The sequence below is a fragment of the Haliotis asinina genome, chromosome 7, assembly GCF_037392515.1.
Source record: "Haliotis asinina isolate JCU_RB_2024 chromosome 7, JCU_Hal_asi_v2, whole genome shotgun sequence".
In the NCBI taxonomy this organism is placed as follows: Eukaryota; Metazoa; Mollusca; class Gastropoda; order Lepetellida; family Haliotidae; genus Haliotis; species Haliotis asinina.
In genome coordinates this window covers 3061173-3114137 of record NC_090286.1, presented here as the reverse complement: position 1 = coordinate 3114137, position 52965 = coordinate 3061173, and the positions used below count along the sequence as shown (strand labels likewise).

Sequence of the window (52965 nt, the reverse complement as noted above, 5' to 3'; positions counted from 1 at the left end):
GCCAGAGATGCACAATACCATCACTCTCACGTAAGGACTTGCTCTGGTACAGCTGCTGGTTGAGAGGTGAGTCCAATACTCTGTAATCATCACTTTGTGACAGCATATGGTTGTTTAATTATCCTATGTACAAACCATCTGTGCAGTCTGACTGACTGATTCCATTTACCCACTAGTGGCAATTTGTGGATATTGTCAGTACACCACTACTGGTGTGCTGTTTATATATTGTTGACTGGCATTGTTGAATCTTGGGCTGGCTGTGATTATGTGACTTCTTAACTTACATACTTTCTCCATGTGATTCATACTTTTGGACTGGAAGGGTGCTTAGCAGTGTGTGCTATTGTATGACATCAGTGAGTGAGTGAGTTTAGTTTTACACTTTTAGCAACGTTCCAGTAATATCATGATGGGGAACACCAGAATTAAGACTGACTCCTTCATGTCCTTGTAGCCATGAGGGGAAACAAATCCAGTCAGTGGTGTGCCAAGTGATGATTTAACTGCTAGGCTTATTACTTCAGTCACATGGGGATCAGGTACATACAGAAAAGTAGTCAGGTTTGGTGATATATGCTGATGCTGTTGACCACTGGTTTGTTTGAGGCAGGGCCACTGCTTTCTTCCTCAACCAATGTGTTCTTCCACAATCAATCTGTTCTTGCTCAACCAACATGCTCTTGCTCAACCACTGTGCTCTTCCACAAACAATCTGTTCTTCCTCAATCAACATGCTCTTCCTCAACCACTGTGTTCTTCTGCAAATAATATGTTCTTCCTCAGTTGACATGCTCTTCCTCTGCCAGTTTGCTTTTCTCCTACCATTTTTTCCCTTCAGCTTATGTGTTCTTCATCAACCAAGTTTTTCTTCCTCAAATAGTTTGTACTCTTCCTCACATGTTTTCTTTTCAACCAATGTGTCCTTCCAAGACCATTTTTATGTTCCTCACAAAGTGTAGTCTTTTTCAGCAATCAAATTCCTCTTCTTCATCCAATAAGTTGTTCGTCCTTAAACAATGAGTTCTCCCTGAACCAATGTGTTCTTCCTCTAAATTCTTCCTCAGTCAAATTTTAGAACAAAAACATTATCACCTTCATGTAAAATTAAAATACACACAAGAACATTTCAAGTTTTCTGACAAGTTCTTCCAATTTCTCTGCTTCTCACAAATCCTAATGTGATCATATTGTCATGATCACAATGTTTTGTTAAACATAACAATATTTAAGAAGTGACTATTTGCTTAAGTAAAACTTGGTCATGAAAAATGCAGTGTATTGTGAGTTTAGCATCCATTTCATGTGACATTCAGAATTTCTCCATAATCAGAAAGATAGCATTTATTCTGAATAATTTATAAAACATGCCACTAGATTCCGTTTGATATGTCATCCCCAAGAACTCTTATTCCAGATTTGCCTTTTTGTTAAAGTTTTTATGAGGTGTTTTAATATTGCACTCAATTGAAACTAGAGAACACAGCATTAATAATGTAATTACTCCACAAGAATATCTGTGCATTGTTCAGCCTTAGAACAATGCTGTACGTTAGAAAGAAAATGTGCCCCAAAATTTTCTAATTAATAGCCATTATGAAAAGATTTTGAAATGTAATCCACATCAATAGGTATTCTGCTTGTCCATATATGAACACCATACCTCATTAGTGAACAGACCTCACACTGTAATACTTGTTTTGAAATGGGTTTCGTTTCAATTTTTGTGTGAAAGAATTGGCAGAATTTCCCACATGTCTAATCCTGCAATCCTTTAAGAAGTAAACAGACTTTGGGCATCATAAACACCAGATCTGTGTTTAAACACCTGCCAGGGGGTGCTTACAACGGACAAAACGTTTCCTCATGGACTGCAGATGACAACATTGATCTTGCCATGCTGATACTAGACTTGTGGAGATATATACTCAAAGGCAGAAGTAACTGTGCAATTATGTGATAACTGAAAATTAAATCAATTCATGATCATGGGCTATTTGGCTTGCCTTTAGTCTTCTAAACAACAAACTGTTTGGGTAGATATACCCAAGTGTCTTGATGTCATTGAATAATGAAACAAAATGGAAAGGTCACGGCATTTTCTTGCCTTTTCAAACTTCTAATAGGTAAGAAAAACAGAGAAAATTTTCGTTATTGTTTATCTCAAGTACAATGAAATAATTTACTTTGTTTAAATTCTAATGTTGTAGAATTAATTTCAAAGCAGTTTTTAGCTCATATTCAACCCAGTAACCTTTAATGCTTTGAATTTTCAATGAAAGAAGAGTCACCAGTTACAAATAAAGTCCTTTAAAAAAAAACCGATTGAAGCAACTTGCCCAGTGATTTCCATGTCCTGGCATTATACAACCAAGTATTTAATGGTGGAATTATGTCATTATCCTTTTATGGATCCTAGTTACATAAAAGTTGAAAATGAAGAGAGTGATTGAGTTTAGTTTTACGCCACACTCAGCAATATTCCGGCTAGAGGTGAGTGTTTTATAAATAATCAAGTCTGGACAAGACAATCCAGTGATCAACAGAATGAGCATCAATCTACGCAATTGGGAACCGATGACATGTCTCAACCAAGTCAGCGAGCCTAACCACCCGATCCTGTTAGTCACCTCTTGCGACAAGAATGGTTGCCTTTTATGGCAAGCATGGGTTGCTGAAGGCCTATTCTACCCCCAGACCTTCATGGGTCTGAAAATGGATTTTTTAATCAAAATTATTCTTTGCTGATTTTAGCATATACCTTTTTCATATTTGTTCACATGATAATTGAATGCCCTATCTGGAGCTCAGGAGATAGCATTGATCTGAATATGCAGAATGTTTATGAGGATGGGGGGGGTACCATCAGCATAGTGGAACTGATTTGTGGCCTTTCATGAAGTGTGTTTGGAATGAGGGTGATTAATTAAGTGTGTTTTATAGATGTAGTTATTGACTACTCATCTGGAATAATGTCTTGTGAAAGTTATTGTTTAACTAATGACAGTTGTCGTGTGGAAAATAGGTTTTTAATATGTGTGTTGATTGGTGTGGTGGTGACAGGGAGTCTGTGCCACAGTCATTTCACTAGAGTTGTTGACATTGTAAGATCTCCATCACATCTGAGTTTCTTCCAGTGTACACTGGCACACTAAGATGTGACTGAAATGCCTAACGAATGCACACATACGCTTTGATAATGATCAGTGAACACCCGTCGGAATCATACAGCCCAGCGAGAGATGATTTATGATGATGGACAAGTGTTTTGTTGTTTCTCTTGGGATATGTTTAGCATTCATGTGAGTATGTCACAACTGAATAATCTTTACCCCCATATTTTTTCTTCTTTTGTTTTGCTTCATTTTTTACTTTATTTCATGTGATGCCTTTGTCTAATGGAATTTCAGACATTTCCCATGTAAATAGCAATAACAAGTCTCATACACCTGCTCCTGCTCATCTCTGTCAGGAGGTATTGTATATATCAGTACCAGTACGGCATTTCATTGTTCATTTGAAACCCATTGTTAAAAATGTAAATTCTTACAAATCATGTATTCTTGTTTCCATGGGAACATCACTAGATCTGAGATCACTTACAACATATAACTGTTTGAACTTTCTAAATGATTCATAGCAGTGGTACATCCTGTCTGTCAGGTGCATGCATAATACAACCATCATCATTCTGGGTCTATTTGTCAGGAACAAAATCATTGATGTGTGCTCGATCTCGTAACACTGAGAGTGAGTGAGTGAGTGAGTGAGTGAGTGAGTGAGTGAGTGAGTGAGTGAGTGAGTGAGTGAGTGAGTGAGTGAGTGAGTGAGTGAGTGAGTGAGTGAGTGAGTGAGTGAGTGAGTGAGTGAGTGAGTGAGTGAGATGCAGCGTTGAAAGTATTTCAATATATGACAACATGTCAAGCGATGCAAAGATGACATGACATGGCTGGGGTTGTAGCCTGTGTCACTAGTTCTGGAGCAAATGTTTTAATTCTTGGTCAATGATAACATTGGAACTGTCAAAAGAATTATTGAACACCAATCGTACATTAATGATACTGAGTGGGAAAATACATGTTTTAATTTTTAGTATAAATTTAATATAAATGATGAGGAGATAATTACAACACAACTGCTTTCATTAAGATGTGGATGATGTCAGCCAAAGCCATCTGCCCAGTAAGACCCAGCCATCTGCTTAGCATTACCATGGTAACGTTACTTTAAGATAGAAGCAGACATCAAGCCCATTTTCTTTAAAACATGTAATATAACATGTTTCATGGTGTAAGTTTCCCAAACCATGAATTTAAATAATAATCTAAGCACAGTGGAATTTTGAGGGGATGAGCTAGTGTGTTATCACTAGATCATGAGTTACTATGAAAATGCAACTTATTGTTTTCTGAAATATGTATTTGGCATGTATATGAGCTCAGTTTGACGACAGAGTGGTAAAGGACTGACAGGGGAAAGACTGTTTGCGTAGGAATTAAAGTTTGGGATGAAAGCCCTGTTTCCTGCAGTTATGGCTGAAGTTGATCTGAACCAGACATAAGTCTTTCATACTCACGCCTATGATGATAAACAAACTGCTACATACAAACATTTACAAACAATCAAACATTTGTTTAACGATTAAGTAGTCAGCTGTCTGAAACAAATGGCTGAATGCTTGAGTTCTCCAGACAATTTTTTGTAAAAACATTAGACTTTTTACAACTTTTTTTCTTAGTCTCTCTCCTGATTTGTCAATTTTCCCGGCATGTTTGGGCCCTAGCTTACAGAGGATGGAACGAGTTATTAATTATCCAACATTTTCAGTAAATATCCTACTTAAAACATTTTAAAAATTCCTTAGATTACGTCAGTAGGAAATTATGAGGAGAGAAAGAAAGAGAGCACAATGAGGAATGGTTTCTTGCAATACCTCCCAAGTAACGGTTTCAGAATGGATTAGTTGTTGGAATATATTCCACATGATATCTGCACCACATTACCCAACTTCCATCAGCTGTTCTTGATAAAATTCCAGTTCCAAACTGCTGACTCTTTCATCACATCCTAAGTCTGATAGCAGTGCATGCTAGGCACATGTATTACAACTCCCTCTAAAATGCCCCAAGTCCTTAAGACCTAGAAAAACAGCTGTTGCACACTGCTACAACATGTCAGGTTGGAAATTTAATATCGCAACAGAGGTTACAGAATTAGCCATTGCTGCACAATGAGTTCCATTAACGTGGCCGACATTGTTGTAGAAGCTTGATACTAAAGACTTGTTAGGCACATTTACTTGTAATACAAAACACACCATGTCTAGACTGGTCCTAGCTGAGATTACAAGTTACCCTGTCTGTGCAAGTTAATTCCGTCACAGCTGTGTATTGACTTGGCTCCGTATGAAGGTTGTCTGTTTATAATCTGAAGTCTAATGCTTTAAATATTAAATGATATTAAAATAAAATTATAGAATACAGAATTTGTTGTTGCAAGACTTAATATTGTGATATTTACAGCAGACCTAATTATAGGCATTGTTATCAAACATTAGTCCCGAGTACTGAAATGTTAGTGGTATGTCTGCAGAAATGTCCACCTGTTTGAGCTGTGTAACCAGTAAACACAAAGCGAGAAATGCAATGACCCAGCCAGTAGTTATCTCCCTTGGTTTGGCACTGAGAAGTTTTTGTAAACCTCCTATCATGAGTTCCACAGCATGATCTCATGAAGCACGAAAAATAATTTTTAACTGGAAAAACATTATTGAGAATATTTCAAATTGTAAACCAAAAGTCACTGTGTTCTGTAATCTGATTGGTTGAAAAACATGATCAATTGGTATTAGATTCCCGGAAACTGCAAGACTATTCACTGCGTATTAACACATAAACAATTGTCTTGTTGTGTCATCAACAGTGGTGACGTCATTCAAATCATATTGTGATGTAAAGTTAGAATGACGTCACAAATGAGCAACTCCAGATGCTACCATGGAAACCAGCTGAAATGGCCAGCTGATGACACTTTACTGCTGTATTCATACTCGATGTAAACGAGTGCAGACAGTAAAACCCCTTTGGTTTACTTTTGTGTTTACAATGTCGATAAACATCATGTGTTGGCCAATTTCCGGGTGTTATTGAGTATTTGAAGCACGGGAATATTTCATTTGAAACCTCCGGCTGACACCGTCGGTTCCAAATGCATTACCGTGCTTCAAATACTCAATAACACCCGGAAATTGGCCAACACATGATGTTTATCTCCTAATTGATTATATTCAATTTTAGGGATGAAAAGGTCTTATGGAGAGATACTGTCAGCAAATTTTGAGTATTTAGTGGACTACAAACTATTCGTTTGTTTGTTCATGTGTTTGTTCATTCGTTTGTTTGTTTGTTCGTTTTTTTTAGAAGTGTGTGCAAGAATGTATTTTTATTTAAATATTCCTTTCACTTATTCCCTCACTGACTTAGAAGCAAGTGCAAATTCATTCATTCGTTCGTTCGTTCGTTCGTTCGTTCGTTCGTCCGTCCGTCCGTTCGTTCGTTCGTTCGTTCGTTCGTTCGTTCGTTCGTTCGTTCGTTCGTTCGTTCGTTCGTTCGTTCGTTCGTTCGTTCGTTCGTTCGTTCGTTCGTTCGTTCATTCATTCATTCATTCATTCATTCATTTAAATGTTCGTTACACATACTTGTTGATTTTTTTTATCTTATCTGAAGATTTAGTTTTGTGAGCATGTAAAACAACACTGCATTTCAAGACTATTTGAATAATTTCTTTTCCGAATTGTCATTCTTTCATAAAAACATACCTATGGAGCTTTAAAGAGACCTTGAATATGGAGACGAGCCAGCATCACCTCAAACCTTGCCAGCTTTTCTTTTTTTATGTCTTGTATGGCTTTCTCATGTCACAAGCCATAGTTTGAGGAACTGGTACTCCATTTAATAAATGTACCAGTCTTAATGAAAGGAGTCGTAGCTGTGTATTGAGAGAACAGTCTGATGTCAGGTATGTGTGATATCTAACATTCTGAGATGTAGAAAGACAACTTTGACAGCCATAAGGTTCTGTTATTGTTTTTGAACAGATTTGTAAACATTTTGACTGGTTTTCATTATATCCAGACCTCTTGAGTTTCTTTTATTTATATCATTTGGCAAAATGTTTTGATTAGAGATGTATATATGAAGAACTGTGTTTATTTATTACATCAAATTCCTGTAAGAAATTCTGAGAAATGATGTACCAAAAACTTTTGGAAAGTTATAACTCAAAACCAGTGGAAAAATATATTCAAACACAAATATGTATGACATAAAATAAGCTATATAAGTCAAAACACAATTATGTAAAACAAGAATTTTAAACCAACAAATTGAAGACCAGAAACTTAGCTATATGTTACATAGCTTGATGATTTCCAGAAGATCAACATGACAGAGTGAGTGAGTGTTTTGTGACTGATGGTCGACATCATGAACACTGACAATACCAGCTGCTTTGCTCAGGCTTTTGCAACAAACATGGGGACAGTATTTCATTGCCATTTCACTGATGAAGGGTGAATAAAGGTGATAACTTATGGATATCAGCTTCTTTTGTTATGAGGAAGATGACTTTATTCTAGATATCTTTAAATTTCTTCAGGTAAACTGCAGCACAATCTTTAGAGAATGTCTTCCCAGCGTCATTCACCTGGTGAAGGAGTTAATTGTTCCATGAAACATTGTGTTCCTTAGAATAAAGAGGTTCACATCCATAAATTCTTTACTTCATGTGTGTCAGTTCTAAACGGCAGATGGCTCAGCTTGGATTCAATAACCCACATGGGTACAATGTGTGAAGCCCATTTCTAGTGTCCTCATGATGATAATACTGGAATGTATTGCTAAAAGTGGCGTAAATCCATACTCGCATACCATAAACACTATTCTCCACCACACTGCACACCTGTCTGAAATGTTCAGACAGTGTGTTACATGTAACCTGTTACGTCCTATTAAGATACAGTTTGGATCCACGTTGGATCCTGAAGACATGGTACACCAACCATGGAGTCACAGTAAATGCTTGGAGATAAGCTCTTCTCCAGACGTGCATTGTTTACTTGTATTAACCTTCCTGGAACATAATGGTGACGTGCAGACTGATGGTGACAATTTCTTCCTTCTCAAAATAATTGCTTACAAAGGTAATTCATGACTAAGAATAGCCATCAGTGCAGTCCATCTGACATCTTTATTTACAGGTGATATGTTTTGTTTAAAGCTAACGAGGACAAAGAGTGTGTAGAGACAAGCACTGTAAGAAGACTTTGTTTAATCTTGGGGACATATTTGTCCAGTAGGGACAGTGTCCGCGACGTCGCTGCACTGCAGGAGTATACCTCCTCAAACATAGGTCTGTTACGGCAGCAAGATTAGGGAGTAAATAGTCCTAACGTGCAGCATTTTAACGTGTTGACACAAGACTTTCTATGTCATTCCCAGCATGGGTAAATAGGCCTGACCCAGGAGACAGCTTCATCCTGCTACCGCAATGCTAGTCCTCATGTCTCCTCTGTCAGTTGTTCCTTGCTGGAAGAGGCGGTTGGTAGTCGGTGGGGTTGTGGAAGCCGTCTGGAAGCAGCAGTGTTGAAATAGCTGGCAGCATTTAAATACTTGAAGGGATATCATTTGCAGCTGTTGAACAGTGGCTGAATCAGTTGAACTGTGACCAGTGTTGCATCTGTTGAAATGTGACCAGTGGTTCAATTGGTTGAACTGTGACCAGTGTTGAATCTGTTAAAATATGACCAGTGGTTTGTGTTGATTGAACTGTGACCAGTGGTTACGTTGGTTGAACTGTGACCAGTGGTTGAATGGGGTGAACTGTGACCAGTGATTGAGTCGGTTGAACTGTGACCAGTGATTGAATCTGTAGACCAGTGAACTGGTCAAACCTTACGGATAGTGATACTAGCTGCAAACAGATGATAATGATAATATCATGCCTGCAAAGATGAAATAGTCACTTTGGTTGCAGTGACTGGAGAGGGAATTTGTTTAAAATATATTAATATTGACTTGAGTTGTGAAGAAATGGTATAATAATTGACATTGTGATTGCGGTCAGTTTGCGATGAACAACTGAGACCTCACTTATGGGACATCTGTAACGGGCAGCCTAAATGCCATATGTGAATATGACCCGAGGGATTATTAACTTACCCAGTCAACACTGAAAGCATCTGGTGAGTAGATGTACAGCGATCTATACTGATCCTCTAAACAGTTTATCCCATAAAAGCTATTTGCCAAGTCAAGCACCATTGCTACAATACTGGCTCGGGTCCATCCAATAAGCCGTTTCTAAACTTAATAAAAAGGTTGTTTTAAACTGCGAAAAAAATACTGGCATGGCTTTGCTATCTTGCAAACAGCATTTTAACAAACACTGACACAACAATTCTAGACTTGACAAACCCATGATTGATATCCAAAGCAACATTCCATGTTGTATGGGTACTCTACTTCAACGAGCAGTTTCTTACATTACTTAAAAGTCAAGTAGCTGGACAGGCACTGGTTTAAGGGGACTGTCTGAACCAAAGTCCAGTTTGAGATATTTGTTAGTTATTTCTCCATAGGAATGTTTTTCTACAACATTATTTCTCTAGTTACCACTTTGCAGTACATATTTGGTAGGGTTGAATTTAAGAAAGTTGTTCACATTATTCGTTAATGATAAACATTATATTTATGTTGCTTGCCTCTATTTATTTATTTATTTATTTTTATTTTTATTTTTTGTTGTTGCTGGAGCATTAAAGAGAATTCTAGTCCTCATGATTGGTGAGAACCAGTAGACATGTGAACCAAGCTTGAGAACATAATCAGGATAAAGCAGGTGTAGAAAACATGATCATAGATTCCTGGCACTTACAAGGGAGACAACTCTGTACATCAAGCTCTGTACATCCACGGTGACTGTTAAATTGAATATGTGGTTAAGAAATAACAAAGAATTTTTCAAGTGAGATGAGTGAGATGTAAAAATCTGCCCAATTAATTGAGGTTATGACCTTGTAATATAATCTCAAACATTTGAAATTTTAACAGATTGTAAAATCAATCATCATATGAATGAGATTTGGAAACAATGTTTTAAACGAAAGTTCAATATCCAACTAATCTCTGTCTCTCATGGTTTTTCAAATGTCAGGAATTCAAATGTTCTTGTCCTTTCGATTTCTGCTCTAACTAATGACATCCCATCCACTGAAGCTGTTATGAAACATTGATTATCCCCTGATGGCCAGTGTTGCCTCAGACATTAACACGCCCACATATTGACAGTCCGCCACTTGGTTACACCAGTTACACACTCTATAGAATCACCCTTCAAAAATGAGATCCAATTCAATATTGTTACATGAAAAAGGCTCCTTTGGACAAATTTGGAATCTTTAATAAATAACCGGATATGAAACCACTGAGGTCAAAGATCAGGCAGCTTTTTTTGTTACAGTAGGTTATAATGATCTATTTATTCGATCAGTTTGAGGGCTGTAGAGTGAAGACATTCTAATTGTTATTATTTCTGGAATAACTTAATGAGCAGTAGGGGTGAAACGGTATACCGTGGCATTAGTAAAACCACAGTATTTAATGGTTTGGCATACCGTAATCAAATCCAAAAATTGAGTGTCTTCATACCATTGGTTTAAAAACCTTTTTATTATTTTTCTAGTCTGTTCTCCAAGCCTATGCATTCCTAGACAGGCGCCATTTTTGGAATTGCCTTGAATGTCGTCTTCTTGGATCTACTAGTCAGCAAGACATCAGTTTCTTTTTCAGTTATTTCAAATAAAAATATTTGTCCATTCATGTTATACCTTCTGTAATTGCTTAACATAAACATATTATTTGCATTTAGATGAGTTGTTACTTATCATAGGTATAAAATTCCCACCGGGTTTTTCCAAATATGACTGTTAGAATACTTTAGTTTTAGAATAAATGCGAAAAAATTATCTGATACATAAAAAAACTAATTTTTGCTTATTTTCTTACAACCACACACATTTTATGATTAAGTATTAAGTAGAACTTAAACACCCTGCACCTCCCCTCTGGATACACCTATGAGCTCTTATGTGTTGTGTTAATTGGTCTAATCTATTTATATAATTTATATAATGACAGTTTTGTTCAATCAAAGTAAGAAAGATTATGGTTAAGTTTTTAAATGTTATTAAATAATGTAAGGTTCATTTTGGCTCTTGATGTCAGTTTTCTGAATTATCTCATATGCCAAACTGAACCGAAGGCCCTGTGCTGCAGTAGGTACAGGACTGTGATGAGAGTGCACAGTTACACTCCTAATGAACAGAGATAACGGGCCTTTTTATGTGTTGCATCTAGTTAGCAGTATTGTGCTCAGACGTTCTCATTCACAATTTTTGGTTGGGTAGTCCAGTGGTTAAAGCATTTGCTGTTGATTTGAGTTCTATTCCCCACAGACCCATGAAGATCCTGGGTAGGATTGGTGTTCAGCAACCCATGCTTGTCATAAGAGGCGACTAAGGGGCTTGGGTTGCTAGGCTAGCTGACTTGGTTGACAAATGTCATTGTATCCCTGCTGTGTTGATCAATGCTCATGTTGTTGATCACTGGATTGTTTGGTCAGGGCTCAATTAGTTTGCATGAGGGTTGAACATTGTTGAGTGCAGCATTCAACAACTTCCAACCATTCAATGTATACCTGACAGTGTATAATCTGACAATGTATAATCTGACAATGTGTTCCTGACAGTGTATAATCTGACAATGTATACCTGACAGTGTATAATCTGACAATGTATACCTGACAGTGTATAATCTGACAATGTATACCTGACAGTGTATAATCTGACAATGTATACCTGACAGTGTATAATCTGACAATGTATTCCTGACAGTGTATAATCTGACAATGTATTTCTGACAGTGTATAATCTGACAGTGTATAATCTGACAATGTATACCTGACAGTGTATAATCTGACAATGTATTCCTGACAATGTATTCCTTACAGTGTATAATCTTTACATTCCTATTACAGTGTCACCTGCAGTAAAACCTCACTCACTCATTCAGCTACACTCACTCAATTTACACAATGAAAACAGATCATGACCTTCGTGCAGTTTAAATACTGGTTGCCATAGTTACTTGAGGCACAACAATTGATAATTGTCATAATCACCAATGTATGAAGTGCAGTGACATTTGAGAAGATATTCTGTGCTTCAGTTCTTTTTCTCGAAATACATCCAGCAGAGATGAAGTATGGAGATTATTTTTTTGTTTTAGAAAATTGAATTCAGCCATGTTGGGACTGAAGAAACTGTACATGATCAGTGACAATTCCTCATGAGAATACAATTCATTATTTAGTGGTTTACTCACATCAGCTAATGTCAGGAATAACTAGCAGCACATCAAACCATTTTGAAAACCCTCATTCAACCTAGATCTTTCACATGTAATATATTTGTATTTTTTAATAGAAATATTAAATTTAATCAACAAAACTTGACTACCTATTGTCAAAATGTTCATAGCACTACAAACTTTGCCCATTCCTAACATATTGACTATGATCAAAGTCCAGAATTCATAGGGCTACGAGCTTTTCAAGAATAATGGCCCTGTCCCATAATTAGACTTTACTAGACTTTCCTAGACTTTACTAGACTTCACTTAAGGGAACTGGTCTCTGAAATGAACATATTTTACAAAAATAACTCAGGCCAGACCAATTCTAATTCTAGTTTTACAGATTTTTTCCTCTGAAAACCTAAAGGCAGGTAGGAAAAAAATAAAAATAAAATTTCCAATTAAATAATATTTCTTCTAAATACTAAAAGTATTTTACTTTTGGCAATTTGTGTGGTGAATATGGGTTAAAAAACAACCTAAAAAGTATTTTCCTGTGAATATATGTTTACATATTTAGCCAATAAAAACTTTAGAATTATAATTTTTGAGCAGGGGAAATTTTTTTTTTTTTACTCTTGGGCAGGCGGATCCGTAAAACAAGAAATATAACTGGTCTGGTTTCATAGTGTAGAAAATAATAATAAGATATAATAAAAAGGAGCCCAGAGACTTTCTTCATTTTCAGATCTGTGTAAATGTAGACTTGCCTCATTTTCTAGACTTGCAAGGACTTTGTGGGATATATTTGCTTCAGGGTCTGTATGACAGACTAGTGATGTCCATACAGGAATGGTAAAGCATTGGCAGTCATCACCTTGACATACAGGAATGGTAAAGCATTGGCAGACATCCCTTTGACATACAGGAATGGTAAAGCATTGGCAGTCATCCCTTTGACATACAGGAATGGTAAAGCATTGGCAGTCATCCCTTTGACATACAGGAATGGTAAAGCATTGGCAGTCATCCCTTTGACATACAGGAATGGTAAAGCATTGGCAGTCATCCCTTTGACATACTGGAAGTCATCACTTTTGGGTATGCACTTGATCCATACTTAGTTACATATTTTAGTTATATGAAAAATAGTTTATCTGGTATATTGTAGTGCCACATAGTTCTATATTTTTTATTGAATGTACTTCACTGAACTTACACTAGACAAGGGGAAATGTGTCTGGTGGTATTCATACATGTATGGCAGTGTTACATGTTTGTACTGAAACAGACTGTTGGTTTGTTTGATGAGCATTATAGATAGTTGTCTGGGACAGAATCAATTGTGTGTCCCTTTAGATTTACATCTTCAACTAAACAGACAGTATAGATTTTGTAAGTAACATACTAAAGGTGAAGTCAGAATTATACAAGGAACTTTCACTTCCATTTCACTTCTATTTGTCTCCTGTTTCACCTCTGTTTCACCTCTATTTAACTCTTGTTTCAAGTTTTCTTCCATGTATTTCCCTTCATGGATGACTGTTTTTCAGGAATAATTTCTCAAGGCTATGAATGTAATCTGTATAAACAGATTCAAGACAGACATCCTTGTCAGCTGGGAGCCAGCTGCTCATGATACAGATGGTCTTGATTCACATCATTGTAGGATTAGGGTTAATTCAACTGAATAATGTCAGCTTTCACTTTGTCTTCTCTAGTCTTCACTGATGCATTGTTCTGGGTAATCCTAATGAAACTCATCAGACACCTGTCTCTCAAAAACATGCACAGCAAGAACACACTGGAGATATCTGGACAGAACTGGTTCTTAAAAGGCCTATTCTGGAGAAGGACTGCAGGGAATGAGGTTGTCAGACTCACAGACTTGGTTGACTTGGGTCATGGCGCCCTGATGCCTGGGTCATGGTGCCCTGATGTCTGGGGGATGGTGCTCACTATAGTAATCACATGTTTGGTTCAGTAAGTGGACATCTAGTCAGTCTCACAGCCCCTGTACCATTTTATGTTCTCTACTGCCTGGCCTTCCCTGCACCGATAAGGCCCTAACTGAATCAAGTGTAAGTTCCCCAGGTTCTCCCAGGGCTCCTTTTCAAATGGGTTCATTTGTTACAGTCAAACTTACATATATTCAGAGACTAGGCATTAGTCTAGCCAACATCATTTAATTGGAATAGTGGTAGATAAACTTAAATTATTAGATGGAATAATAGTGATGCAACAAACACTGAACAAACAAACATCTCTTCATCAAAGTATCAACTCTGTCTCACAGCCCCTGAACCACATCATACTCCCTTCCGTGCAGCCCCTTCTAACGTAATACAAAATTCTAAATTTCCTGAATTTCTAATTTTCCTCCTCTCTGGAGCTCGGTATCAGTTTGAAAGGAATGATTGGTTTCAGTTCAGTTTTCCAGTTTATATGTATTCAGAGATGATGCCACAGTCTGGTAGTGACAGGGAATCCTGTAGTTCTGTATTTAGGTACACTCTCATCACTAAAATTAGTTTTGGCACCAGCTGCTCACAAGGTAAGCATGTTCTGCCCAGCCTATCTCTTCCTTCTATGAGACACCAGGTGCTCACAATATATGCAAGTTCTGCTCAGCCTGTATCTACCCTCAATTAGACACCAGGTGCTCACAAGGTGATCATGTCCTGCTCAGCCTGCATCCTCCCCTCATTGGGACACCAGGTGGTCATAAGGTAAGCATGATCTGCTCAGCCAGTATCCTCCCCTCACTAGGATACCAGGTGCTCACGAGGTTACTACCTTTATAAGAATTTACCTGTAAAAGGGCATAAAGCCATTTTTACCATTTCCATTGTTATCCTTCAAATATAATGAGTTACAGGAAATTCTGATTAAAGTTCTGTATGTAGATAAACTCTGATCGCTACAATTAATTTTGACACCAGCTGCTCGCAAGGTAAGCATGTTCTGCTAAGCCTATATCCTCTCCTCACTGGGACACCAGGTGCTCACATGTTAAGCATGCTCTGCTCAGCTTGCATCCTCCCCTCACTGGGACACCAGGTGCTCACAAGGTAATAATGTTCTTCCCAGCCTGCATCCTCTTTTCAATGGGGCACCAGGTGCTCACAAGGTAACCATGTTCTGCTCAGATTGCATCCTCCCCTTCCAGAACACCAGGTGCTCACAAGGTAAGCATGATCTGCTCAGTCAGTATCCTCCCCTCTCTGGGACACCAGATGCTCACTAGATAAGCATGTTCAGCTAAACCTATATCCTCCCTCAATGAGACACCAGCTGCTCACAAGGAAAGTACTTTTATATGAATTAACCTGTAAAAAGGGCTTAAAACCATCTTTACCGTTTCTATTGGTACAGTTCAAGTAAAATGACATATTGCCATGACAGTCAATACATAATGGAGGTATATCTTCTTGTTTCATGTGTACGATTCATACATCAATGTTACTAAGTTTTTAACTAGTGTGTGGTAATTAGTGTCTGTGACTGCAGCATCCATAGACAAGGCTGTATCGTTTACTTCTTGAACTTCCTCACACAGGGTAATACGTACAACCCTTCAATAGGATACCAGTGTTCCTTGAGGTAAGAACAAAACACTTCAAGTCCTTACACAGACTTTGTTTCAACCCAAGAACTGCCTCACACAGGAAATGTAGCTCCTCAAACCTTTAGACAAGTACAAGGAACTATTCTCCCACCATTCTTAAAACTTTAAATCCACAAATTGGACCTCATTGCCATGTGATACTTTAATCCCTCCCAAGATTAGCGAAAGCATCATTTTACGTTGTGTTTGTTCTCATTATCTGCGTGTGACAGCCATGTTTGAGACGGAGGACTAACAGAATCGTGAGTTTGTCTTGAAGGTATTTGTCGTGTATACACACTAGGGCTTGCAATCCACGGCAGCTGGGTGGTGCCCTCAAGTCACCGTCTCAATACGGGTATTTAAACTCCCAGAGTCACCTCTTCTCATAATTAACATCCCGTTTGATTAATCACAGGACAGATACCACCAGCTTGGTCCAACAGTCACTAGCTGTTTCTGAGTGGATGCTTACGTAAACTCCTGAGTGGATGCTTATAGAAAGTGTCATCTTACTTTTGATTCCTACGAATCAGAATTCTCATCATTCTGTTCACTGATTGATGAAAGCAGGGCATATTTTCTGCATCATTTTGGTCAATCCTTGCTGCTTCAAGCAAAGGTAGGAGGATTTGTACGTATGTCAATGATAATTACAGGTGTAAGAGGTTAACTACATACATGTATTTCCTTCACATTTATGATGTTGTGGTACGAAAGAATCATGTTCTTTCCACTGGTCTTGTCTGCGACATTCTGGGCTGTGCTTTATGTCTGCTTGATGATGAAAATTGACATCCTTCAGTGACAACTCAGGTTTGATAGTTTTAAAAATGATGCTGTATGATGCTCGAGGTTGTCCTAGCGTCAAACATTCCTGTCTGATGTTTCATTGTATTCATTTATCCCTTAAGAAATGAGTACTGTGTCTTTGAGCTTGAATGATGCTTTGGACTGGAAACCATGGTTTTATGTTGTGCTGGATAGATAAGGTCAATGGGTGTGATGTAATGAACGCTATCAGTAAACTCAAGCTATCAGTAAACACAAAATATGTATAAACACAAGCTATCTGTAAACACAAGCTATCTGTATATTTTAACTCCCTTAATATTTGAAAAACTGTTCAAACTTACATGACTTCAAACAAAATCTGAGAACTCATCTTTTTATACAGTCATACCCTGATGACTAGTTTCATCACAAATGACTATGATTTGAACTCTGTGTGTGCTTTGAGCATTTACTGTTACTGGAAATAGCATGGTACAAATGGACTATAATATTAGTAACAAAATAAACACAAGCTATCTGTAAATACAAGCTATCTGTAAACACATACTATCTGTAAACACAAACTATCTGTAAACGCATACTGTCTGTAAACACATACTATCTGTAAACACAAGGTATCTGATGACAGACACAAGTGACTGACACACTGTGTTACAAGTTAAACCATGGACATGTGCACAGTAGTGATGTCTGTGGAAATCTGTATATATTATCAAATTATTAGTTGATATTGATTTTGAGTTAGTTTTCTGATCAAATAATGGTTAATGGTTTGCAAAGCATTTCAGTTGTGCCAACTGACTGAGCAGTAAACCTTAACAGATCCTGCAGGTATGATTGATTTACAGTGGGATGATCATGTTTTTGGAGGTGTGGAGTTGTTACTACATACAAACTGTTGATATCAATGCACATTCTATCATGACATGGACAATAACTTGAATTTGATTGGTCAAAATAGTGTTAAAACCAGGTATCAATTAACTTGATTCTGATTGGTCGAAAAAGTATTAAAATTCATGTATCAAATTCAATGCTGGTATGATACTTCTCACACAAAAAGCATACATATGAATATATTGATCTGTTGATTACTTTGAATAATGGCTACCAGTTACCCATCAGAATTGTATAAATTTGATATCAGAACACTATCAGACGTATTTGACTTCAAATTTTATCAAGAGATATTCTTTCTACAGTGAACATATGTAAAATTCCTAAACAGTCTGTTTTTTTCAGTAATTGTTACCATGTTGCACCTAGAAGAATCTTCTTACATAGCAGAAATTTCAGCTGTCCATTGTTGCAATAATTGTTGCTGTGACATCGCCAAAGTATTTGGTACATCAAATAAGCACCACCTCCGTTGTTTGGTTGTATCGGTCCCCCTGTGTGATATAGAGTTGTTTGTTTATTCTAAGGAGGAAATTCATTGCAATATTACAACAGTGCAGTGTTGTTAACACACTGTATTTATAAGGTGCAGGTGTAGATGTGTTGATGCACTGACACCTCACCTTGGGGCCAGTGCAGACTTCAGGTAAGTGTCCAGTGGCCATATGATTGTATTGTGTGGACAGAATGATGATGATGGAAGCTCTTCAATAAATCATATCATTCTTGACGATTGTTTTTGGAAAGTACAGAACATGAGACCATAAATAAATCAATAAATGTATAAGGTAATGAATACTAGTATATTGAACTGTATGATTTTATACACAAAGATATTTGCATACCTCCGTCAGCATAGGCTTTTAATGATGCTGTGTCCGTAAGTAAATAATTGATTCTTACTAACACTGACTCCAGAAAAGCATGCCAAATGTATTTTGATAATGTTTTTTTTTTATTCTAGGTAACATGGAACATTAATTTTTCCAGATAAATATTGACAATATGTGTATGTTAGAAAACTACTTACTTATGTAGGGTCATGGAAACAAGATAAGTATGTGACAGCGGTCACACGTGGTCACACCAAACACAACGTATCATGCATTTACCCTTATTCATAGCTGACCAGTCTCAGTGTCCTGTCTCCCAGTAACTAGTCAGATGTACCTGTCTCCCAGTGGCTAGTCAGATCTACCTGTCTACCTGTGAAGGTATTGTACAGGTAGGACACACTATCTAGTCAGATCTACTTGTCTACCTGTGAATGTATTGTACAGATAGGACACACAATTTAGTCAGATGTACCTGTCTACCTCTGAGTGTATTGTACAGATAGGACACATTATCTAGTCAGATGCACCTGTCTACCCGGGAATGTATTGTACAGGTAGGATACACTATCTCATCAGATTTACCTATCTACCTAGGAATATATTGTATGGGTGGGATACACTATCTAATCAGATCCACCTGTCTACCTGCTGATGTATTGTACAGGTAAGATATACTAGATAACCATTCAGGCTTTCAGTACATATTTCACCAAGACAGGACAGCATATAATTTGAGGATTTTATTCATGGATTTCCTCAGAATTTATGTTCATAAGTTTTATGTTGATTTGTAACTATCGGTATCGTATGCCTTGAGTGATTATGAATGTGGTGCAAGATAATGTCTGTATGACAAAACAAAAGCCAGGGATCAACCTTCAGTGATCAAGCATTGATTTTCCAACTGGGCCATGTTCTTCAATATTTGATTACCTGTTCTCGTTAACTGGTAATTTGACACCTCCGTCTGTATTTAGGTGTGTGGGCCACACTGCCAGTGCTACTCCGATAAAGAGTTCCTGTCTGGGTGGAGGGGTTCTGGTTTCAGTTGACTGAGGACATTTTGATGCACAGATTGAACAAAAAGTTCCTGAAAATGCCAGACACGTGACACAATTGATGTTTAAATTCATGTATCAGTTGCCTTGAGATTACAAACCAGAAAGCCATTTTATAATTGTTCCATCATCTGTTGTCCAGTAGACTGATGGACCTTCAACTAATGTCTGGTCTCTGAAATGAACATATTTTGCTGAAAACAGTTATTAAACAAACTTAATATCATTTGATATAAAAGTGCCAATAGACTTTTTGTCATTTTAAGAAACTGTGGCTATTTAAACCAGCACGGGTTTTCTTGGATATACTAGTCAGGATGTGTATGAGACTCGACCCTACTCTTCTAGTAATTGTTCTAGTCATTATATATATAATAATAATAATAGTAATGTGAAGTCTTATAAAGCTCTAATCTCCATGCAAGCATGCTCAAAGCACTAACACGCTGATCATCATTATTACCCCGGATAACCCAAGCTGGCTGTTAGGTGCTAGAAGGTTATAGTCACATGACTTCATCTCACCGAGTACCTATTTTCTGCTGGTGAACAGAGGCAAATTTGAACAAACTCACCTGCCGAAGGTGAGACCACACGGTTCACATGTGCTCACTTGTTGAGCAGGACTTATGTCCTACAAACTCTCAGGAGTCAAACACGGCCACCCATCCCAGGTGACAGGGATATCTGGTGACAGGGATAAACCTAGGCTACGTTTCTGCAGCATTTCTGCATTTGAATATGATTTGACTAGTGATGCCTATGCAAATATAATGCATTAAATATTGTTAACTAAATACATGTATCTGAAAACTCCAAACACCCAAATCTAAAATTATTCCACCTAAAATTAACCTGGTTGGACACTTGGACCCTCCGGTCAAGAATTAGGGCCCATCCAATTTTAACCAGGTAGGGCACTCACCCACCAAAAGAATTACCTAGATTTACCCCTGAGTAATATTATGTTTGTGTATTGTACCTCAAATATACTATATAAACTCCATGTCTGTTTCACAGTACAGAGTTCCCTACCTTTACAGTATCAGGATATACTGCTAATGAGTTTAAATCCCAGGATGGCCCTCATCATTATTCTTAACCTGTCATGACCACGCCCACATTTGTTGGTTTCTTTTAATGGGTAAAAGTCTACAACTAGAGTTGTCAGTGTAAGACTTCCTTTCTCATTAAATTCCCAAGTAATACAGATACGGTTCAAAGTTGTATTAAAGCGGCTCACTAACAAGCTCAGTTTCATGATTCTGTCCTGTTGAAGTTTTTATATTCTCTCTGTAAGAGGATGAAGATGTTGTGAAACGAAAATGTCTCCTCAAATATAGACTTAATTACATGTGTACAAACAAAGCCTAGGCTGGCACTACCGGTCACACCAGCTGGGAAGGGTGGGGCAGCTGGCTTTGGTGGGGGTGGAAGTGAGTCAAGAACCCTCGTTGTTTAATTACTCATTGCTGTCTGTGAAACCACTTGACCCAATAACACAGTAATTGCTGTTTAAAATGAAACCCCTTAATCTGGACTAAAAAGGTCCACTGGTTTAATTATTCTGATCTGCTGATCAACCCATTCTTAAATCTTGGTGAAACTGTAAAATGGCTGAGAAATCATGAAGATATTCTTAACAGTAATTGTCCAGAAAGCAGGGATTCCAGATTAGCAGGGCACAGTGTATAATATTAAATATTTCTCAGTAAATATATGTCAGATATACCCATACTTGATACACACAGACTCTGCAATGTTACAGTGTGAGTGAGTTTAAGTTTTAACGTCACTTTTAGCAATATTCCACTTATTTCATGACTGGGGACACCAGAAATGGGTTTCACATATTGTACCCATTTGGGGAATCTAACCTAGGTCATCAGTGTGATGAGTGGACACTAAAACCACCATACTGCCCTACCACCCTTACAATCTTACAAATCAACAAGTTCATATACGTTATGATATCAGACATTGTCCTTGTGTTTTGTGTTTGTGTTAGAACCCTTGTTGATTTCTCACTAATCACATGATCAACTGTAGAACATCTCATTGATTTATAAAAGGCAAGTGAATGAATGGGTGGATGGATGAATGAATGGGTGAGTGAGTGAATGGGTGGATGAATGAAAAAATGGGTGAGTGAGTGAATGGGTGGATGAATGAATGAATGAATGAATGGGTGAGTGAATGGGTGGATGGATGGATGAATGGGTGAGTGAGTGAATGGGTTGATGGATGGATGAATGAATGAATGAGTGAATGGGTGAGTGAATGAATGGGTTGATGGATGAATGAATGGGTGAGTGAATGGGTGGGTGAATGAATGAATGGGTGAATGAATGAATGAATGAATGAATGGGTGAATGAATGAATGAATGAATGAATGGGTGAATGAGTGAATGGGTGGATGAATGAATGAATGGGTGAGTGAGTGAGTATGGTTTCACTGTGAGGAGTATGTGAAAAAACATTAAATCAGCAGGCAACACCATTTCCTGTGATTATCTGAGACAAAACTTATAGTCGTGGGATTATGATTGTCTGTGAGTCAGCTGTCTCCATTATGGCACATCCTGCCTGCTGCAGTTCCAGTTTAGATCAATACTGACTCACTTCCCTGTCCATATAGGTAGGGCGCCAGACACTGAAACATCTACTCCTCTGCGGACCTGCTGATGTGGTATGTGTTTTATAAAGACACAAGATAAATCTGTTTTGTTGATATATGGGGCGGAGCTGGATGACCAGCCCTGTGTATAAGTGCCCAAGACCAAGAGGGTCATATGTGTGTAACATAACAATATTAAGGTGTATGTATTGACTTTATCTGGTTGTCATAAAACGTAACATGCTCAAAACTATAAATACAGATGTTGGTTTACATGTCAGGAAATGCTTTGTGGAAAAAGGTCTGGGATGTGCCATGATTTCTAAAGTACAATGAGAATTTTTGCCACAAATAAGACACACTTTTCTAATAGTAACAGCTGAGCATGATAAAAGCTTTAAATATAAAGCAGGAATTGGTTCTTGTCATGACTGTGTGTATGGTGTTCTTCTTCCATGCACCCCATGCTTGTCATAAGAGGCGGGTAACAGGACCGGGTGGTCAGGGTAGCTGACCTGGTGGACACATGTCATTGGTTCCCAGTTGTGTACAACAATGCTCATGCTGTTGATCACTTATTTCTTTGGATGTTTATTGTTAGATTATAGTCAGGTACTAGATGGCAATGTAAGGGGACATTTGTGGCCCACGGGATAATTAGTTTCTTTAAACAACATTCCCTGAAATGATCTCCATAGAAATGAATATTGCTGGAAACTTTCTTATAGCAACATAAAACTCACTCACTCCAAACTACACTTTGTTCATTTCAACACATGCTTGTTTTGAACTTAATACAAACATGAAAGTATCTAAGAAGGAAAACAATGACAAAGATGCCTAAAAGTCACCAAAAACAATATTGTTCAGACAGACCCTTATAGTTACATTTTGTACATGTACAATTAAACAAAAATAGGGGATATTCCATTTTGTGAGCATGCCACTAGCTAATGCCAGCATATATGAGTAAAAGCATTGAACTGTGTCATTTTCCCTTAAGAATCTTCTTTTTAGTGTGAAATCCATCGTCAACTTGGTGATGTCTGCTAACAAGAATTCTCATTGGATAATTAGCATCAGCCAGTTTTGCCTATTTCATCTCTTGAAACTGCACAAGTTGCAATCAAAATTATTTTGTGGATGTGTGGAAATATTTAAAATAGTTATTCAATTATTGAATTGAAATAGTTTTGATGGTTTTTGAAAATTAAAAGTGAGGTGTCAGATTCAATTTTTTATGAATCGAACCAAATCATTGCATCTGTAGCTTCAAATTTGAGATAAAATAATATGAGATAATGGTATAAAAGAGAGTGCATGTGTAGTGATTGAAACTTTAAACCTTTCACCATTATGGATAAATATCCTTTAAATCTATTTGAACTTGTCAGCCTCAGGGCTTTTACTGTGTTTCTTAGTGTTATAAATATTTCAGATTTTTTCAGAGCAAATTTTCTTAGTCTATAGAAATGAAATGTGAACAAATTTGTCAACATAAGCAAAATATATGTTATGACTTGTTGATTTAAAATGTACTCTCTAACACAGTTTCATTCACGCCATGAACCTGTCCATAAAACTGATGTTTGGTACAAGTTTTGGTTGTAATAAAAACAGTTCCCCAGAGTTTGTTAAATCTGCATAAACAGTTCATCAAGCTGTCCATTTAGCATCCATGTTTATGTTCTTTGTTTGCCAAAAAAATTCATCCATGTTTTATTTAAACAAATCTTGGCCAACAAGCCATTCAAGTGTTTGCTTAAATGCACTGTTTGCTTTAATCCAGGTTCATTCATGGGGTGCCTGTGATGCTGGGACTACCTGGCGTGTATTTACTAAACATTGATTTGGTCCTATTTAAGTGACTTTCCAATACAGGGTAATTATGAAAGGTCAATAATAGGCTTGTTGAGCATTCATCTTAATAACGCAGCCTTGGAGTCTATGGCAACAACCTTTCCTACAATATGCTGACCTCATACTTCATCAAGATATCCTACTCAATAGGTTATGGTTCTTGTATGGATAGTTATTGTACATGAACTTGCACAACCCCGGCAAGCTGACCCTGACATGAAGGAAATACTGGTCGTCTATGACATATTTCAGATGATTATTCAGAGAGTGGCAGACACACAGGAAGTGACCTGTCTCTAGGAATGATGGGTTGTTTTGGACAGGAGAATGTGGTGAGGTATCATTATTCTAATGCAATCTGGAGGTTGTGTAGCAGAATGTCAAGATTTAGACCAGTCAGTCATGACCCACTCTCACATAAAATATGCACAGATTTCAGTCTTGATGAAACCCGATGAAATCCGAACATCCATGTAAGATAAATGGTTGCATAATTAGTGCCATGCAATTAGCACTTACATATTGACAACTATGTTAATATCTATGTTGTGTGATAATATTTACTTTCATAATTTGTTTGTTCAACAACAGAAAAGAACTATATACTATTTGTACAATATTCTTGTGAAAAGTTTATTATTCACATGTCTTAATATTCATGATTATCTGATTATGAGGAAGTAATCTCTGTTAGTATTCTACAAGTCAGTTGGAAGATAGTACTATTGTCATGACAGAGAAATTTCTTGTGGCAGTAACAAATACTGTTGAGTGAGTGAGTTTAGGTTTATGTCGCACTCAGCAATATTCAAGTTATATTGCATCGGTTTGTAAATAATTGAGTGTGGACCAGACAGTTCAGTGATAAACAGCATGAGCATCCATCTGCACAAATGGTAACTGATGACATGTGTCAGCCAAGACAGCCAGTCTGACCACCCAATCCTGTTAGTTGCCTCTTACGACAAGCATAGTCACCTTTTATGGCAAGCATGGGTTGCTGAAGGCCTATTCTACCCCGGGACCTTCATGGGTCGACACTGTTGAGGATTAAATGTTGAAGCTAACACTTCAACCACTAACCTACATACTCTACTATACTATTGAAGCAACACGAATAAAGAGTATAGAAAAGCAGATTCTCAATACAATTTTACATAAAATGTATAATAATTTTAGTTGTAGACAGGGCCATTGTAAGGCGGTGATTTAGAACGGCCTTTATACGCTTGGATGGCATGTCGCATCTCGAACGGGGAACTGGAAGGATGAATATTCAGAATATTTCCTGGAAATTGTTACTCCCTGTATAATGTTTAAGTTTATGAGTTATTTCAGTGAAAAAACAAACTGCATTTTTTATATGACCCCTGGTGATCACCTCCTATCTGCTAGTGTCATTGCTGTCCTCCTCTGTGACATATGGTCAGTCCCCTATAGACATCTGAGACCTATGGTCAACATTTCCTGTCACTCCACATTTATCTGTTTCTGTGTCTTCTCCTCAGTACAGGCAGGCATTGAGCAAGATAAGAAACCCAAGATGCAGAAATCACAAATTGAAAATTATGATACTGTAATTATCTGTGCCAAACACTATGTTCATGTATTTGTCTGACCGGTTAATATTGATGACTTGGTTGACACATGACATCGTATCCAACTGTGTAGGTGAATGCTCATGCTGTTGATCAATAGATTATCCTTTCCAGACTTGATTATTTATAGTCCGCTGCTGTATAACTGGACTATGGCTGTATGTGGCATTAACCAACCAACCAACCATACATTTATCCATCCATCCATCCATCTGTCCAGCCAATTCTGTCTGTTCATCCAGATACTTGTATGTGCTCAAATGTAATTATTTCTTAATGGCTTGCAGAAGACAGAGCGACATTACTTATTATATTTAATAATGGATTGTAGACCAAGCTGAAACGGATGCTTCTGCCACTGAGACATCTGAACATCCACTCAAGTTGAATGTGATATTAGTGCAAGATAAAATTCTCTAGTAATTAGTCGTGTGTTGTGAGAGCATGGAAGAGGGGAAGTTGAGGGAGACGTAGCAGGCGATTTCTGCACAAACATTGGATACAGTGCGACAGTCAGAGCTTGTAGTTGAAGCTGTGGGTGGAGTGCATCATTACACAGAAATACACTCACACCATCACAGGGAGCATGTGTGCTCAGTATGTATGACCGAAAAAGAGCTCTGTAAGTATTGGGGTTTTAAAACATTTTTACTCGTCTGAATATTTTTGTCACTTTTTAAAACACTGGATAATTAATTTTAATGCTGTTTTCCATATGTTTCAATCCTGTGCATATTGAGGTGATTTCTTCATTATTGCAGAGGACACTTTGGTAGGTTTATAAAGTGTTTAACATTTTTATAAGGCCATTTAGTAATTTTTATGCAAGGGTTTTGAAATATTGTGAACTTAAATTTCATACTGGCTAATCTTATTGTCTCTTTTGGATTATTGAGTATAATGGGAGATCAGGTATTTTGCATTTTTGTAATTTGTAATTAAATCTATTGCATATATGAAATGTCTTTGATTGTTGTTAACTATTGTAAAATACTCTACATTAAGTTGCTGCAGTGTTTTTGGTTTGTGCACCTTTTTGTTATTTGTGAAGAAGCAAGAAAATGTAAGGATTGAGGGAAAGCTCTTGACATCAGCTTTCAAATACATGTTTGGAGAAATATTGCAGCAAGATGTTTCAAAAATAAAATTTCAATCTGACATACAACTTTCAGTCATGCTTTTTCACATTTGCGAATTAGGTAAATATTTTCATAAACTGCCATTACTTCAAATGGATCTGATGCTGAGAAATTTAACTGATTGTCAGGAATTAGATTAAAGATTTACATTTCTCTTCAAGATCCTGTCTTTAAGATTTTAAAATCCTTGAACTAATACCGATAACGTCATGTAATGTTGTTGTGTCATGTAACGTTTGTTGTTTGTGTTAGTTCTGAGATCCAAGTTCCTGGACCATGTCCACAGATATGAGTTAAGACAGGATGCACATATTTGACTTGATGTCTTGAATCTCTTCCAGTGTCAACCTGACCTGACATGTGGTTCATATTAAGACATGGTTTTAAACATTTTATCAGCTCTGTGAAAATTCCCAGGATACATTATAAGTGTTTGATAGCTTGATGGAAACGTTATGTAGCAAACAGCTGCCAACTATCTTGAAAGTGACGTTGTTTTATGATATAAGCAGGTTGTTATCTAGCGTCTATGTTTGCTGTATGTGGTATGTATGTATGTGTAAACTAAGATTGGAAATATGCAATCAAAACCAAACAGGCGAAAAGTTTCTCTTGATGCTGACTTGAAGTGAGTTTGCTAACAAAACACATTTTGAAAAAAGGGCACAAAAATGTGAACAGATTATTTTCAATCAAAAATAACTTATAATTTTAATGTTTTTTGGCAAAATTGCAAAATTGCTAGAATTTGAGTAAAGCAGTAATGCAGTCTGTCTAAACGGATTGCCAGAAGTTGATTTGAAACCAGGATTGAATACAATGGTTCTTAAATGAAACATTTCTGGGGTTTTAAAATTTGTATTTTCTTGTTTTCCCTGACTATTGTTTTCCCTGACTATTGTTTTCCCTGACTGTTGTTTTCCCTGACCATTGACTTAGGACTCAGGACTTGTATACAGAAAGTTAGATTCTGTTTCACCAATTACATTCATATGTAATGTATGCCAACTGTATTACACACTTTAGACTAAGAAAGGTGTAAATATTTAAAAGAAACTCTATTTCGGATGTCCTAGAAACAGTCAATCACCAAAAAGGGCTGAAAACTTGCAAATATGAAAATCCCCCTCAAATGAAAATATCAGATATTGAAATCTTTAGGATCAGATGATTGTCAGGAGATTAGCAGTAATCTTGTCATAGGCACTGAAAGGTCAACCAGTGACCTTGAGTAGATTGCACGAAGAACCAGGTCTTTAAGACACAGCAAAAGATGAAGCTGGGTGGATTATCTTTCTTATTGGAGTTTCATCCAAAACTCTGAGAGTTTGCCAACTTCATCGCTTTCCGCGACATAGTGGTCAGTGGCCGGAGAAGTTGTCACCGCAGTCTCACCTGTAAACAAAGCAGCTGAACCATTTGGCATCATGGCCTCCTCGTCACCCAATTGTTAATGCTTTGCTTTGAACTTTCTAAGCCAAGATGATATTTTAAACAACTGAAGGTTTGATCTGCTCAAGTGATTGTTAGTTTTTATTTGTTTGCCAAGGAAATTTATTGTATCAAAGTTAAATGATTGTATCAAGGTGTTTAACTTGATTGAACATTTTGCCAAGTTTAAGAAACACAAACATTACAGGATTTTTAGAATTACAAAAGGCTTCATAAAAATATGAAGGAGAACTTCTGCCTTGAAATATTTTTTTTTTTTCTTTTGTAATACAGCACTGACTTGATTGTTACTTTGTATTATCTCAAATAAATGATAGATTAAATGTAAAAAGCTATTTAATGCAAACACTGTTTTCACATAATGTATTTTTTTCCCACTTATGAAATACATAAAATGTTCCATATTCATTCCCTGCTTAGGAGGATTTGTTGGGGATGTTTTCAAATGAAATTCTCTTCATCAGTTGAAATAAAGTTAAAACTATATATTCAATACCTTCATGTTAAATGTTTGTCTCCAGCCAAACAAGGAGTACAACAAAGTTTGTAATTTTATCAAGTTTAATTAACACAGGAAAATTTCACCTGATGTGTTTTCTTTCCTAACACTCTTTTGATGTTGATTACAAGTTCCATATTCATTCCAAACTTTGATTTTAGTAGATGCTTATTTAATGAAATTCTCTGTATTTGTTCAAATGAAGACAAGGTTATATTTTGAGCATCTTCAGTTTATGTTCATGAAAGACATTTGACAGTTGAATGATCATGAATACATGTCACATCTATGGATAATAACTTATTTTCATTCTTTGTCACAATGTTTCAGAACTAGCTCTATGAATTAGCTTTTAGTTGTTAATTTTGAAATGTTGTGATAAAGAATATAAATAAGCTGTAATCCATAAACCGTGTTATGTATTCACTTTTTAGATGAAAATCCATGTTGACTCTATTTAGGATTGCATTTATCACAACCATCTTTGAGGATAATACTAAAGAAATAAAATGTTATCAATAAATGTTTGTTGATGTTCCCATCTTTCAAAGAGTTTTAACTTCCCCTAGCTCTCTTTACAGATTGGTGTTTTTTCTCTCAGCTATTTTGACTGTTTGAGTTTTTAAATTCCCTGGATGTTTCATGGTCAGTGTTGTACCCATAACGGTCAATATTGAAATGACTCTTCCCCCATCTGATGTTTGTACACCCCCCCAGTGTCAGCTGGTCAGCTGAAATCTGCCATAAGCCATGGCCAAAGCTGGGTCTAGTAGCTGATTAAACAAGCTGGAATAGACTGGACACTGGAACACGGGTTACTCGTAGGTTATTTTCAAGTATTTGTTAAACATCAGTTCTTTTGCTGCTCAGAGGCTTTACATCAGCATACTGAAGGTTACCTGTTGTAGGATAATCCAGATGGATTGTCAGGAAAGATGTAATGGCATCATTTATACATGTTCTTCATGTCTTATAGTCATGGCTGTCAACAGAGTGAGTGAGTGAGTTTACTTTTACTTTGCGCTCAGCAATATTCCATCTATATGGCGACAGTCTGTAAATAATCAAGTCGGGACTGCTGTCAATGTAGATATGTGTTATAGACATCTGATATTTGGTTGGTTGTTCAACGTCTGTGTGAGGATTGAACATCTGATGGAATGTGAACATGTCAGTCATCCACTGGTCATGTTAGGATTGGTATATTTTGCATGTTTTTTCACATTTGATTTATTTAGTGAGCTGATAGTACAGTTGATCACCTATTGATCACAGATTATGACTTTCAGTCTAAAAAGTCCGAGTTACCAAGGTAATCGTGAATTCCTCTTTACTCAGGGGAGGGGGTGGCCTCGTGGTTAAAGTGTTTCATCATCACGCCAATGATCTAGGTTCATTCCCCACATGGGTACAATGTGCAAAGCAAATATCTGGTGTCCCCTGTTGTGATACTGCTTTAATATTGATAAAAGCAGTGTTAAAAGAACTTACTCACTCACCCCTTCTCTCAGGGTCATTCATGTCAGTGTCTAGAATCCAAAGACATAAGAATGTAAATAATGTCTGTCATTTGTATGATACTATGTTAACATTTTCATGTCTTGATGTTTTCTTTTAGCTAAACAATTTTTTGTCATTCATTTACCTTTTCAGTATTCATGACAGTCTGAACAAATATTCAATTGAAGGATAGCGTTATTGTCCTGAAAAGTTAAAAGAGTTAATGATTCTTGATATAGTGGTGGTAGTATTTGAAAATTCAATAGAAGGAAACTATGGTTGTCTATGTTACAAGATTTGTAGGTGTTATCACTAATAACAGAATTGTTTACTTTGTATTCATTCTTTTAGGAAACATTATGAGAATAAGTCTTGAGTTGATACAAATAATTCAAATTCAAATCAATTTCACATAAAAGTTTTATATTTTTCTCAAAGAATATTTGTATTGGGCAAAAAAAAGTACTTCCCAAGATTTCATTGATTTTTAGGCAGTGAAATAAGTAGGTCAGTGAAATTAGATGTGCTACTCCTGGCTGGCTGGCTGGTGTAATGCCTGTTTTAAAATAATGATAGCCAATGAAGAAAATGCTTCTATGTGAGAATGTGTCAAAGCCCTCATTTTGTTATTGCAAGGATATTAACTGTTACAATTTAGGATATTAGATTCTATTTATCCCAATAACTTTTCTAGCCATATTTGAGTGGTTTTGGATGTTTTGGTTCTTATGGAGTTGCGTGACATAATCAAGCTCCACACTGGACTTCAGAGGGAAGCTGAAAGAAAATATTGAACATCTTTCAGTAGAGATGAGTTTAACTCTCAGTAAACACTACAAAAATTCCAGAAAATATTTGATCATCAAGCCAAATAAAGAGGATTTCATCTGGTATAGTGGCTCTATTATCTGAAAAGTGAACTTGATTGTATAAACCATTGTCCGCTTGTTCTATATTGAGCACTTTGAGTTGGATCACAAACATTTTGTATTGAAGTTGATTAGCACAGACAATATCAGATCCTATGAATAGTTTAGCTGCTGTCAGATCCTATCAATAGTTCATCTACTTGACAGTATAACATTTCAGGTTCAATTGATGTTTTCATGAACTGATATTTTAGTTGTGATGAATGTTGAGTTACGTATCATGATCTGCAGCCATGGAGTAAAAAGACAACAGTGTAAGAAATGCATGAGAGTTTGATTACATTATTTGTTTTGCATCAGAAATTGCCTGCGTATAAACAGAACACTCGGTTTTCCAGTGGATGAACTATTTGTGTCCACTGACATCATTCATTACATATAACCAATCTATGTAAAACATATAATCTGTGTGGAACAATATGTTCTCCACCATCAAATGCATCAAAGTCAATAGCGATAGTTGTGCAATTCTGTTTCTTTGAGTCAGAATTGCTCCAGGAATAAATATTAAGAGTTTATAACTAGGGAGATATCCTTTTATTGTCATATAACATCTTATCTTTTAATCCACACATCTTTAAATGGCATGTATTACATGCCAGGAAGCAGTTTCAAAACATCAGTAACAACAATATTTTGTTATTCAGATTTTTTGATGTATTATATTAAAAAAATACAACTTTTTCATAAGGCTTTTATTTTCTTAGATGAGAAACTGAGCATTTAGACTTACACGAGTATGTACATATGCTAACTCTAAATCTCTAATTATACTGATACTGTCAATCACGTGAATAAAGATCAGAGATTGTTTGAGCAAAGTAAAGACAAAATATTACAAGAGACTTAAACTGTTAGATTCATCATGTATGATTATCCATTATATGTCTGATATCTGTTATGCCAGATAACCATTCACCATCATAGCTTATTTTTCACAAACTTTGCAGTACAAAAATATGACTGAAAATAGTTGTTTAAATAGATTGTAAAGATGGCTGGTTAACAGAGCATCTTGCTGAAGACATCTGGACATGGTGATGTCACACTGCTGAAGCTGTTGGACCAGCTGGGTACTGGGTTTCAAAATGGCTGAAGAATCATTTTTTGTCAGTATGTTCTCTATTACAGGTGAGGGCATGGGAGAATGGCCGATGACCATTTTGAGCGGATGGACTCTCAGGACTATACAGACATCCATGGAAGGCCATATATGAATTCAGAAAGAAACTCAGACTATGTAGTAAGGCAGGATGGGTATCGGAACATTCTCCTCTGTGCCACCTTTGTCCTTGAACTTCTCATCCTCACCTTCGTCATCGTGCTGGAATACTTCCTCAGGTCAGTAATGTTATATCCTTGTCTCTTGTGCATCCTGTCAATGGACTAAGCAAACCCAAAATGGAATTTTCAGGAAATGAAGCAGTTTCTTTTGCAATGTTTGTGGTTTAAATTCATATTAAGCCTAGGAAGTGTATCCTCAAAATCCTGTCTTTAAGGAACCAACCATTTTTATATGTTCTGGAGGGGGAGGGTCACATGCCAGACTCTGGACAGGTTCAAATGTCCCATCATGTCCACATGAGCATCAAAAGTTACAAAAAGTCAGATAAGAAGTCGTTTTATGGGAATCCTGGCAAAAGGTGTTTGTATATACATGTAAAATTGACTTTGAGTGCATCCATGAGGTAAACCCAGGTGATGGCAGTCCTGTGGGTAGCTGGGGATCTTGATGACTTGTTAAACCCTTGTACTCAAGTTATCAGCTCCAGGCCCACAGACAGTTTCTTCATCTTCTCACAGCACCATGTCCAGACAGTTTCTTCATCTTCCCACAACACCTTGTCCAGACAGTTTCTTCATCTTCTCACAACACCATGTCCAGGCAGTTTCTTCATCTTCTCACAACACCATGTCCAGACAGTTTCTTCATCTTCTCACAAGACCATGTCCAGACAGTTTCTTCATCTTCTCACAACACCATGTCCAGACAGTTTCTTCATCTTCTCACAACACCATGTCCAGACAGTTTCTTCATCTTCCCACAACACCTTGTCTAGACAGTTTCTACATCTTCCCACAACACCATGTCCAGACAGTTTCTTCATCTTCTCACAACACCATGTCCAGACAGTTTCTTCATCTTCTCACAACACCATGTCCAGACATTTTCTACATCTTCTCACAACACCATGTCAAGACAGTTTCTTCATCTTCCCACAACACCATGTCCAGACAGTTTCTTCATCTTCCCACAACACCTTGTCTAGACAGTTTCTACATCTTCTCACAACACCATGTCCAGACAGTTTCTTCATCTTCCCACAACACCATGTCCAGACAGTTTCTTCATCTTCCCACAACACCTTGTCCAGACAGTTTCTTCATCTTCTCACAACACAATGTCCAGACAGTTTCTACATCTTCCCACAACACCATGTCCAGACATTTTCTACATCTCCTCACAACACCATGTCCAGACAGTTTCTTCATCTTCTCACAACACCATGTCCAGACAGTTTCTTCATCTTCTCACAACACCATGTCCAGACAGTTTCTTCATCTTCTCACAAGACCATGTCCAGACAGTTTCTTCATCTTCTCACAACACCATGTCCAGACAGTTTCTTCATCTTCTCACAACACCATGTCCAGACAGTTTCTTCATCTTCTCACAGCACCATGTCCAGGCAGTTTCTTCATCTTCTCACAACACCATGTCCAGACAGTTTCTTCATCTTCTCACAACACCATGTCCAGACAGTTTCTTCATCTTCCCACAACACCTTGTCTAGACAGTTTCTTCATCTTCTCACAACACCATGTCCAGACAGTTTCTTCATCTTCCCACAACACCATGTCCAGACAGTTTCTTCATCTTCCCACAACACCTTGTCCAGACAGTTTCTTCATCTTCTCACAACACAATGTCCAGACAGTTTCTACATCTTCCCACAACACCATGTCCAGACATTTTCTACATCTCCTCACAACACCATGTCCAGACAGTTTCTTCATCTTCTCACAACACCATGTCCAGACAGTTTCTTCATCTTCTCACAACACCATGTCCAGACAGTTTCTTCATCTTCTCACAAGACCATGTCCAGACAGTTTCTTCATCTTCTCACAACACCATGTCCAGACAGTTTCTTCATCTTCTCACAACACCATGTCCAGACAGTTTCTTCATCTTCTCACAGCACCATGTCCAGGCAGTTTCTTCATCTTCTCACAACACCATGTCCAGACAGTTTCTTCATCTTCTCACAACACCATGTCCAGACAGTTTCTTCATCTTCCCACAACACCTTGTCTAGACAGTTTCTACATCTTCTCACAACACCATGTCCAGACAGTTTCTTCATCTTCCCACAACACCATGTCCAGACCGTTTCTTCATTTTCCCACATTTCTTCACCTTTCACAAGCACCAGTGAACAAATACAATCCTTTATGCTAAATTGGAAGATTGACAACATCGAGGGGATTTCTAGACTGAGTTTCAAATGAGTGTAGTGGCTGGAAAGTCTAGAGTAATAGTTGTGAGGAGCCAACACACATCAGTCAGGTTTAACTTAACGCCTGTAGTGTATGGTTTCTCAGCATAACTGCGTTTTTATAAATGTGAGAGTCAGTTAAAACCATGAGCTTACAAGAGAACTATCGGTCAGTTTCACAGGAGAAGATCATCTATCTCCAATCTGTAGCAGAGTTATGTCAGAAATAAAACCGTTGTCCAATATACACAGCCTCTTGTTATGTATTGCATTGCTCTTCTTTCCCTTCAGTAATCTTAGAGGATTTTGTCTTGTACATTGGTGTGCACTGGCTCAGTGATATTTTCCTACAATAATTGTCTTCTACTAAATTTGTCACAAAATCATAGATTGGAAACTCAGTCCGATCTGTTTTGATCATGTTCAATGGTTAACCATCAAAGGTTCTGTGCCAGTAAGTCAGGAGGTGGAAAGAGTAATGGTCACGGATTTTATGAGGAACTGATGAATAATCAAGTGATGACCAGGAAGTGATGACCAGGAACTAATGATTCATCAAGTGGTGATGAGGAAGTGATGATTTATCAAGTGATTATCAGGAAGAGATGATACGTCAAGCAATGACCATGAACTGATGATTCATCAAGTGATGACAAGGAAGTGATGTTTTATCGAGTGATGACCAGTAAGTGATGATTCACCAAGTGATGATCAGGCAGTGATGTTTTATCAAGTGATGACAAAGAAGAACTGCCACATACATTGAGCACTAAACATGCGACAATATCCAGTCTGGACACCATCCTATGTTCAACCATTTCCAAGCTGGTTCCAATTATTTGCCTCAAGCATTTCCCGTTTATAAACTATTTGAAATAAATATCCTTTCAATAAAGGATATATAAAAACGATATCACCCACTGTTTGCTGGAAGTCGTGAAAGGGGGAAGGTCATCAGGAAGACGACACATGGAACGTGGCATGTTAATATTGAGAGAATAGAAACACGCGAACATTGTGTTTGTGTTGACACGGCGATTGCCAGCTGACTGCTAACAGTGGGAAGAGTCACACATTGTCTGAATTGTGCTTTGTTCACACAGCAGTCTCATAAACCTCCCCAATCCAAACCTATTTAAACACGTTTCTTTCACAAGGCCACAAGTCAGTGGTTTTTCTTTTGGCTTACAGATCGTATGCTTGCCATGTATGATAAACAAAGGTTTATATCTAGGGATGCAGAAATAGATCTTCTTTAACAGTCCCATCTTCTACATGGCTTTTTTAATTTTGTCCATGGAGGTCCCCTTCCTGACCTTATGCCAGGATTACTCTTCAACTGACGAGTAAAGACATGAGATTTATATTCTTGAATGAAATGACATTTAAAATTTTTTTCTAAAAGATATATCAGCATACCATGCACCTGCTAAATTCCATTAAAAAGTTTTGATGTAAAAAACGATGTTGACATGAGTGTCATTGTAAGATGTGTGGAATATATCCAACAGACATCCAATCTTTACCCCATGTCATTGAGTGAGTGATGGAATGCTGATTAAGCACAGCAGACCTCCTGTAAATACTGTTACCCAGGCAAACCATGTGGATGAAATAATGAGCATCAGTCCTTACAACAGGTGTTTGGTGACATGCATTCTGGCTGATCTCATCACTTAATCTGACGAAGTAGACCAATGGTACTTGTAACACCTGCTAATACAGGTTTCAAGACAAAGAAAACTCTCATTGTTTAACATGCTGTAAACAGACATTTGAATTGTTTAAAGGGAGAGGACTATCTTCATAGCAATTTCATCACAATTATTTTTCTCAATATTTTTGTTAATTTCCTTTGCAAATGTGCTTTGATATCAAATATTACTCTGTATCCACTGACAAAAAGATAATACATCTCTGCCAATAATTTTTTATGTTAATGAATTAGTGCAAAAGACTTTACAATGGTTGTAATTCAGTTATGTTATGTAGTATGTGATTATGTTTTCACAGATGGACGGACATCTTTCCACTCCGCAGACAAAACTTTTCCTGTACAGATCCTGAAATCTCTTGCTCAAAGGATGCCCGAGCCCTAATGGCCGACTTTGCCTTCAACGCCCAGGTTCCAAATGAGGCAGTGTATGCTCTCAGCTTCTGTGTACCACCATTTGTTGTAAGTAGCATGTTGTATGTCCTGTACATTGCCACTATGACTTACAAGTACAGTATGTGCATCTCCATGAGTTTTTCATCAATGACACTTTTAGGGACAAGTAGGAATTAGTGTAGATTTGAAAGGTTTCTACAGCATTGTTCTTTGCTCTGTGATCATGCACCAAACTTTTTCAAAATATGCTTTTAAAGATTATAAATATCCTTTCCAAAGAGAACCTTCATGTGCTTTTACATCCAACAACACCTGGCTTTTTCAGTTGGTAACATGTCTCATAACAACTGTTCTGCAATTCTGATGCTGCATGTCATTAAATTAGGTATCCATTTAGGTAGTTGTAGATTCAATGTATGCTTTAATCTCTTTTACTGTCAGTATTGAGGGTGGTGGGGTAGCCTAGTGGTTAAAGTGTTTACTCATCACACCAAAGACCTGTGTTCAATTCCCCCTCATGTACAATGTGTGAAGCGGCATAACTAAACTCACTCACACATTCAGTGACAATATTGTAGATTTTGATCATTTCTAAATCATGCGAAATTATTCTTTGAAACAACATGTTTAGCGCAATAGATTTTTCTCATGAAATTTTCAGATGGAGGGAAGAGATCATTTATGTTATTGTTTATGATGATGTCACACTTTGTTCATGTCATTAGATTTAAGTTTCATAAACCTCTCCACTCTGAACTTATTTAAACATGGTTATTTTAAAGGCCTCAAGTCAGTGTTCAGTCCTTCTGTAGTCCTCAGTGTCAGGCAAGCTGACTTCATATGGAAGCTATACTATTATATGAAGCACTGTGATATACAGCTTTATGGAGAAACAGTGTGGAGAATCACTGATATGCTAATATGCAAATGCCTAAATATTACGTCCTACCCTAATGGGTTATATTTTATAAAACATTATGTCTGTGAATTCTGAATCAAAGTCAGACTCATTTCTTGACTGCATAGTTCTCATCAACAACACTCCATCTTGTGCATAAGGTAGGAACAATCTGATTTTTCTGTCATGCCAGCTACATCCTACAATTTCTTTAACTTTGGTAAAAAAGACATCAAACATTTTTCTTAATTTACACAAGTAAATGACCTAAAATTCGTTTAAATGATTAGCTAATGTGCTTTCGGAATTCTACAGCAAACGTCAAGGTTTGCTGAATGTTACTTGTTCCTGTGAGGTAAGCTTGTGATTGTAGCTGTGTTTGCTTCTACAGTACTGAAGGACACTTTCTTGTAAGCAGACGTCAACATTACATCAGCATGAGACTAGCTGGGTATACTGACGACATGTTGGTCCAACTGCAGCAGGTTTAACATGACTTACCTCCATTGATCTGGAGGTTTGTGATGTTCTCTCACAACTGGAGGGACATTTTTAATTGGCAGCCGTGTTGTAACAGGATCATGACCTGGGTCAGCTAAGCTGCCAGGAGTCAAGGAGATTGTGGAGAAGAAAGACAATGGTGATACAAGTCATTAGTAGCAATAGCTCAAGGTCAACATCAAAACATGGAGTTTGAGAAAGGTTTAGTTTAAACAGTCAGATCGCTGCTCACCTGCATAGGCTGTCACAGCATGATGATGTAGAAAATTATCTCCATGTATATTTCTTCCTGTTGTACAATCTGTATTTTGTTATGGTGCTAGGAAGATGATATTGATTCACACAAGATCTATATCAACATAAGATTGTAATCTCCATCATTAACTGGTGACCTCAGATCCCATTAGTCAGATGGCCCCTCAGCTTGGACTGAAACAACAGTCTCATAAAAAAAGAAATGCTAAATTGTATGTTCATTTTTCAGATGGATATGTTATCAATCAACAGAACATAATAAATTATTAAATTATTGAAACTCTAATGATGCTTGGCAGTACATAAAATAAACTGCTACAAAGTATGGTCACCTGTCTGTAGTAGTGATAGCACTGTGGCACTGAGCATCTGTCATACTTGCTAAGTTGCTTTACTTTTCAATTGGGGTGGAATTGTGATGACAGACATATGAAAACCCATTGTGTTCACAGTCAACAGTTCATGTTTCCCATTCATTATATGTAGGTGCGTTTGGCCACGCTCCTACTTTTTCAGTATTTTTATGTCTTACTCTCTCAAAGGTCACTTTTGATTCCTTCAGACATGAGAAATTCATATTCAGTATTCATTTTGTAAAATTTAGCAAAAACTAACTATGTCTGATATTTCCAGTTGTTCTATTTTTGCATTTCTTTTCTTGCTGAGTATATATCACTGAAGGTATTTCTGAATGACCTATATTACAGGGTTTGGTCCAATAATAAGGGATACCTCTGGATGTTATTCAACATTCTGTAATGTCTCTGGAGTATGCAAACCCCACACGAACCCTCTAACCCAAAACTAACACCAACAACTGCCACACCCTATGATCTGAGGGTGTCTCCAGATTCTGAGGCAAAATACAGATTTTTTTTATCTTGCCCTTCGACCAACCACAGTATGAAACATTCCAAATCCCCTTTTTTTCGTTAAAAAAATAAATTCATTATTCTGTGCTCCTTCAGTTATTTGCTATTTGTTACCTCAAGGCAATTAACAGGAGGTATAGTAAGTATTTATACAATTTTGTCCCTTTAAATGATACAATAACTGACAGGAAGAGGAAGACTGTAATGAGGAACTGAGGCAATGCAGTTTCAAACATAGTAGGGTATGGTCACATTTACCTCATACAGGTTGGGGACCAGCTTTTAGGGAGGATCAGGGGCTGGGGGAGGCAGATCTGCAGCAGTTCATGACAAGATGGATGCCACATTTCTGTCAAACGATACTTGTCGTGGGCATCCACCCAAACGTGCATTGTTACGTGTACCTGTGCCGGATGATGTTGGTATGTTAGGAGGCTGCGTTCCGAGGAGACTGACAAACACTGAGTCACATGGAGGTGAGGATCTGGGCAGAGAATGGCTGTGGTACAATCAGAGTACAGCTGGATAGCTGCCATCTCTTGTGATCTGCGTGATTGCCAAACAATGATGTTGACGGCCAGCAGGTTTCAAATATTGGCTATTTATCCTCTTTTGCAGGTGTTAATCGGGGAAATTGGGATGTACACCTTCAGTTCCGAGCCTCAGAAGCCAGTGAGACTCCTCAGCAAACACTGTACGATGCCGCAGGTCTGTCGCCGTCTGCTGCGATTTATAGGTAGGACGGCCATGACACCTGGACTTGGATGGAGGGTGAAGGGTAAACACATGACAGGAGAGGAGCAGGATGAAAGGTCGACACAAAGGTTGGGGAGAGTATATGTGGAGAGGAAATGTCCATGGGTGGGGCTGCCAGAGGTGAACAGAGTACTGGAAGGCCTATAAAAGGGACAATAGAACTAAGGGTGAGCTGGGGCATATGAGAACTATGGGTGAGTTGGGTATCTGTGATCTGAGGGTGATTTGGTTGGGGCATGCAAGAACTAAGGGTTGTAGTTGTTGGGGCATGTGAGAACTAACGGTGAGTTGGTTTGGGCTTGTGAGAACTAAGGGTGAGTTGTTGGGGCAGGCAAAAGCTAAGGGTGAGTTCGTTGGGGCATGCAAGAACTAATGGTTGAGGCATGCAAAAACTAGGCATTAGTTGTTGGGGCATGTGAGAAGGAGTAGGAGTAGGTTGTGAGTGAGTAGGTTTGGGAATGTGAGAACTACGGATGAGTTGGTTGGGGGTTGGTTTGAGAACTAAAGGTTTAGTTGAAACTAATTTGAGAACCAATATAGTACCTAGGTTTGGACACAGGAAAACTGGGATGGGTAGGTTAGGGCACATGGGAACTAATAGTATTTAAGTTGGGGTAAAGGAGAACTGTGGATAGTAGTTTGGGGCACATAAGAACTACGGGTGGTTAGGTTAGGGCGCATGAGTAGTGAATGGGTCAATGTGAACACATTTTTATGGATTGCAGCCATATGCATTGCTTTGCAACAGGAACTGGATCTATATCTAAACATGATAATGCAATACAGAAGTTGTTATCAATAGAATGTGTCTACTGTGTCATACATTATGTTGAAAGAAATACCCATGAAACAATATTCAGTATGTAAATATGTACCATCACAACAACATATCTGAACGATTTGACAACTGGATGGAACATGTTTGGGTTTGGAGAGTGTCAAGGGTGGTGTAGCTTGGAGACAAGGTGTAGAATGAACTGGTTGGCCTCCTGTGACAGAAGTCCTTCAAAGTGTGAAGAGTAAGAGGCGAGTGGGAATTGGTTGCAAATGAAGGAAGAGAGATGCAAATTGTTGTGATCTGGATGGAGAGAATGTGCTGGATTAGGAGCACAGTTAGGATTAGGACCACAGTATAGTGTGTATGTGTGTATGTAGGATTGTGAGTGCATGCTGCAGACTTGAAACAATAAGTAAATGCAGAATACACACCAAATATTTGTGAAACCAACAAATAACAAAAAAATTTTACACAAAGAATAATTGTAGTGAAAAAAATAATGTTCCAAGCTCAAACAAAAAAATCAACTTACAGGAAAATGTTTTTAGATTGATGTTTTGCCCCATGTGGACTTCATAAATTGCCAAAAGTACAATTTTGTCAGTATTTCGAAAGAAATTACTTTGATTGATGATTTCATTTTTATAAAATCCCTCCCATCTTTAGGCTATCTGAGGAAAAAAAATCTGTAAAACAAGAAATAAAACTGGCCTGGCCTAAGTGCCAGTTTCATTGCAGATCTGGCATTAACACATTCATTCTCTGCAGTCAAATCTGAAATTTTTAGATGTGATTATGAAAAACAATATGCATTTGAAGGAAATACTTATGTACTGGGATGTGTACTAAAATTTATAGAAATGAGATACTAGCCTGCATCATTGTTACTACTGTGATCTCCATCGTTACTAAGTTATTTCTCTCGACGAAATGCCCCTATCCTTTGCTGTTTCTTATTTCTGTTTTCTGTTCTCAGGAGTGTTTCTGTTTGGAGCCTTTGCACTGATGATCTTTGTGGACATCATCAAGGTGGTTGTGGGTCGTCTGCGCCCCGACTTCCTGGAGGTGTGTCAGCTGAACCACACCCGCTGTGTCACCACCGGTGGGGACGAGATGTGTCTCAATACCAACAAGTTTGACCTCAGAGAAGCCAGGTGAGATTCAGTATTCTCATCAAGCATGGCATTTTGGTTTTGACGGGTTACATGAAATAGATACAGGAATTATTACAGTAATCAAAGAAAACATGAGGGGGTTTTCATTGCAAAATCAAGATAATGATACATATGTATCTTTATGTTAAACATGTATCTTACAGGGAATTTGTATGTGTAATTTGAAAGGTAGTGCTTATGTCGCATTTAGAAGATGAATAACATGGAGATTCCATGACAGATAAATCTAAGTTACCTAGCTTCACTGACTTCACAATTTTTTATTTGTATTAGTTCACGTTGGTAAAGTAAATCCAGCCATCTTCAAATGTCATCCATGTGTTAAAATCTCCTGTCTGTCTCACAGACATTAATATTTTCATCTGTCATTTCCACATTAGTCTTCATCTCTCTTTCTCCTTACATTCATGTCTGTCACTCTCACAGTAAAGTGACGTCTGCCACCCTTGCATCAGAATAGTTGCCTGTCTCTCTCGTTTAACCTGATCTTTCATGTTCATCTCACTGTTCCAGGACGTCATTTCCTTCCATGAATGCCTCCTTGACGTCCTACTCTGCCATATTTATAGCCGTGAGTAATCAGCAGCTTTAGTCAGTTATGTCTGTTTGAGGATTTAGACCAAAAAAGTTAAATCTACTTTCAGTTCATGACAATACCTGAGGAATTTAGCATGGAAAGATGTATATAAGAAGTCAGAATTGTCCTTATGAAAATGTCTCAGCTGTACTGGAGATGACATGCAAATGTTGAGGACGAGCATAATGTTCATTTTTTCTATCTTTCTGCTATTCTGGCAACTGAGAACAAGGTTTATGCTGTGTCAATGTATGAAAAGTTTATGAAATGATTAACAGATTATGATAGAGAATTATGTTTTTCTAATTTTAGCTTTAATTTAAGTTGTAACTTTTGTAAATTTAGTAAATAGGCCAATGTTTAAAGGATATAGATAAGTTTGCAAGAATTGCTGTGTGTAATATTGGTTGTCTTCTATTGTCTGTGGGCAGATCTACATCCATGGTGCTATGCGGGCACACACAGTTCGCATCCTGCGTCCGTTCCTGTCCCTCATCTTTATAATGCTGTCTCTCCTGTGCGGCCTCACTGAGTATGTCCTGTGTCGCAGCCACTGGACTGATGTCGCCACAGGCTTTACCATGGGACTCGTACTTGCTCTGTATATTGTAAGTTGCCACAGTGGTCGTTGCTATGAGGATGCTGGTTCAAAATTGATTCTAGGACTGTCTAGGACTAGTTTTCATTCAGTGTTTTATAGTTTCAATGAAATATGAAACTTGAAAGGAAATTATTCAGTGAGGGCTACAGATTACCTGAGCTGAAAGAACGATGTGACATTCCTCCTGGGCGTATCATAAGAAAAGATAAGTATTATTCTAAGTGTTGATGGTTATTTTACAAATTATCAGTTGTCTGTTATGAAAAGAAAATGAAGAAAAGTCAAATGTAAATCTGCATGGAATGTCCACATGTTTGTCTGAGATTGTTCCAACTGCTTATGTGAAAATACTAAAGCACCTTCCAGAATCTGACATTATATGACTTTGCGGTAGAGGGTTTGTCCCTGCAAAGTTGTCTCCCTTGGTATCATTTTGCCAGAGGTGACATTCACTATACACGAGATCCAACATTGTTGCAAACATGAGATGTAAACCTGTAATAGTAACCATTATACAGAACATGACATACTAAATAAAAGGAAACCCCATTAATCCAGACTAATATTATTGTCTGGATTAACGATTTTTTCAAATCAAAGTTTTTTTATATTGTCAGATAAACAGCATTCGAGTTGGCAGTGTATTGTCAATATATCTACCATACCTATCAATTAATAGCTGTTTAGTTTTTCATGACCTCAGACACTGAAATTAAGAAATTGGTTTACTGCTTAGTAGCAATACTTCAATTTTGCAATTTTACAAATCTAGAGAAATTTACTGTTTATATTGACTTCATGATAATTAATAGAAGCAACAATGGCTAGTTCTCCAAAGATTGAGGTAGCTGTGTTGACTTGGTTCAAATATGAAGTCTGTTTTGTCAATACCTGGGTATGAAACTACCGAAAATTTCTGCCGGACCACAGGGCAAATTAGATGTAAGACATGCCAGCCCTGACCAAAACTTACCTGCCAGCAAAATATACTAATTTACTGAGTATTATTAGGTTAAAACTTTTAAAATATTGAAAAAAAATCCTGTCTATGCAAGAAAAGAATTAAATGTATGTTTCAGATTTGTGAGCAAATTATAATGATTTATTATCCGGAAATATGATGAATATCTTCACATACATTTCTGAATTATAACCCTACTGCAGATGAATTTGAGAATCTGGCTGTCTGTTTTGAAAATAACCTGTTTTGGGTGTTGGGGCAGGCAGGTATTTTGAATGCTGTCAATACTGATATTCCTTTCAAATATACCAGGGTTTTATAAATTTGTTATTACATGTATCTGTTTGGATGTTGAACATGTTCACTATAAGCTGTGTGATGGAATATCCAACAATGTTATAAGTAGTTAGGGAAGTTGGTTGTGATTTCATCTTATGAACTGTCTGACCATGACATTGTGGGATAATGTCTCATGCATATTACAGGAAAGGGAAACTAAATATTTACTTCCAGGGCATCGCCGTGTTGAACCACTTCCAGGAGAACCTGTCCCACCTGCGGCTGATGCAAATCTTCAACTCCTACCTGTCAGACAACTACTATTCATTAGATGTGAGTTGACAAAAGGGCATCACTTTGTGTCAGTTAGAATAGTGGACATTCCTTTTTGTACTTTGGCGATCTTCATTAACAATTTAAAATTCTCACATTTCCGCATTAATTCACTTTTAGAACTTTGAATTGGTTTGCAGCCTTCTATTCAAAACCAGTAAATTTTTCTTCAAATGAATAATAAATGGTAGACCTATTATGCATGGAAAAGCATTTTGCTATCCATTATAATATGGAATGTGTTATTTTCTTTACAGGACAAATACCATTCCCGATTCACTGATTTCCCATCCCTCCATATTCCTCGCGCTCACATGCCACCACGACTGTCTGACTCCAGTGACGGCAAATATCGACGTCGCCCCCCTCACAACACGTTCCAGCGAGACCTGACCCACACTGTAGAGAACTTCCGGCGGAACTCCTACATGCAGGGATCCTCATCTCACATGTGACTATGGACATGGAGTTCCGGGCTGGGGAAGGGGATCTACCTACCATCCAGCCTCCTGGAGGAGGAGAGCATTGTCCTGTACTGATGTCTCCTAGGATCATCTCATCTCAGACACATAAACATCTTACTGGTCCTGTGCTAATAATCATGTCAACAGTCCTGTGCTACTTGTCATCTCACCTTGTCATCTGTGCTGGTGGACATCTCACTGTTCCTGTGCAAGTCACATCTCACTGGTCCTGTACTAGTGACATCTCACTGGTCCTTTGCTAGTAGTCATCTCTCCTTGTCGACTTCTTGTCATCTCAACTGGTCCTGTGCGAATGGTGATCTCACCTTACCTATATAAACATTGTTGCCTTTCACAGACTGTCATCAAACACAGAAGAAAACATACAGAAGCTGAAATTTTCCTTATGGTCTGATAATAAATAGACCTCACATATCAGACTTGACCCTGATCAGGTCTGTGATCACCACAAGGGAACAGGTGATCACCACAAAGGATCATGTGATCACCATAGCTCTAATGACTGTCTGAGGAGGATGCTAGTACTGCTGTTGCACACACAGAGATGTTGATGCTGACGTTTTGAACAGTGCCTTTGAGGGCTGATGTGTGTACATATTGATTCAAGATGAATCAGCTCGTGATGCAGAGAAGTGTGCCTTGACATCTAGTGTTGGGCCCAAGGTGAGAGAGCAGAAGACTATTTCCAGTGATGCCTTTCTCCCCGTCCCAAGGTGCTGAACCATTGTGTAGATCAGTGATTCGGTTGACACAATGGTGGTAGCCTGGTTGACAGTGTCGTCATAGCCCGGTTGACACTATGGTGGTAGCCTGGTTGACACTGTAGTGGTAGCCTGGTTGACACTGTCATGGTAGCACAACAATTTATGAGAAACTAGGAGGTTATTTAACTTCTATCATTTGGAACACCATGAGAACATTGAAATACAGAAACTGCCTCTTTTAAGGCAATTATCAAGGTCTTCTCCGAGGACAAGAGACAGAGGACATTCCAAGAACATTATGGTTTGGTCTTATATTTCACTGATAATACATGCACAGAAAGTGGTTTGCTTCTGAAAACATTGTTAATATACCACTGAAAGTAATAGCTACAAATTATACTATATCCCATCTTCAAACCAAGGACCCTTAGTTTGGAGGCCTTCAGGAGTTTTTACATTATAATATATAGATGTATATGGGAACTGAGGTCCACATGCAAAGGCTCAGTCCCATCACATCCAGTGCAAACTGATGCCAAATACAACAGATCTCTGTTCTCTAATAACATTCTTAGTTCTTCCAGCACAGCTGAACTGTCATGAATTTTATTTTACATATTGATGTTTTAAAAGCTGCAAGAGATATTCAAAGCACAATGTACCTTTTCGTTCTGTCTCACCATCCTTCAGTTTCCTCTGAGTAGTTTCTAAAACTACATGGAACCATTTTCATGTTTGGAATGTGTCCTTGGAGAAACTGGATCAGTTGTCATGAGAAGACCTGATACCTCTGGAACATTCAAAACAAGTGATTTGATGTGCTCTTGCTACCAAATTTATTTTATTCTATGAATAATCACATTTTCTTTGAGGGTCAACTTACAAGAGCATTATGCTTCTCATCTCCCAAGAAATTATTATTTTCTTGCAACTGAAAACAAGGAGGAAAAATTGTTATTATTTTTAAATTTCTCCAATCATTGTCAATTCTTAAATTTGTGGAACATGTTTTGGTAAATTCAACAATGTTAGGTTTATTAAAGCTGTTGACTTGATGAAATGTCTGAGTGGACATTAAGCCTGATTATACAATCACTGAACCATGATACTCCATCAGTCCAGCAGATGACCAGAATCTGGACCAATGACCTTGAAAAGAAAAATAATGTTACCCTTCATTTCTGACCAGCACGGGTCAGTGTTCTGAATATTGTAGGTAACTGGCCCATTATCGCTGAGATTTTGTGCATTGATATGATAACAAATAGATTATGTGATTCATACATAATTTTTTTCTCAACTAATTCAAAAACTGAAAGATTATAATTTGGAACACTAGGCCATTTCAAAAGATTTCATGCTTTTGTAACATATCAGTGGGGATGAAGTAAATTTTGTGTTTTTTGAATACTATTGTTAAAATATATGTTGGAAAAAGAGACATTCAAAGTTTACTTAGTCTCAGGATTATTCATTACGCTCCTACACTGAGTCTAACAAACAAAAGTAGGAGGTCATGTCAGGTAACCTTTGAGTGATCCTATGACCATCCATTCAACCAGTCAGACAAACAGATTTAACCAATCAGACAATGGTTATTGTTTAGGGTTTGCTGGGACTTACAAAATTCCCCAGTCACTGACACTGATCCCTCAGCAAATGAAAATCTGCATGAAAAACAGATATTTGACCAACAATATATATGCTTACCATGATGACATGCTTACCATTAGCCAAAATTTTCGCATGCTGACAGCCTTGAATATTGACAAAAACACTATTTTCAGAGACTGTTTACTGACTGTTGTCAGTGTTGTAGCACGTATCATCCAGAAGCAGTTGTACAGAAAATAGCATTTGGAATCGTCTGAGTGAAAACCTTTACAAGGTAAAAGTTCTTAAGCTATGTGTGAATGCCAACCTTTGCAGTTTGGTAATCTGTGTTCTGAATGGTCAGTCTCAAAGGTTACTTGAGATGACCTCCTACTTGGATCTGTTAGACTCAGTAGAGTCAGTGAGTGAGTGAGTTTAGTTTTATGCTGCACTCAGCAATATTACAGCTATATGGCGGCGGTCTGTAAATAATCGAGTCTGGACCAGACAATCCAGTGATCAACAACGTGAGCATCGATCTGCGCAATTGGGAACCGATGACATGTGCCAATCAAGTCAGCAAGCCTGACCACCCGATCGCGTTAGTCGCCTCTTACGACAAGCATAGTCGCCTTTTATGGCAAGCATGGGTTGCTGAAGGCCTATTCTACCCCAGGGCCTTCACGGGTATGACTCTGTAGAGAAGTGCAGCAAATAATACTGAGACTAAGTTTATTTAGACTGGAGAAAGAGGTGGCTCTGAAACACAATTCAAGCTTTGCAGCATTCTGCTGTTTGCATGTGTACAATCAGTCCAGCTTTACTAGTCAAACTTCAAGGTTCATTGTTAACTGCTTGGATACCCTAAAGAGGAGCATATTTTTTATCATTAATCAGACATTTTAATTTGCTTTAAAAGATCAAGGTATATTTTTTAAGTATTAACAGGGATTTTGCATTTATTGATTCCACCTTGAGCCAAATCAAAAACATTTCATATGTATTATTTATTACACATCGCTAATTTATTTCACAAGTATATATAGTTAGGTGAGAATGTTTATCTAACTTTTATACACGTTTGGTTTATTTTATGTTTAAACACATTTATATTCATTAGTATATACTCAAGTTCTTATGTATACCCAACTTAAGAACCATAAGACTTACTTTATGGATAATATTGATGCCCACCAAGCATTCTGAATGGCTTACATGCTACAATATGTCATATGGACAATGCTATGTAGAAGTGCTGATTAGTTGACAGTTTACCAGTTTACTAAACATTGGTTTTGAAACTGGGGAAATCAGGCTGCAACACAATGATATTGATTTAAGAGCATATATGGTTCCCTAATTTTTGGTTGGATTACCGTGATTGTTGGATTATTGAGTGTCAGATAGACAAGAGCTGACTGTATCAGTTATTTTGATACTGAGTAAACATTTTCAGTGTTGAATTGTATATTTATGTACATCTGTATTACATTCTCGGGATTACCTCTTGATATCTGTTTTGTACAGAGGCATGTTATCTATATCATTGTATGTATCAACTTGTACTGGAATACAATATATTAGACAAGCTGAAGTTTGTCTCACACCAAATGAGGTGATAATCTTGTATCACTCTGTACAAGGTGGTAATTTTGTATGACAATATACATGACCATATCACATTGTACAAGGAGGTAAGCTTGTGTCACAATGTACATGACCATATCACATTGTACAAGGAGGTAAGCTTGTGTCACAATGTACATGACCATATCACATTGTACAAGGTGGTAAGCTTATGTCACAATGTACATGACCATATCACATTGTACAAGGTGGTAAGCTTGTGTCACAATGTACATGACCATATCACATTGTACAAGGTGGTAAGCTTATGTCACAATGTACATGACCATATCACATTGTACAAGGTGGTAAGCTTATGTCACAATGTACATGACCATATCACATTGTGCAAGGAGGTAAACTTATGTCACAAGGTACATGACCATATCACATTGTGCAAGGTGGTAAGCTTGTGTCACAATGTACATGACCATATCACATTGTACAAGGTGGTAAGCTTATGTCACAATGTACATGACCATATCACATTGTACAAGGTGGTAAGCTTATGTCACAATGTACATGACCATATCACATTGTGCAAGGTGGTAAGCTTATGTCACAATGTACATGACCATATCACATTGTACAAGGTGGTAAGCTTATGTCACAATGTACATGACCATATCACATTGTGCAAGGTGGTAAGCTTATGTCACAATGTACATGACCATATCACATTGTACAAGGAGGTAAGCTTATGTCACAATGTACATGACCATATCACATTGTATGAGATGGTAAGCTTGTCACTGTCACAATATACATGACCATATCACATTGTACAAGGTGGTAAGCTTATGTCACAATGTACATGACCATATCACATTGTACAAGGTGGTAAGCTTGTTTCACATTGCACAAGGTGGTAAACTTGTCTCACATTGTACATGATTGTAAACTTGTCTCATACTGTACATGAGCGTAAGCTTATCTCACATTGTACATGATTCTAAGCTTGTATCACATTCTACAAGATGGTAAGCTTGTCTCACTTTGTATGAGGTGGTCAGCTTGTCTCACTTGGTACGGGATGATAAGCTTGTCTCACCTTGTACAAGGTGGTATGCTTGTCTCACTTTGTATGAGGTGGTCAGCTTGTCTCACTTTGTACGGGATGATAAGCTTGTCTCACACTGTACAAGGTGGTCAGCTTGTCTCACTTTGTATGAGGTGGTCAGCTTGTCTCACTTTGTATGAGGTGGTAAGCTTGTCTCACACTGAACTCAAAATTAAGCTTGTCTCACATTGTACATGATGTTTACAATGTACAAGTAATCAAACTTGAGGGCTTTCTTTAACAAAGTTACAATGTACACAAAGTATATATATTGTTCTTTCATTAATTTTATGTGCATATATTGCTTCTGTTGGCAACTGAAGCATTAACTAGCAGATTTGCATCTGTGTAGTTCACATAGCTAATGAGTGAGGCATGCCTGTTTACTGGGCCTCCAATCAACAAGCCGATTGTAGTGTTTAAAGTTTGTTTATTTAACAACCATAATAATGCTGGTAAGTAACAATACTGGAGTAATCTCCCTTAGTTGTAAGGATCAGGGGGGTACGCAATAATCGACAACCATACCTATCAACAACAACATGACACCAATCCTGGCTCAAGGATTGTCTTAAGGCTGAATTATAATGGACATGTTTTCTGGACTGAAGACACTTGAACAAGTCAGGTTTTGATGCATGTTTTCCACTTAAGGAAACATGAACAATGAAGTTATGACGAGCAGCAAGGCATTTTCTTGGACAATGATTGGTAAGCATTGCAAGATAGAGGTAGAATACAGTGCCCACTCTTGTGAAGTAATAATGGCACTAACACCACTTTACCAGGTTCAAAAATGGTTTCTGTGCTATCAGGGCTGTGGGCTGGCCTCTTGGTTAAACCGTTCACTCATCTCGCCGAAGACCCAGGTTCAATTCCCCTCATAGGCAAAATGTGTTAAGCCCATATCCGGTGTTCCCAACATGGAATATTGCAAAAAGCAGCATAGAACTAAAAATTCAAACTCACTCACTCACTCTGTGCTAAGAAAGTGGGTGATGGCTTTTAGCCATGGTCTTCATTTTACAGCCACACTCTCTGGTATTTCTAGATAAAAACAAAAACAAAAAAGAAACACAACTCTACAACAAGAAAGACAACTCCAAAATAAGAAAGACAACTCTAGAACAAAGACAGACAACTCCAAAACAAGAAAGAAAACTCTAAAACCAAAAAAGACAACTCCAAAACAAAAAAGACAACTCTAAAACAAAGAAAGACAACTCCAAAACAAGGGACAACGCTGCCTATATATACATGCCATGCACCCCTCATATATTCTCCTACAATATATCATCAATCGTTTGTCCATCTCATATTAACTAAGCAAAGAAAATGTACACATAGAAACAACCTGGTTTGTTGATCTCAGATTAAGTGCTGAAAGTAACGTAATTCACTGTCAGTGATGAGTCATGATCATCTATGACCCCCCCCTTGTCCCCACATCATACACGTCACGTTAGGCCCTACAATATTGGGCAGTGACTTGATGGTATTTGTCATTTTCATATTCCTTCATGTAAATCTGGAACTAGGACAAAATGGAATGTGTTTATGGTATTAAAAACTTAAACTGATAACTGCATGTGTTTATTTTCTTTATAAGATCATCGATTGTCTATCTGTACTAAAAGCCAAGGAAAACAGTTCAGAGATTTACAATGGGAAATGTTTTGTTCTCTTTGTTTCCTGGTCAGATACAGGAGCTCTGTAGAAAAGAATAGCTGTTCATCTGTAACAGGTCATGAAAGATACAGAACTTTCGAAAATGTTTAGTCCTGTTTGATATGCCACAACACTTGCATGAGCGAGTGAGAAAGGCTAAAAGAATTCTTAATTTTCATGTGTGAATAGTGGACAAGATGCGCTATATTATTAGCAATAAAATTGAAAACATTTATGGAACATAATCATGGGATCCTCTGAGTCACATTGCTAATACGACAACCATATGTCATACTAATCCTTGCTTTATTCTCTGTCAAGCGCCAGTCAGGGTAGCAACAAGAACCATCTCTTTACGCCTGGTGATATCACAGACTGGATATCTGGAGATACCGAGATGCTTTCATAAACCTGGTTTTTTATGGTAACAATACTGTCGGGCTTAATATTATATTCTCCGTGTCCATGCGGCCGCTGCCTTGTCAGTCTTGAGCTGTGGACGTTAGTCAGTATTATTTTTTATTTCTGTGGGTCAGGTTGGGATCAGAAGATATGCAGAGGCAAGGATAGAATCACCATCCGATAAAACTTCATTTCAGCAGGGATAACCTACAACAATCTACATATAGTCTCCCAGCAAGCTGTTTGGTTGGTTGGCTAACACAACACACGGCAATATTCGTGTGGCGGTCTGTAAATAATCGAACCTTGATCAGACAATCCAGTAATCAACTGCACAAGTGTCGATCTACGCAACTCGGGTACGATGATGTCAGCGAGCCTGACCACATGATCCCGCTTGTCGCCTCTTACGACAAGCAGGGGTCGCTGATGACCAATTCTAACTCGGATCTTCACGAGTATAGGAAGTGATAATCACTGTCTAAATATGTGTGTTTACCTTAGCTTGGATTATTCACATCAGACCTGGACAGTCGACCATCGTTCTTAAAGTAGGAGCTACAAAGTAACGTTATTTCAACCAGATCAGCGTCCCCTCTTCATGTTATGTTTCACACCTGTGTTTAGATTGTAC

At 37.6% G+C, this 52965-nt stretch overlaps 1 protein-coding gene across 1 annotated transcript; it reads left to right on the top strand.

Annotated features, from left to right (window-relative positions):
- Window positions 1–9186: 9186 nt before the first annotated feature.
- LOC137291400 (phospholipid phosphatase-related protein type 5-like) lies at window positions 9187–51786 on the top strand. The gene is made up of 9 exons (XM_067822736.1): window positions 9187–9241; window positions 32329–32538; window positions 36711–36873; window positions 39952–40069; window positions 41844–42021; window positions 42556–42613; window positions 43051–43227; window positions 44695–44793; window positions 45051–51786. The coding sequence occupies exons 2-9, from the start codon at window positions 32345–32347 to the stop codon at window positions 45246–45248; spliced, it is 1185 nt and encodes a 394-aa protein (XP_067678837.1). The 5' UTR covers window positions 9187–9241; window positions 32329–32344; the 3' UTR covers window positions 45249–51786.
- The last annotated feature ends 1179 nt before the right edge of the window (window positions 51787–52965 follow it).

Bases quoted from the DNA above. Each gene is read 5' to 3' on its own strand.
- LOC137291400 (XM_067822736.1), top strand. From the start codon at position 32,345: ATGGCCGATGACCATTTTGAGCGGATGGACTCTCAGGACTATACAGAC. The intron at 43,228-44,694 runs GTAAGTTGCCAC...ATTTACTTCCAG, and splicing joins TCGTACTTGCTCTGTATATT to GGCATCGCCGTGTTGAACCA. The intron at 44,794-45,050 runs GTGAGTTGACAA...TTTTCTTTACAG, and splicing joins ACAACTACTATTCATTAGAT to GACAAATACCATTCCCGATT.